Below are 60,948 nucleotides of genomic sequence, written 5' to 3'. Positions count from 1 at the left end.
ACAGTACTCCAGGTGAGGTCTGACCAGAGCAGAATACAGTGGCACTATTACTTCCCTTGATCTAGATGCTATACTCCTATTGATGCAGCCCAGAATTGCATTGGCTTTTTTAGCTGCCGCGTCACACTGTTGGCTCATGTCAAGTTTGTGGTCAACCAAGACTCCTAGATCCTTTTCACATGTACTGCTCTCAAGCCAGGTGTCCCCCATCTTGTATTTGTGCCTCTCACTTTTTTTGGCCAAGTGCAATACTTTACACTTCTCCCTGTCTAGCAGGACTCTTGAGTCTATAGTTTCCTAGCAGCATCAACCTCACTCCATCTCTTCTCATTCTACTACACATTTGAGTGAAGACAGCTTGGCTGAGCCTGAAAGATCAGCAAACTTGTTTGCTGAGTATACCTGCCTGTAAGGTGCAATTTCAAGTGATCTGAAAGAGAGGACTCACCTGATAGATGCCTCCCTTATATTAAAAGTATTTTGGTACAGCACCATTTATGTTACAAGCTCAAACACAAGTACAAAGAGCCTGTGGAGGAGTATGAAATGCATTCCATTGGAACAGGCACATTTGACCTGGGGCATCGAAAAATCTAAGCATTCCTGCTGCCTGCTGGCCATTTGTATGATAATCCTATGGCACTAATCACTACTGGGAAATAGGCAGCTATTGCTTCCTTCATGATGCTGCATTCGCAGGACTGCTCTGTGTGGGCAGTGTTAGAATCAACCTAAAATGTTATGGTCAGAAGACAGAATTGTCAACTCAAAGCTTTGTTTCAAAAGCAGTACTTTAAAAAGCATCAGAAAGTGGTCTGAAAGCTGTGCTGAAGTTAAGCAGCTCTGCATCTAGTCAGTGCCTTGATGGAAACCTCTGTATGCTTCATAGGAGCAGAGGAAGACAACTGGGTCATCTAGCTCAGTAATGTCTGGCAGCAGCTATCTAAGGTTTCAGGCACGGGTTTCCCTGGACGGTTAAGTCCACTCAAAGGTGACTGAGGGGTGCGACGCTCATTTCACTTTCAGGCAGAGGGAGCCGGCATTTGTCCACAGACAGCTTTCCGGGTCATGTGGCCAGCATGACTAAACCGCTTCCGGTGCAATGGAACACCATAATGGAAGCCAGAGCGCACAGAAACGTTGTTTACCTGCACCTGGACCTTCTGCATACAAAACACGTACTCTGCCACTAGGTGACAGGCCTCCCTAAAATTCTACCTTGAATTCTATGGAGGGGAGATAAGATATAAATGTAATGAAATACAAAATGCAAGGAAAGAGTTTTACATTGTACAGTAATTGCTTGGTCCAACACCAATAATTGAACATCAGTGTAGTGGGTCATAGCTCAATGGTAAAGTACATGCAGTTGATCCTTCTTTCTTCCTAATGTGTTTTAAAATATGTCTTATACTGTAAGCTTTCAGGCAGGACCTGATCTGAAATAGAGTGGTACCTCTGGTTATGAACTTAATTAATTCCAGAGGTTCGTTCTTAACCTGAAACCGTTCTTAACCTGAGGTAGTACCACTTTAGCTAATGGGGCTTCCTGATGTCGCCGCGCGATTTCTGTTCTCATCCTGAGGTAAAGTTCTTAACCCGAGGTACTACCCTGTTAGCGGCGTCTGTAACCTGAGGTGTCTGTAACCCAAGGTACCACTGTACTTGTTTCATTTATTATTTAAGTACATTATGTTCGCTGAGCGTTTTATTTTTCTTGTCTTAAGTGTAAGTAAAAGTGGATGCTTTAGCAGGGATGTCCAAAATGTCAATTGCAATCTACTGGTTGATCCCTGCGAGGTTTTGGTAGATCGCAGTAGATGCTTTTCTCCTCCCCCCAGAAAGCTCAACAACTTTGACCTGAACCCCTAAAAAACGGGGGTAGATCACTGCCAGATTTTGATTTTGAAAGTAGATCGCAGTCTCTCAGAAGTTGGCCACCCCTTTAAAGCAAATAAATCTGCATGATCCGAAACAACCAGAAGATAACATTGAACAAATTATGAATAAATCCATATATTGTATGATATAAGATGCTATGATACAAGTGCTCTGCTAGAACAGGTTACCTGGGCTATTCTTTTAGTAAAATGAAATGCTAAATTTGGAACAAATTTTTTATTTCTTATTTAGTTAACAAGCCATGTTTTACAAGGAAATGACACATTCACTTAAATTACATAACGGTTTTGGGAATACAGCAGCCCATTCTTGATCATAATCAGTCCACCTGGAGGGGGGAAAATATGAAATATTGTTCTCCATCAGCAAGAGGCCTTGGAACCAGGAATTACTTTTTCATAGACGACCTGTTGCTCTTTATAGGGAAGACCACAGGAGCAGAATAGAAAGATTACCAGTAAAAAAAAAGCAGATATTTTGTTTCAGAGTCTTCAGTATAGCTACAGCAGTGACAACTACAGACAGGCCCAGATGAAACTTCAGTGATTCCTACTAACAGAAAAACAGCATTGCTAGGGATAAAAGCAGTGTGTGTGTGTGTGTGTGCGCGCGCGCAGACATTTTGAGTGGAATAATGGTGCACAATAAAAGCATTAGGCGCCTCTGCAAATCACTGACACTCTGCTTGACAAAACTTGTTTTTTTGTTGTTGTTTAAAAAATCAAAAACTGTGACGATGAATCACAGAACGGTGATTACTTGTTTCCATCCAGCAACAACACTCTGTATAACTGGCAACACAGCACTATTCAAGTTTCTTTCCCTTTGAAACTCACATCAGCATTTTACACATTAATAATAAACTTCATAATTAAAATTATACAGTAAAATAACACACAAAACACACCCCGCTGCTCAAAAAGTCCAGATAACTGGCCTCTAGAATATGAATGGAATCAAGGCTTTTCTAGATCTTGGATAGCCAGTGAACCTCTTGTGATAGTACCTGAAAAGACAAAAGGAACACACAATGAAAACAAAAAATGGCCAAAATGATATAGACCTGCACAGATTGCTTTAAGAAAGTAGAATCTTGTTTTTCAATATCTTATGCTGCTTGTGGCAAATATTTAAAATGTTTTGATGAGAGGGACTTTGAGTTTCCATTCAACTTTCAGATTTGAGCAATGGTGAACATAAGTATTGCAGTGGCAGAAAATAGACATCAAACCAAACTATGGTTAAGGATGCTGTGATTTAGTGTGATGTCTATACTGAAAAACCATAGTTTTTGACAGGCTAGCAAACCAAAATCAAACCATAGTTTCAACTGAATTAGGTTTGCAAACTATGGTTTGTTACAGCCGTGGGTTGGTGTGAAATACGAATTTACCAAGTATACTTACAGTCAATCCTCCTCCATAAGCTGCTGGAGATGGGAGTGAATTTATGAATCTATCAAGATGAGACCCGAGAAGACAGAAAACAACAGCGGACCAACAACTCTGTGCTAAATGTGTGTTGTACAATTAGAACAAAGAGCAGTTCCATGCTTAAAAATCTCTAAGCCATCTGACATCAACTGCCCTGTGTGAAGGTTATTGATGATGTTATTATTATTTCATTGTATTTCAGAACAGATTAGAAACAAACTTTGAATAAAAACAATTATCATCCCAGCAAATGTTTGCTGGAATTTTTTTTTAAAGACTAGCTGGCAGAAGATAGTGAAAGAGGGTAAACTTGATGGGGCAAGGCATTCCACACTTTGGATGCAGCTACTGAGAGCTCCAACTCTTGTCACAGCCAACCAGGCTTCCACAACAGGTGAGACATGTCTAAGGGTTCCTCCATCAGATCTTAGGCAGCAGGCAGGCTGATACAGGAGGAGATGGCAGGTATCCAGGACCCAAGCTTTTCAGGGTTTCAAAGGAAATTATTTTGAATTGTGCAGTTGTTTGTCTGTATAGGGCTGCATACCCACAGTACAATTAAAGCGCATCTCAAGCACACACACACACACTCCAAAATAATACTGGGAGCTGCAGTTTGTTGAGAGTGCTAGAAACTGCAGCTTTGTTAGGGATGAACTACAGTTCCCAGGGTACTTGAGAGGGGGTACTTTCAGTGTACGGTGTGTAAACTAGTGTTAATCAAGAGAAGAGGCCAGTGTGTTTGTGTGTGTGTGTGTGTGCGTGCTTTGTGTCTCACCCTGGCTTCTTCTCTCGTTTAACACTACAGCCCTATACACTGACCTGAGAATAAGGCCCATTGATCTCAATGGGACTTGCATCTGAGTAGGCCTGTACCAGATTGCACTGTAAATCTCCCTCTCATGAAGCAGCTTTTCATGTATATATCAAGCACATGCATTGAATTATCTGCCTATTATAGGTCAACTGGACAACAAAAATGGATTCTACATGCCCTAACAATGGCCAAAAGACTGGTATTGATGAACTGGAAGAAGAAAAATATGCTCCCCTTTAATCAATTGACTGAAGACATAACAGCACTCGAAACATATGGACGGATTGCTTATAGGTGCAGACTTTATTTGGATAAATATATCAATATTTGGAATGAGTTTATACAGAATTTAACAAATTATTAATAATCATATCTGTATTAACATACATTACATATATATATATAGTCAAAGGTGAATAAGGGTTGTGGCATTCATCTTGCTTTCAGGCTGAGGGAGCCAGCATTTGTCCGCAGACAGCTTTCTAGATCATGTGGCCATCATGACTAAACTGCTTCTGGTGCAACGGGACACCATGATGGAAGCCAGAGTGCACAGAAACGCTTTTTACCTTCCCACCACAGCAGTACCTATTTATCTACTTGCACTGGCATACTTTCAAACTGCTAGGTTGGCAGAAGCTGGGACAGAGCAATGGGAGCTCACCCGGCCACAGGGATTTGAACCGCCAACCTTCTGATTGGCAAGCTCAAGAGGCTCAGTGGTTTAGACCACAGTGCCCCCCGCTATATATATCTTCTTCTTTTTTCACTTTCTTTTGTATAATTAATTTTTTAAAAAAATATTAAATAAAATAAGAATAAGGGACTTCCAGCGAGGCAAGATGGCGAATGCCATGGCCGCGCGGAGCTCTTGAGGACCACCAATATTGGTAACAATACTGACAGCATTGCTTATCAACTTTACAGCCGACACAAGCACTTGTCGCTGTCTCACTGACCCACCCCTACTGCAAGCAAAAGGGGGGATGGCCTGTTCTCAAACAAGGCCATCCATGCCAGCTGAGACACAAGACCAACTGGCTACCCCAAGCTACCCCAAGCAAACACCTATATAACTACATATAGGCTACTCTCTACAACCTACTCCCCAATCTTCAGCCCATCCCTAACTCTAACCCCCCTCTCCCCCAACCCACCACACTGTATGTCAACACAGCACACTAGGCTCAATAATATAAGGTGAGAAACACAGGACAACCTAGACAGGTTGGCAGGGAATCATCCTATAAAATAGACATACAAAACGGCTAGCTTAAAAGCAATTGCACTAAATGTGAAGGGATTGGGAAACCCTATCAAAAGAAAACACATCACCTCGTATATAAACACCATGAAACCACACATTGCCTTCCTACAGAAAATACACAACCCACCCAAAGGAAGCAAACTCCTGAGCAAACCCTGCTTCAGTCAACAATGGGTGGCACCTTGGTCAGGAAAGGCCCGCGGAGTAGACATACTACTCAGTAGAGACCAAAATTTTAAAGCCACAACAGTGGTAAAAGACAAAAAAGGCAGATTCGTTTTTGCTAAAGAGGTACAAGATGGCAAAACTAAACTGACAATTGGCTCCATATAGTGTATGCCCCAAACACACACAAAAATAAACACTAGAGTTCATCTAGAAAGCACTAAACAAATTCATCTCCTTCTCTGAAGGGGAAGCAATCCTAGGAGGTGACATCAACCTAAATATGAGAGGCACCTCCCTAAAAGACATCCATCCTACAACCCCCTGGGCAACCTTCCTCAGAGGGGAAACCCCAAACAATTAGAAATTCTTACAAACTACTAAAAATGCTAAAAAAAGACGGAAGCCTTTATGACATCTGGGGAGAAAAGAACCCGGGAGACACCAGCCACACATTCCAGTCTGGACACCATGGCACAATGTCCATACTGGACAGCTTTCTGCTCACACAAGGCCTGATCCCCCTGGTAGAAACAACAAGCATTGGTAACATTAAAACCACAGACCACGCCCCAGTAGAAGCTACCTCAAAATAGGAGAGGAAGCACAAAGTACGTACCCCATTGTGATCCTTCAGTCCCATCCTAACCACAAACCAAGTTGTTACAGAGGATCTCTTGAAAACTCTCCAAAACTACTTTAAGGACAATGATGTGGGTGACATAACAACCCCTTCCTCTGAGATACAATGAAAGCAGTCACCAGAGGAACCTGCATAAAGGAGAGGGCATCCCTTAAAAAACAAACCCCCTCAAAAAAATGGTAAATTAGAACAATACATTAAGCCCCTCTCATCACACTACAAACAAACAGGAGCAAAAAAATAATAAGAATAAGAATAAGAATATACAAACAGCATGCTTGATACCTGTGATGGTGATAAGCACGAGGCCCAATGACGCAGAGTGTGAAAAAGGCAAAGGCAAAAGCTGGCAGGCACCAGGTTGCTATAGCATAGCCAAACCATTCCAGTATCTCACCAAAGAAATTTGCTCCTGATACATATGCAAACAGTCCTCCTGCATGAAAGGCAACTAGTATGAGCACATTTGAACAGTGGAAAGTGAGCCTCATTTACACATCCTAAGGATGTTGCCACCAGGGCTGGCATTAACCCAACGGAGTTCCTGCTGCCATTACTGCAGCCATGGCTGTGGCCAGATGGTCTCAACACCCCCTAGCCATTATAGCTCCCAGGGCCCATATCCAATTGTAAGCAATTGCAGAACAATGTTGTACAAAGTTATTTTGCTAGTGTGGCAATGGCAAAAAGAAGGCAGAGTTTTGACTTCAGTACTGCTGGTCAAGAGGATTTAAAGAAGGCCAGACTAGGCTTGATGGGCCTGTCATCAATTGTTCCACTAGGCCTGAACTACCAGATGTAGGTTGGGGGTCTTGCACAGTCCAAGAAGCCCCCAAACAACTGGGAACATGTCTCAGCAGTAAACCATTTGTTGCATTGGCAACTGAGGCTTTAGCTCCAGGGGAAGAGTGGCAGCGGGCTCAGCCAATCAGACACAAAACAGGGCCAATGTGGCAGTAAGGAGGGTGCTTAGCTTGTCCCCTTACTGTTCTAGCACTCTCATTGGCTCCAAAGGTAATAAATGATTGGTTGGCCTCACCAGGACCTTTACCTGTGGTCAGAAATATTTTTGACTTTCTGCTCAGATAAATTATCCTAGAAAGCATTCTCAGCTTCCCACCACGATCCTATTACTTCAGGGGTGGTGAATATGTGGCCCTCCAGATGTTGTTGGACTCCGTCATCCCCAGCTGGCATGACCAATAGTCAGGCATGGTGGCAAGTGAAGTCTAGCAACATCTGGAGGGCCACAGGTTTCTCATTCCTGCATCACTCTGCTTACTATTGACCACTTCTGATGAATGACAGGTGACTAATAGTGTGACCTGCTAGTGTCTTCCTTACCTACCCTCATGTTTCTCAAACCATAGGGACAGGCTCCCCACAAGGAAATTGGGAAAAGAATGACATACCTTGTGGGATTTTGTAAGTGAGCTCCCCAGGTTTCCTTAGCTGGCGCAGAATGAGGTCACTGTGAATATTGACTCCCATGCCAAACAAGAACAACAAGAGACCTAAAAGCAGAGAATGAAGTATTTATTTATTGGTTGGGTGACTAAAATATTTGATTTCAGGCCCTGTGCTCAAACAGCCAGTCTGTTTAACAAGCACTGTTCATTGCCCCATACAGGCAAGCAAGGGAAGGGAGAATCCATATTATAATGAAACAGGGCAGTTTGAGACCTGGGAAAGTGGGGTCTGCAGAAGAGGGAGACTGCTGGGTTTCTTTGTTAAGGAAATAGCCTTGCCCTGGTGTGTTTGGTATATTGTTTCGTAATGTGAACTTGGGACAGAGCATTGCCACAGAAACTAGATGGCGGGAGAAACTTCTGGAAGGTGACTGTCGTGACATTCTTTCTTTCTTCCCCTCCATTTTGCCTGGCTAAGGTGATGTCATCAAGAGGTAGGTGTGTGTGTGTGTGTAACTGGCAATCTTGGAAATGGGTCTGGAATAGAGTTGTCACCTTAGTTCTGGAAAAATACACGGCAGGGAGAGCAGTGATTTGGGGGGTTCTTTTTTGCCCCTTTGGAATTTATCACATGCACATGCACATACACATAAATTTGGAAATCTGTCTGTGCTTGGCTACTCAGAGCTTAAATACATGATCTTTCACACACCCTTTCAAACACATGCATTTGGAGAGGATCCCTAACTTGGCAGAAAGAGAGAGAGAGAGACACCTGAAATACAGGACAAAACTGTATTGATACAGGATGTAGCGTTTTACATTGGAATACTGGACAATCCTGTACAGTGGTACCTCTGGTTACGTACTTAATTCGTTCTGGAGGTCCATTCTTAACCTGAAACTGTTCTTAACCTGAAGCACCACTTTAGTTAATGGGGCCTCCTGCTGCTGCTATGCCGCCAGAGCACAATTTCTGTTCTCATCCTGAAGCAAAGTTTTTAACCCGAGGTACTATTTCTGGGTTAGCAGAGTCCGTAACCTGAAGCGTATGTAACCCGAAGCGTATGTAACCCGAGGTACCACTATATTATAAAGGGCAGGTGGCAACCCTAGTCTGGAAGAAGACATAAGAGGCTCTCTGTCTGTGAAGAGCAGCTGTGGTTGGCGCCCATTGAGATGGGTGGAGAGGAATGCAGGGAGCTCAGACAGTAGGTGAAGCCAGAGCCAACGTCAGATCCAGATTTCTCTCCATTCAGCTGCCTGCTGAATTCTACAAGGGCAACACTAAGACTGAGAAAAAGGAAGTTGGCTGGCAGTGTCACTCCCTGGGACAGACCTAAGTAAAAGGACAGCCAGGTGGCAGCATGGAAACTTGGTATTGGCTAACCAGTCCTCTCTCCCTCAAGAGTTTGGAACAGTGTCTGCACTGTGTAAGAATGCACCATGCAGAAGGAGAATTCCTGAATACCAGCACCTCCAGTGTAACCATGTTTACTGCTAGCCAACCTCTTGTAGTTCCTTTGGCCTTTCAGGACCACAGCCTGGCCACATGGAGCAGAACACATGGCCACTGCACACAGGAGTGTTTACCGGGTAATTAGAGGTAAGTATTACCTGTCTCTCTCTCTCCCAACAGGGGCAGGCAGGCAGGGCAAGGGGACTGGAAGAGCATCTGTGCAGCACTGCTTGTGTATCTAGCTCAGGAACAGGGTGCCTGCAGCCCTCCCGAGGTTGCTGGACTACAGCTCCCATCTTCCCTGACCATCGGTCAAGTTGGCTGGGGCTGATGGGAGATGTAGTCCATCAATGTATTGAGAGCCACATCCCTGATCTAGCTGCAGAAAGCACACACTGCAGTGGCTGAACTTTACTCTTCTCCTGGCCATGTCTCTCTTGGCTTTCCATGGTCAGACCTCCAACAGGAGCAGAGACAAGCAAATTCCTCCTCCAAGTGCCAGGCAGACTCCAAGTGAGGCCTGCAGCAGTGATCAAATTGCAAAGTGATTTCCCCTATAGTGATGGTATTTTCACTAATATATGTATTTATCTGCACAGGGTTTATTTACAGATAGGTAGCCGTGTTGGTCTGCCATAGTCAAAATAAAAAAAATTCCTTCCAGTAGCACCTTAAAGACCAACTAAGTTAGTTCTTGGTATGAGCTTTCGTGTGCATGCACACTTCTTTATTTATTTACCCAGGGTTTCGTTTGAGCTACAGTTCAGCCCTAGAACTTAATTTGCATGGGGGAGGGGGTGGAACCAATAAAATGTTTTTTTAAGTGGGTGGTGGGTGGGAGAGAAGACATGTAGAAGGAAAAGAACAGATAAAGCAAATACAGTGGTACCTCGGGTTACATACGCTTCAGGTTACGTACGCTTCAGGTTACAGACTCCGCTAACCAAGAAATAGTACCTCAGGTTAAGAACTTTGCTTCAGGATGAGAACAGAAATTGTGCTCCAGCAGCACAGCAGCAGGAGGAGGCCCCATTAGCTAAAGTGGTGCTTCAGGTTAAGAACAGTTTCAGGTTAAGAACGGGCCTCCGGAACGAATTAAGTACTTAACCCGAGGTACCACTGTAGAGGATGACTAGCAAATGTCAATTGCGTAAGTCTGAAACATGCAAATTGCTCCCTCTAATGGCCTGTCTTTATGGTTACACAGCTTGTTCCCCATGTGTTTTCTCTTCCACAAGGGCAGCTGTGTGGGCCTGTTGCAGCAACAGTAAGTCTTTCGGCACCTTGGGTTTTGCAAAGTGTTGAACTACTGCTGTTATTCATACTATTGTTTTCTTGCCTTGACATTGTGACAACATTGTCTATGATTTGACACTCTATAAATTTGGTGGAGCTCATATTAACTAGATGGCCAGATGCTTGACTTCTTGCAACTATAATTACCTGATGTAAATCTGATGTCATTGTACCAGTCATCTGGGTATTCGGCACAGTAAATCAAGTAGTAACCCTGAAGGAAGCCATTAAGGATGCAGAACAGCACACCAAAAAAAAACTTCTCCAATGGGAAAGGCCTGCCTCTTCGGAGGAAGGAGTAAATGAATGTCCTGAAGTAGTAAAATAAAAAATAAAAAAGGTAGGGAGCGGAAATGGGGGGAAAGAAAAGTGTGGGAGAAGATACAGCATTACACAGTTGGAAATACAAACCAATGTACCATATATAACATGTCTGAGGTCGGCATCAATAGTTTCAGCATGCTAGGAGGTAACCCAAACTTTGCATGTTTTCATTATGACCCACCAAATAATCCCCTTGCAACTGCACTGTTGGTCACCTTGTTTCATGTGCCATTGACATGAGCTCAGTAGGCTCCAGATTCTAACCTACTTCAGTTTCAGTTCTGTCCACATGGCAAGCAGAAGTAGAGTTTGTGAAGCTCTTATCAGCACACATCATGTATCCAGGGGCGTTGTATGGGGGTGGCCCGTGCGTGTTTGTTGAACATTACGCATCCCTAGGTCTTTTGCACTGAACCGCAGATCTCCCTCTTTTAAAAAATTCAACTTCAAGAAACAAAACCCCTTGTTTACAGGGTGGCTTTCTCTCTGAAAACGACCTAAACATGCCCCATTTATGTGCAGTGGAACTCCTGCCCCTGTGTGCACACCCTCCCCAAACCTTCACAGGCTTCTTTTTTGGGGGCGGAGAACCCCTAGAACAGATTTAAGGAGTGCACAGGGGGAGGAGAGGGGAGAAGTTCCATTGCACATGCAGAAACCCTTGCACTGATGCTTGCTACACAGTCCCAAGGAAACCTTTATATCCATTGCTCCACCCACTTTTGCCTCTGGCCCCACCCACCACTGGCACGTGTGGCCCCCAGAAGGTTGCCCTGAAGGGAAGGTGGTCCTCAGGATGAAAAAGATGCCCCAGCCTTGGCTTAGAGAGAGATCCATGCCTAATATTGCAGATAACCTCCGTGCAACCAGAAGAAGCTGTGGAGAATGCATACCCACCCACTGACATTTGGGCTCTTGCCACAGACCCCTTCACTCCACTAGTGTTGTTTGTATTATTGCATATAATTAGAAAAAGGCACAATAAATAGAGATGCTTCACACAGGAGAAACTGCTTGAGCACAGTTCACTGCTATATGGGGAAACTGTTGGTTCTGTCACGTGCAGTACATATAACTCTGCTTTCTATTTTGCTGTGTGTAACTTGCCTGACCTGCTTTCTTGGAGAGCTAGGGCTGCATCTGCAAGACTGCCAGGTCATGGTGATGGCAAGATTCATTTAGCTCTTAATACTTCTGTAAAAGAAGTGAAGTGAGAAGTGCTTTCCGGCCATTAAGTGTAATCCCAAATAAACATTTTGCTTTTTAAGATGGGAAATCCAAAAGTAGGTCAGCAACCCGCTAAGGCACAGTAGAAATGGGATCTCTCAAGTGTGGCTCCATTAACCAATTCAAATATAGCACTCTTTTAGCACCAGACCAGTATTGGAATTTCAAAAGCTGCCGGATTAACAATTTATACTGCAGAGGAGCAAATAACAGATTCAGCAAGCGAAACAACCTGGCAACTTTTCAAAGAGAAAATAAACCAGTTCCCAGACCAAAGGGAGAACAGGGTCCCTGCCAGAATAACAGTGGTTGGGTTGCCTGCCAAGAAGAGAACAAATTGATTAGCAGGAGAAAATGCCTGGATTATTGTTTTAGCAGGGATATTCAGCCTTCCATGATCGCAAGTTCGTACAGACCTCACCAGAATATTACATGAGAGACAGGAGGCATGGCCTTTTAAGGTAAGCAAAGTGGGCGTCCTTAGTTACAGCACCAGAAAGAGGGAGCAGCTTAACAGAATTCCTTCAGAGCCCTAAGTCTATTCAGTTTTGTATAGGAAACTTGGTGAGTCACTCATTCTTTTCCCAAGGAAGTCTGTGAGGCTTAACTCTGCAGCTGTAATCACCAAATAAAGTTTCTATAGGCACTTTTCCACACACCCCCAGGTATCGCCAGTGCTTGGAGCTCTGTAGTTCCTCCACTTACAGTCCTCTATTTTAGCTGTTCCCACTTTTATGTCTGTCTTTTCTCTGCTTTCCTTGCTGCCTCTCAGGTTATGGCAAGGTTCCCTCACAAACTTCTGTTGGTTGCTGCTGCTGCTGTGTTTGTTGTTTTCGTTGCTTGCCTCTCTGCTTCACAGCCATCTCATCACCTTATACACAAGCAGAGGCAGAGTCCACATCCTCAGACTCCTCACTTCCATTCTGGCCATGTTTACTTCTGACTGCCTCAGATCTAGCATGGCACAGAGGCGAGGACTGTCCTCGGCTACCTCACAATCTCAGGAATAACTTTCAGCCAAGCTAGACAAATGTCAATGAAATCCCTTGCACAGGCTTCGATGACAGCTTTTGAGGTTTAATTAATGTGGAATTTGCTAGCTTTAGCAGACGCTGTCACATCATATCAAGGCTGGGCGGAGGGTGGCAGTCTGAGGTCAGCCAAGACCAATAGGACAAAGCTTGCAGGCAGACTGAAAAATAAATCAGAAACAAACCCAGAACCAGAGACCAACCAAACAGTACACCAGAGCTCCCAAGGACTCTGTTGCTTGAGAAAGGCTTAACGGGCATGGGAAGCCAGCTTATAGTAATAGGATCCCCCCGGGCAGGAAAGACCAGTTTGGGGTGGGAGGTGTAGAGTCAGTCCAGGGCCTGAGGGGGTACTAAATGGCATAGGCAGAAGCTGCAACTAGTAACTCACCTTGCAGAACATTATCAGCTCTCTCAGCCTTCCCTCCACATTTAAGCACAGGCATCTCCTGACACATCACTACTTCAGGGTGGAGTGAGCATATCTGGAGTTGGTTTTAATAACATCCTGATAGCTAATTTGTGCCAGAACATGGTCTACTGAAACTGGAGAAAGGGCTGCTCTGCGCCCACATTCCACAGCCTCATTTGCTCAGTAGCCTCAACAATAGCTCCTCTCCCTATCATCTTTCACAGTTTGTAGGGCACCTTGGCTATACCCTGTGCAGTGTCCCACAAGGAACATTTAATATTGGGGAAATGGAGGCAATCTAGCCACCACCTTCCTTTCCTATTCCAGGAGAGGGATCTTTGTGTTCTCTGGAGTGTTACTGTACTGTAAGCAGAAATGAAAAAAAGAAGGCCTTTCATTTTGATAGTGAGATGAAGATGATGATTATTATTATGAAAGAATGCAGCATATATGGTGCTTTACAGACTTTATAAGCAAAACAAGTCTTTTTTATGATATGGATATGACCAATGAGAACAAACAAAACCACAGCACTTATCAAAACACACTGAGAAATTAAGGCTGCAACGTATAAATATAACTGATTTTAAAAGTAACCTCAATTTATTGGGTAACACACATAAAATATAGCATATAATATAGTAGTAGTAGTAGTAGTAGTAATAATAATAATAATAATAATAATAATAATAATATATTATTTATACCCTGCCCATCTGGCTGAGTTTCCTCAGCCACTCTGGGCGGCTCCCAATCAAGTGTTAAAAACAGTACAGCGTTACATATTAAAAACTTCCCTGAACAGGGCTGCCTTATAGCACCTTTTGAAGACCTTTCTATGCTGCCAATTTATGCTGGCAATTAAGAAATACTCTTCTGTAATAGGGACGCGGGTGGCGCTGTGGGTAAAACCTCAGCACCTAGGACTTGCTGATCACATGGTCGGCGGTTCGAATCCCTGCGGCAGGGTGCACTCCCGTCGTTCGGTCCCAGCGCCTGCCAACCTAGCAGTTCGAAAGCACCCCCGGGTGCAAGTAGATAAATAGGGACCGCTTACCAGCGGGAAGGTAAACGGTGTTCCGTGTGCTGCGCTGGCTCGCCAGATGCAGCTTGTCACGCTGGCCACGTGACCCGGAAGTGTCTGCGGACAGCACTGGCTCCCGGCCTATAGAGTGAGATGAGCGCACAACCCTAGAGTCTGGCAAGACTGGCCCGAACGGGCAGGGGTACCTTTACCTTTACCTTCTGTAATAGTTGATCTCTGATTTTAAAATTTTCATATGGTTTTATTGTATTGTGTTATGTATGATTGTTGTAAACCACTCTGACTTTTTTTAATGAATAGTGATCTAGAAATATATGTATAAATAAAATAAATGAATAAATAAATAAATATCACCATTCTCTCTGCTGGCTGGGGCAGATGGAAGTTGTAGTCCTTCAACATATAGAGGGCATCAGGTTGGCAAAGGCTGATATATATGTTAAAACTAATAAAACACTTGAGATGGCAAGCACCATCTTAAGAGCCATTCTGACTTTCATCTCACATTGGGGGGGATGCCTCTTTTAAGATGGTACCTTCTAGGACCCAGCTGCAAACTATCTAAAGGCATCAAAGTATAATTCTTGCTTTAAGAAATGCTGCAAAATTTAACCATCAGATTAAGTGCCAAAGGATGTAATCATACATCCGTTTACCTGTGAAATCAATTGAACTTATTTCTAAGTAGACATGTGGCGGTACTATTTGAAGTCATGATTAATTTAACAAGGTTGCAATGCAAACCAATATCTACTTACTTGGGAATAAGCCCCAATGACCTCAGGGAGACATACTTCTCAGTAAGCATGCATAAAATTGCACAGTAAGATTTGTCTTTTAAATTAGGTTGCAACTCTCTACAAAAAAAAAACCCCTTGTTGTGAAAGAGGAAGTGGTTGTAATTTAATACTCCAGCTACTGTAGTGGCTAATAATAAACTGCTACTTAAAAATGTGCTGATCTGTACACATGCATATCAAATAATCCTATGACTCTTGGGCAAATGATATATAAAGCCAACTCGTATTTTTTCAGAAGTTCAGTAAACTAATGCTTCCATAATGCAATGTCATTGTAATCTGAACATCTAATCAAGCACAGTCCAATTAAGGAAGCTGGTGCTTATCAGCATCCAATAAATGAGCACTTAAATTTGGAGACTCAACATCAGGTGTAGAGACCCATCAGCCTTTCAGATGTTGCTCAGCCACAACACTCATCACCCCTAGTCATTCGCTATGCTTGGTGGGACTGATGGGAGTTGTGGTTCAGCAACACCTGGATGGCCAAATGTTCTCTACCACTGCGCTGCATAATAGAATGCATTTTAAAATGTCAGGAGTTTAAAATCCTCAACATGCTTCTCTATTTTGTGTTGACAAAGTGCCAGGAGATGAAAAGACCACAGACATCAGAAAACTATCTGAATTCCCCTGACAACCTCCAAAGTAGGTCAGAACTGAATGGGGAGGGGTGGAGAATTCTATATGTTGTTGGAACTTTATTGCCTCTATTTACATTTCAGCACAGGAAAGCTTTAAAGACAAGGTGGCATGTGACTTTATTCCCATGTCTTTGCTGCACAGACATACAGGTAAGCAGCCACTGGTCCATGAACACTTTCAAGCTGTCAGGGTAACTGGAAACTTGAATGCCTAATGACACATGGGTAAAAGAAAGGCAGATTGGCAAGGAAGGTTAAAAAGTATGTACTTGTATTGGCAATTTTGTTCCACCTGTCGTAGTTAAGCACAAAGCACATGTTTAAGGTTAGCACCGGAATCTTTACCATCTCCAAGACGTTCCACGTTGATGAAGAAAACATTTGATCTCGGAGATCCTACTGCTAAAACTGCTATTGAGCAGGTAATTTCAATCTGTTTTAGCATTTTAACTTGTATATGTTTTAAAGTACAGTTGTATTTTATTTTTTTACTTTATTGTTTTATCTTCTTGTAACTGGCTTTGAGGTTCTTCTTACAACCAAGTGGTGTACAGTGGTACCTCAGGTTACAGATGCTTCAGGTTACAGTCACTTCAGGTTACAGACTCCGCTAACCCAGAAATAGTACCTCGGGTTAAGAACTTTGCTTCAGGATGAGAAGAGAAATCGCGCGACAGCGTGAAGCCCCATTAGGCTAAAGTGGTGCTTCAGGTTAAGAACAGTTTCAGGTTAAGAACGGACCTCCAGAACGAATTAAGTTCTTAACCCGAGGTACCACTGTGTGTGTGTGTGTGTGTGTGTGTGTGTGTGTGTGTGTATAATGAAACAAACAAACAAAGTCCATAGAACTGTCATCACACTGAGAGCCAAACTACACACTATGCTGATTGGACTTCCTTTTTATTTTTTGCTTTCAAGGTAATCATGGCGAGTTTCAACTTTGACCTGACTAGTGGTATTTGAGTGGAGGATTTCTAACCCTTTCTTCCACACAGCTTTCTGTGATCTAAATGCTGCCCACCTAGTTGCTGTTAGTGCTGAAGCAACAAAACCAAACTTTCCCAGCAGTGCTCTTCCTTTAAAAGCTAGAGCTCCCCACTCAGTGGGGCTAGTCCACAAGGACAAATGGAGCTCTGCTCCACCACCCTCGGTCTACCCTTGGCCAGCCCCCTCTTGTCTGCCTTCTTACTTGCAACCAGTCCAGGGTGTGGCATTCCCCATCAGCCAAATCCTCTTTAGTCTCACTGCTGCCCCTGTAGGGAGGATGGAGAGATAACTAGCATTCATTAGCTCTACTTGTCAATGGTTCTGGCTCAACCTTACTGTTGGTCTTCCTGCCTTCCGCCCTACCAGTTCCAATGGGCACTAGCCTCCACTGCTGCTTCAAAGTAAGCATTTAAAATGTTGGGAGAGCCCAGCATAGGTCTCCCACCTAATGTGTAGTTTTCCTCTGACACTGGCAGCAGTGTGGAAAGAGCAGAAGAAGAACATGTGTGAATGGGCTTTGTGTGAATGAGTCTGAAGTCTGGTCTTCTCTAGGAGGCTGTGTGTGGCCAGTCTGTAATCTAGCCAAGGCTGTGGCAGAAGGCAGCATCCATTGGTTGCCACCATTGTTCCACCTGGCCAGCTGCCCAGCTCCTTCTCAACCCTGACAAACTAAGCCCTACACAAATGAAGCATGTTGCTTCTTGGAAAGCTTACATTCTTTAACAGATGGACAAATCTGCTATGGCGTGTATCTCTTCACTAAGGTTATGAGCTCTTCAGTTTTTTGTCCTGTTCACATCACCAACACCATATGGATCAGATTCTTACTTTACCAGCAAGGCTAAGGAGCTGTCCACCAGAATAAGAAGCAAGGCTTTCAGAATAGCAAGGGAGCTGTCCAGCTACAGAGCCACACTGAGCTGAATAACAGGAGATGTTGCATCAGCAAGTGCGAGGCACCAGCTGGGCAGCTTTATAGCCAGCTTTGCTGCTCCACTCCTTTTCTGAGCATCAAATTATGCTGGGGACCCGTGATTGGATTTCCTTTTTATTTTTTGCTGCATTTTTTGCAACCATGGAGAGTTGCAACTTTGTCAAAAGAGATGGAAGAATTGTGGTGATCAATCGATGGTAGTGCCATCCGAGAGGTGGAAGTGCATCTTCTTGTTGCATTTGAGAGCTGTATTCTCAGTCAACAGCTCAGGACTTGCTTTTCCTCAGTATATTGGAATTGTAAAGATATGATACTGTACATAACCTCATGTAAAAGTATCCCTGTTACACACTGCGAGAAATATATGTATATATAGAGAGGGGGGGAAGAGATATATGAACACAAACATTTTGTTCATCATTCTAATAGAAAATATTTAATAATGAAAAATCATTTCCCCCCAATTTTTCATAAAGAAATGAAGAAAGAAAGAAAGCCTTCAGAGAAAAGGGGGGGGGAATCTCTCCCTACCCCCAAATTTTTCAGTCCCCCCACCAAGGCCTTCACATCTCTAACTCCAATGTACTCCTCCTTCAGCCATCTGTCAGCACTTCCTTTCTGATGTCCCTCACAATTCAAATTGAAAATAATAAAACAGGAGTCACCAACATGTGTTTCACTCCCTGACTTAACTCGGGCGATATCGCAGGCAAACCCATTCTTACAGACTCACCCACAAGTCATAACAGGCCAAACTCATAGCACCAACCTGTCCTAAAGGAAGCCAATTAGATAAACAATCTCATTAAAACCTGCAAAGAGTTCATGCTGTGATGCCGCAAATGTAGCTTTTATCTTATTGTGCATATTAAGCAGTGAATCAACCAAGTACATGCTGTTTTCCTCCATTTATGAATTGGAGCTGAGAGCCAAGTCTCAGGCAATTATGAGAGAACTCCATGGGCAAAGGAAGCAACAAATGCTTCCAAAGATAACAGCAAAAACACCAACGTACCATTTCCCCCCCTACACCACCGAAGTACACTCTGAAGGCAGCATACATAATACAAAATATGACTGCCAATTCAGTCCTACAGTACACAGAATATTTATGAGATGATAGCGATAAACACAACTTTCACTAGCAAATGAAAAATTATCTAATGACTATACTTAAGTTATTATTAAATGTGTATGTGATAAATTTACATTAGAAAGTCAACTTATGTGACTTATGTCAACTTAAATTTACATTAGAAAGTCAACTTATTAGAAAGTCAAGTATGTGATAAATTTACATTAGAAAGTATTCCCATTAAATGGTCTTCCAGGTGCTGTTAAACTACAACTCCCATCATCCCTGGCCATTGGACATGCTTGTTGGGGTTGATCTGGAGAGCCAAAGGTTCCCCAACACCTGCCATTCAATAAAGAGATTTTATCTAAGAATCAAAAATGGCAGTTCCTCAAGGGCTGCCTCTCCCCATAGGAACCTACTTGAACTCCTAGCTCTGTTGAGGGAGTAGAAAGGCTTATGGTGCCACCTAGTGTTTCTTATTCCTGCTCATTTTCCAGGCCATGAAAGAAAGATAATAAACACATTCATGCATGCATACAAACAAACAAACATAAAGTGGTGATGCTTTTACTGGCCTTTTTTCAGTAAGTGTCACAAGCATGCAGACTCTTCTGTTAATACAGAACGTTACAGTCAGCAGAACACAAAGATTTATAATTTCACTTTTAAGTCAGATAATACAATACTATTTATTAAACCAAATATCTTAAATTTAGATTTTAACTGCCATGGCCCCTCTCATTCTGGCAATTGTTGAACGTAACATGCTGACCCATTTGTCCTTTATTGCACAGTACGCCACTTTGGAACATCCAAGCTGAGTCAAGCGGGGCTGGAAGTTGCCACAGATCAGCTACAGAGAACTGCTAGAAAAGCAGAGCTTGAAGTCAGCACAGCAGCTGATGGGTGGTACCTTCAAGCCCCACTTGACCGGACTTGGGTTTTCCTTTCTGGCACAGTGTGCCCTGCTTCAAAAGGGTGGGTGGATCGGGTCACCTGGTACTGTATCACTGTTCTGTCAAGTGATTGACAGGTTGGTCAATCCAGCTGTTACAATTGTCTGCCGAGGGGGAGGAAACACAGGGGTCAGTTTCACACCCCTGTTCTAGGGCCTCAGAAAATGTTCCAATGCAAACTGGAAAAAGTTCAGATGCAAATTGCTCTATGCAAATTATTCTAATGGGCATAGGAAATTTCCACATAAATGATCCTTTGACCGTCTTTCCAGGTACTTCCCTTTGCCTAACAAACTTCTGCAAGATGTTGTTGGTTTATGATTTAATAGTGCTTCAAATGGATGGTGCATACTAAATGCAATGGATCTATGTTTCAACAAAACATCCCTTGCCATTCTTCTAGAAAATAGCCATTTGGCATTTTATGAAGACAGATCAGTTTGTTCCTCTTGCTATACTGTTTGTCATATATCTGCCCAAATAATGAAAATGTGCCAGAATGACTTAACCAGACCACAAACTTCAAAAAGTTAGGTGCTTTAATGGAGCAGGAAGTTCCAAGATTTATTATGCAAGCTTAACTGTGGGAAGAACAAAAAGGGACTGTTTGCTGTGTTAAAAATGGAATATAAATGTCATTATTATATGCAAGTCAAGTTTAATCCTCCATGTAGCAAAAACGCGTGATTACTTTTTTGTAGCAGGCCTGTGCATACATTAAATGAATAAGGGAAACACAAGGAATTTGGTGAACGTTTGTGGTCACCACCCCTAGCTGCAAAAAAGAAAAAGAAAAAAGAATGTGGGACTGAAATGGATTTTTAAAGAAGCGATGTAAAAAACTTTTTTTGATTAATTTGTCTCTTGGCTTCTGCTCCTATAAGTCAGTATATTACTGCAGTCACATTCCCACCCTCTCCTCTGCAAATAGGAGGGGAAATGACAGATTCTTGATTTCATTTTGTGTCTTGATAAAATCTTAAATCATGAGATGTTAAATAATTATTTTTGGATATAAACTGTTGTTTCCATACTAGTTCCATCAAGTAAAAGTTTCTTTCCAAATCTTATTTAGTATCTGACTGAAATTTTGATCACAGGCAAGCAGTAAACAGTTGTGCTATGTGATATTTTCCCCTTCTTACAGGCATTCAGAATACCAGCGGATGTTTGCTCTCAGTAAAGAAGATCCGATAGCCCTGAAATTACACTTTATACCAGCGTGCCATAGGAGACACTGTAGTGCAAATCTTAAATATATGCACAAGCAGTGTAAGTGAGCTTGCTCATGGTTCTCCGCCACAGTTGCTGCTGCAAAACCACTTTTAATTTTTCCTGTTTTCAGGGCCTACAGTAGGACTCCTATGCACACTCAGTGGGGAGAAGTAAGTGCACAGGAATCTGTCTTCCTGAGTAAACATGGGTAGGATCCGTTTTTGATCCTCAGCATGCCATGCTTAGCCCATGTTTGTGCTGCTCTCACTCTTCTGCTTTGCAGGTTGTTTCAGGGCAATGCACACTGTTGGAGACTTGTACCAACCTAGCATGGAGGCGCCAAACTAGGAGTGTGATGAACTTCCATGGACAGGAAGTTTAATGCTACAGGATGTGTACCTGTCCCAGTAGAGTCATACCAAAGAAGCAGACGAGTGTCAGCTTGCTGACCTTCTAATCTACAGTGCACTTGGTTCATCCTGCTTCTGTTATAATGCTGTCTCATCGTAATTGATGGCTTTCTTACCAAACCCAGACTTATAATTACAACAGCACTGAACCCCCCCCCCCAAAAAAGTAATTGACTCGAAAGCACAGGAAATGGAAATCTCCAAATGCCATATTGTAAGATTTCACTGCACCCAACTGGAACTGCTTAGGAAGGATTGTACCAACCACTTCCACAGCACACATGCCAAAAAAATTGTGATGATGTGGTTTTATCACATGCAGAGATGTTAGAGGAATGGTTTGTGAAGAAATCTGGCAGTGCTTGTATTAGCACGACGATTTAGTAACAGCAGCTCTAAAAGGACAAGAAAACCACCCATGTGCATTTGAACCAATGACCTCATAACCATGTATTCTTCTTTTTGGCCCACACCACAGGGTTCTCTTGCTTGTTGATGCTGCCTGCTTATATGTTTTTCTTCCACTGAGGACTGAAGGGAGGAGGCAAAATGTTTTGCTCAGAGGAGCACTGAAAACCAGCTTTTAATAGACCTGTTTTAATACAGTGCCATGGGGAAACGTCTGTGGGCTTCACACATCTTGCAGAACTCTGGAAAACCATGCAAGGAATGCAAGCACCCTCTAGTGGAAGCAGCAGAGTTGGAGTACTCATTCTTGCCCCTCCTCCCCCCGCATTTGATTTTGACAGCTTCCTGAATGCCTGAAGAGAGTGATGGTTGTTCTGAAATCCCTTCCTTTGGCTTTATTTTTAATACTCAGTTGACCATGAGCAGCAGCTTTGAAGGCTTTGATGTTTGACGTATGTTTTGGAATGCGGCATCACACTTCCTAGACCACGTGACCATGCTCCCATGTGAAAAGGGATTGAAGTGTACACAAGGGGGATCCTAACCTAACACACATTATGATCAAAGCACATAGGCTAGGGGAGGAGCTTGTTATCACAATGCCACTGTTATGTACTGAAGTTCTCACCCTGGGCCAGCAGGGGGATACTGTAGATAGTTATGCAAATGAAGGATCGAAAGTGACGTTCAGTGATTGGATAGTTTGTATGCAAATGAAGGATCGAAAGTGACGTTCAGTGATTGGATAGTTTTAGAAAGTTGCTACAGTTACGTTGTTCTGGAGCTCTATATAAGCAGGCTGACTGAGCTCCTCAGTTCAGTTCTGTTCTGGCCTTTGAATAAACAAGAGCTGTTTGAAGAATCGCTGTGTTGTCTGATATGTTCGCCCACAACTTAACAGCCACCCCTTCATCTTCTGTGACCCAAAGGCCATGTTTGCGCACAATGGAGCTACCCTTTGGCAGTCACTCAAAAGCAGCCACCTGTCAAAGAAGCAGCCTGTTTAAAACCAGATCACGTTGCATCAGGTTTGTTACCAATACTGCCAAAAAACATCTCAGTCCATTTCCCATTAGCATTTCCCATTTAAGGAACCAGGCAGAGGGCACAGTGGTGCCACCCTGTAGAATGCCCTCCCATCAGATGTCAAGGAAATAAACAACTATCAGACTTTTAGAAAACATCTGAAGGCAGCCCTGTTTAGGGAAGTTTTTAATATTTGATGAATCATTGTATTTTAGTATTCTGCTAGAAGCCGCCCAAGGTGGCTGGGGAAACCAGCCAGATGGGCGGGGTACAAATAATAAATATACTACTATTATTATAGCATTCCTTGGTGCTGTGTTAATAATTTTTTGTCTCTTTTTCACACTAGCCAATTTAAGTTTGTCTTCTACACAACTTTATTAATTTCACCCCACTTAAAGGATCTGCCAGACCCATCGTTTTAATCTCAAGAAGCCAAACTCAAATGTCATATTATTACATAGCTTAATGTAATAAAAAGTCTAATTAGGAGTATACTTTCATTTTATCCTTGCCAACATTAAAGTGTTGATAACAAGATTAAAACCACCCTTAAATACTTTTTAATGAAATCACATTTAACATGACATTTAGAGAGTGCCTTTAACACACACATTAAAGGTTCTACTTTTGCTTGTTCTTTCAAAGCCAATCTTAACATGAATTGTAATGTCAGCTTTATTGGTGCATTCTAAGTCTTAAACACAATTGCCTGAAAGCAATCTCTATTAATCACAGCCGAAAGCTGCAATCCAATGCACAATTCCATGGGAGCAAGTCCCCTTGAATCACTGCTAGACTGATTGCATTTGGAGTCCAGTGTGGCTATTTATTTATTTTTTAAAAATACAAATGTCAAGAGATCCAATCATGGCTCTCCCAAGCAACATGTAGTTTGGTCCCAGGTTTAAACCTATTGCCTGCCGACAGGGATGTTGTATAGGGATTGTCCAGCATCTTGAGCCCCAATATCTTTTCTGCCAGGCTCTAGATCTTCTGCCCCTGCCATGATTAAAATGCATCTTGTAGCGATAAACATGGTTTCGGTAAGTTGGCAGCCCTAATAAGCAGAAGCACTAGGGCTAACTTGTGTGTTTGGCAACCTAGGAGACTACTGTTTGTTCGAGACATTTATGCATATGGTATATTCATGTGCAAGCTTTTAAAACTTGTATCAAACTTGTTTATTCTACTCTATCCTTTTAAAAGTTAAGTACAGTTGTGTTTAATCCAGTTGGATTGAAAACATAAATTGTGAGCTTTGTAGAGTGGAATTATGAACTTTGATTAAGAAATAGTTCGAGCTGTAGTGAACGCATAGCTATGGTTGCCATATGTCCTCTTTTTCCAGGACACACCCACTTTTTCAGGTCTGGTTGTAATATGGTCCTCCTTCCCCCCAGAAACACCCTCTTTTTCAGGACTGAAATTTCTGCCCAGGCAGATTTTATTAAATTTGGCAAAATGTCTGGAGGGTTTTGTGGTTTACAGTAATCCAAGAAAAATTGTCTAGTGCATTAGACTCAAATCTAAGGCACCTGGCTAAGCTAGTCTGCAGCATAGAATAACAACAGAGCAGCATCTTATACTAGCTACATACTGTATAAATTCCTTCTATTGGATCAAAGGATGCTGGCTAAGCTACAAGATCTCGGAGAAGTCTGGGAGTTCTGGGAGGGCAAGAACTAACATGCCCCTGCCTTTAAGGCAAGTCCATATGTACCTGTTACGTTAAACAGTTTAATAAATTTTTCTGTGCACACTTATGTTCACAAAGATGTGAACATGAGCCCAAGTACTTTCATGTGGCAAGTGAGGGAGCAATCTGTATTATTATTATTATGTTGAAGGTTAAGAACATTGCTACTAGCAATATATCACAGCTTCTATAACCTCAGGTTGTGATCTGGGTATCCATCCTGGTATTTTTGCATTCCCTTTGGCAAATAAAAATTCCCACATGTATGAGGCCCGATCAACTTGGCACATGCAGAAAAACAGTTTTAAAACAATTTGCAGCTGGCACTACATACTTGTGAAATCAAAGAATCATATAATTGTAGCGTTGGAAGGGACGTCTATGGAAGGAGGGTCCACCAGCTTCCAACGTAGTGAATTTTCTTACCATCAGAAAGTCTGTCCTAATGTTTAGTCAGAATCTCCTTTCTTATAATTTGAATCCATTGGTTCAGGTTTTGCCCTCTGGAGCAGAAGAAGACAAGCTGGCATTATCTTCCATGTGATAGTCCTTCAGCCCTTGAAGACAGCTATCATGCCACCTCTCAGTCTTGTCTTATCTAGGCGAAACATGCCCAGCTCCTCTTCATAAGGCTTGGTTTCCCAACCTTTTACCACATTATTTGCCTTTCTCCTCACATCTTCCAGCTTGTCAAATATCCTTCTTAAATTGTGGCATCAAGCACTGGACACAGTATTCCAGATATGATCTGACCATATTGTTGACTCATTTTAAGCTTGTGATTTACTAAGATCCCTCAAACCCTTTCACATGTACTGCTTTCATGCCAGGTGTCCCCAGCTTATGTTTGTGCGTCTTATTATTCCTACTTAAGTTTAGAACCTTACATTTGTCCGGATCAAAATTCACTTTGTTAGTTTTGGTCCGGTTCTCCAAACTGTTAAAATAATCTTGCATCCTGATTCTATCTTCTGAGGTATTAGCTACCCTTCCCAGTTTGCCATCAGCTGCAAATTTGATGTGCAGCCCCTCAATTCCTTCATCCAAGTCACTTATAAAGATGTTGAACAACACCAGGCACAGGGCATAACCCTGTGGCACCCCACTTGTCACTTTTTCCCAGGATGATAAGGAACCATTGGTGAGCAGTCTTGGGTTCAGTCAGTCAACCAGCTACAAATTCATCTAATAGTAACATCATCTAGCCCACATTTTGCCAGCTTCTCCCAAGAATATAATGGGAGACTTTGTCAAAAGCCTGATTGAAACCAAGATACACTACATCCACAGCATACCCCTGATCCACTAAGCTTGTAATTCTATCAAATAAAGAAATGAGATTAGTCTGGCATGATTTGTTATTGAGAAACCTGTGCTGGCTCTTAGTATTGTTTTCTACGTACTCACAGACAGATGGTTTAATTGTCTGTTATAGGACTGTTTGTCATAATGATGATGTAAAGCCAACCAGTCTAGTTTCCTGGATCTTCCTCTGCCATACTTTCTGAATATGTGAAAACATTTGCTCACCTCCATTCCACAGGGACTTCACCTGTTCTCTAATAATTCTCAAAGATTATAGACAGAGGCTCTGAGATTACACCTGCAAGTTCTTTTAGTATCCTTGGATGCTGTTCATCAGGCCCTGGAGATTTGAATTAATTGAAACAACCTCTTTTCTTATCTTGAGCTGCAGCTTCCTCTCTGATTTATTTATGCCCTAGATTAAGCTCTCATCCAAGTTTTTAAATTGGAGAGGATGTCAACAGTTAGGTTCATAATTCCATGTGGTGGGAATGAAAATGTATACCATTGTTTTAGAAAATTGTCTTTGAAGAATGTTCTTCTATTACAAGACAGGTGATACAGCCTGATCTGAGGTTAGCTTTATTAAATCTGTTTATAGATTACCATAAGAATTTACTGCTTAAGAACCTAATCTTTCTCATGTCTGCAAGTTAGAAATATATTACTACAACACTGTAAAACATCTTATAACTTAACTCCAGAAGTATGGTGGGATGGATTACGGAATACAGCCCTTATGGAGAAACTAATGAAGCACCTTAGAGCACTCAGAAACACAAAGTCCAAAGACAATTTTGAAACTGTTTGGTACATGTTTATTCAGTACACTGAAAAGGACAGTGTTGTTCCCTCACCACCAGTTACCCACAACTCACTCTGGGACAATCTGTTAAGATGGGCAGTAAAGACACCTAACTGATATAATCAGCTCTAAACGATTTAAAAGTCTGTTAAATATTTGACTGTATTATTGACATTGTATATGCACAGAACGTTTATTGTGGGTGGGGATATACAAGGGTTGTTTGTTATATACATTTTCAGAAACTGAAAAATTAAATTACAAAGATGATTTGGGGCGGCGGGAGAGGGGAACAAGGCTGTTGTTTAAAGTTCACTAACCAGTTCCATTCCCGGAATTGCTCATGACACCCCATCTGTTTTATTTTACTTTGCTTACAGGGTGGTTTGGCGTGCTACAAAATGCAGTGGCAAAGAGAAAGCAGGCACTTGCCATCATAAATTTTCCCGGAAGCACTCTTGCACATTGACACAGATTTATGTCACAGAATGTGTCCCAGTCCATTAAATACTTTTCACTGCCCTATCTAGCAAACCTGTCACAGCCCTCCCAATAAACTCTGTCCATTTGTCCATGCTTATAACAAACATCTTTACATTCATTAGTATATATATTTGTGAAGTAGAATAAGACAAGCAGATACATGCAGTTGTGAAGGGTGAAAAATTAAAGGTTGTGGGGAATTATGTGTGTCAATTATCATCAATAAAAGATTGACAACAAAAACCCACACACTCTGGCGTCAGAGTGAAGCTATGAAGCAAGTGGTTTTCATTCCAACTCCTGCCTGATCAGAAAGCCGGGACATCCTGTGCATGTTTGCTCAGACAGAAGTAAGCCAGACAGAGTCTTCCAGCGCAAGCCTATGCCTGCCTACTCAAGTCCCACTGAGTTTCAGGGGACTTGGTCAAAGGTAGTGTGTATCAGGGAGCAAGTTTCACTGAATACGATGGCACTTAGGACTGAATAAAATCACAGAACTGTAGAGTTCTGTGGGGCCACGGGGGTCATCTAATCCAACCCCCTGCCACGCAAGAATCTTTTGCCCAACATGGGGCTTGAACCCACGACTCTGAGATTAAGAGTCTCGTGCTCTACCGGCTGAGCTACCAAGGGGGAATGCCCTGCCCTGCCCTGCCCCCGCAATAAGCGATTTACGACCCACCTTGCTTGCAAGCGGTCGAAATCCTAACGTTTACCTTTGCACCATGGGTGGGATGGGACCACGGCTGCAATCCTGGCCCCACTTACCTGGGAATAAGAAAGTTCCTTTGCTTCTGAGCAGGCACGGCTAGACCTGCGCTGTCATACCTCAGCCGTACTTACCGGGCAAAGCAAGCGCCCAGCGACGGGGACTTGGGACGGCTCGAAGCCGGGCGCCCTCGCGACTGAACTAGACGGAAGCCGAAGGGGCGCGCTCGGCGTCGCGAGAGCCAATCAGAGCCCCGGGAAGCCGAGAGCCGCGTTGGACCAGAGAGGCGCCTGGCGGCAGCGCGGACAACGGGGGGCAAGCGCCGCTGTGCCCTGGGCTCTCCGGCCGCCCCTCACCCCCTGAGTTACCTGTGGAAGTAGTGGCCGCAGAACATGCCGCCCAGGAGCCGGCAGCCCAGGGGCGCGAAGCGGGGCGGGCTGCGCAGCGCCAGCAGGAGCGCGGGCACCAGGAAGGCGGGCAGCTCCTGCAGGAACCAGGCGCAGCGAGCGGACAGGTGGGCGCCTCGGCGCCTCGGCGGAGGCTTCTTCTCGCCCTTGTCCAGGGGGGGCGCCGGCGGCGGCGGCTCCTCTTCCTCCTCCTCGTGCTTGCCGTAGCGGGAGGGCGTGTGGCTGTAGAGCCACAGGTGCAGCAGCCCCAAGGACAGCAGCGCGGAGCTGAGGGACCTCACCAGGCTCGGCGAGCATTGCATGCTGCTCGCGAGGGGGCGCTCGGCGCTGGCGGCCGCGGCAGGGCAGCCCCGCCATTAATAGGGCCGCCCGGGCGCCCGCCTCCCCCTTCGCGAGGAGGGGTGGGGTGGGTGGGGGCTGGCTTGCTGGCAGCTGAGGCGGGAGCCAGAGGAGGGGCGGGCGAGCGCTTCCTCGAGGTGTGCTTTCTCCGTCCTCGAGCATAGACTTCTCGCTCTGCTCAGCCCCCTCGGAGAACCAGGAGCCATCTCTCTAGCAGAGAGAAAAAGATCGAAGGGTCCGAGCCACCAAAGCAGCGCAGGACGAGTTTGCTCCACGCTCCTCTGTCCTCGTGTGGCCCCTCGCGCTTGTCTTCGTGGGGCCACGAGGTTGCTTGTTGTTGCCGTGCTCTCCGTAACAGACAGACGGTGCTGCCTTTCTGGGATCTTGTCAGCCCGGTGCTAAACCTGTGCTGCTGCTGTTGTTGTTGTTTAAAGAGCGGTGGGCAAGGGCTGACCTGCAGCATAAGAGCCAACTCCTAGGGGCAGAGGTCCCTTGCACCCCCCCAATAAAATATTTGAGGGGACACCCCCCCAAAGTTGATGGGCATTGCTATTCAAATAGTGTAGATGTGCCCCATCATGTGATCGATGATGCAGTGCAGGGCTTAGTTGCTCCCCCCCCCAATATTTCATTCAAGTTCGCACCCCTGGCCTGAGGCAAAATGGTTCCCCGTTTCCATTCCATGACCAAACTGGCAGCTGAATCTAACCTCCAAGCAGGGGTGAAACTAGGCTTTCTTTCACCCAGGTCAAAGAACCAGTTTGACACACACACACACACACACACACACACAGGGAGCCTCAATGGCGCACCCCTGGAGGCTTCACCTGGGACAAAAAAACACCTAGCTAGCTGCCCCCCCCCTTTACAGCTCTGCCTCCAGGGGACACTGTCCTATACCTGAATCTGAAGGCAGCTGGCTAGCTTAGGGTACCCAGGGCCCATTTCACACATACACCTTTGTACCTCAACACATCACTGCCGCTTCTCTCCCCCCTTGCATTAGACTCTGCCTACTCTTGGGGACGGCCTTGGGGATGGGAACCAGTGGCCCCCTAGGTGTTGCTTGACTTTGGCTCTCATCAGCCTAGTCTGCATGTCCAGTGGTCAGAGGTGTTGGGGACTGTAGTCTAACAACATCTGGATGCTCATAATTTCCTCAGCCCTGGCTGTTGTTTTCAGCCTTTCTAGGTTATTTCGGAGTGTAACAACATGCTGGACTTTGTGGCCTTATGGTTATTGAGGCACAAACCTTCATCCAGTACACCCTCCTTGCCTTCTGGAACCCTCTTATTGGGCAGGTCCTAGCAGCAGGATCAGATGAGAGGATACTGCAACGCCAAATAATGAAATGAAAGACCCTGAGAGTTCAGCTCCGTCAATCCCACCAGAAAAAAAATCCCACAGAGAAATGTCACTAGCAAAGCTGGCCCAATACACGCATGCTCCTTTGCCTATTCCACATACAGAATCCAATCAGAGTGGCACTTGAATCTTATTTCAGCACTGTCAATCAGACAGCATCCTTCACACCTGAGGGCATCAGGCTAGCTTAAGGGTGTAATGTGCTCTGTTTTCCCACCTGATCTGATAGGGTAGAAGGAGTGGGTAGAGTAGAACACTGCAGCTCCTTTCCCCTTCATCAGTACAGAGCTGACTTGCCTCTTACAAGCAAGTGTCCGGTCTCCTAATTAAACACCCTCTCTCCCCCTGCTGCTTCCCTGTTCAAAACTGCTCCTTCCCATACCTGATCTTCTCAAATAGGGGAAAAAACACTATCAGGGTCTGTTATGTGTATTTGCGTATAATGTGTAGTTCCAACAGCTTATACAGTGGTACCTTGGTTTAAGAACAGCTTAGTTTATGAACAACTTGGATTAAGAACGCTGCAAACCCGGAAGTAGGTGTTTTGGTTTGTGAACTTTGCCTTGGAAGCAAAACACGTTTCGCTTCCTGTTAAGTGTGTTCCATTTGTAAATTGAGTCCCCCGCTGCTATGGGAAAGCACGCCTTGGTTTAAGAACGCTTTGGTTTTAGAATGGACTTCCGGAACGGATTAAGTTTGTAAACCAAGGTACCACTGTACAAATAAATGTCAGCCAGGAATTCTTTGGATCCATCTCCATGCACCATCCATTAGCTTAGGCCTCACAAAACATTTGGGGCCAGTGGGTTATGTGGGTACATCTTGAATTTTGAGAGTGTGCTGTAGGCACTAGTCACAAAATGGCTGCCATGGGAGCTTGATGTAAAGCAAAACTAGAGTACAGTCATGTTGACCTATTTGTAATTCCATAATCAAATAAAGACTCCTGTTCTAAAAGGGAAGGTTAAATGATTGGGGGAGGGATACCAGAAATGCATGTTGTCAGAGCTGCCACCCAGTCCCAGCTCACATAGGACCAAGTCCGCCAGCGTTCACTTTATAAGAGTCTTTATTAAGTTACAGGTTTCATTTCCGAACTGCAGCGTGCAGCTCTACACCTTCTGCCCTAGGTCGGCGAAGACCCGTCTGAGTCCCCGCCTCTTGCACACCAGCTTAATACCCTAGCCTTGCTCCACCTCCTTCGCCTCTCCCTACGTCTCTGGGTCCTTCTGCCCCCCTGGGCCTCCTCCCTTCTACTCTCCTCTGACGCTGACCCCCCTGATCCTTCTGCCTCCTTGCGGCGGGCTTTGGGACCTGGCTCACTCTCCGGGCTGCTTACTGCTCCAGCTTCCGCTGCATTTGAACTTGGCGCGCGCGCCCAACTCTCTACTTTCCTCTTAACCGTTGCCTCGCTCTCTGAGGAGGGCGTGACCACCCCTGACTCGTGCCCTCCCTCCTGCTGACAGCCTCCGGAACCCGATGCCTGGCTACCTTCCTCCCTGCTGCTCTCAGTCTTGAGCGTGGGTCCCGACTTCCAGCTGCTGCCGCCCTCAGTTATGAGCGTGGGTCCCGACTTCCAGCTGCTACTCTCTGAATCTCCTCTGTTCCCTTCCTCCTGGGGTGTCCCCCCGGATCCCCCCCTTGCTCTGCTCACTGGGGCTCCCTTTTGGGAGTCCTCTGACTCACTGCTTAGGCTTGGAGATCTCGGGTCGTCATCATCACTCATTTTCCCTTCGGATTCCTCCCCCTCGCTCTCTGCTTCCTCCCTTCTCTGCGTCTCTGCTCCTGAACCCCTGACACATGTGTAAGCAGTTTTATTGGTGGTGGTTAAGAAATGTTTTAGGGGCAGGCTCCTGTGAAAGGACCTTGAGAAAACTTGTAAGGAACTGCAGAGGATACATACACAGAAGAGCAGAGTCTGCAGATTTGCTGCTCTGCGTGTGACAATGACCTTAAGAGCTGTTAGTTTCCATTTCTCTTTGCACGCTGAGCACCAGCAGTAGAACCACAATATGTGGAGGAAGTTGTGCCATTCATGATCAGTGATGGTGGCTCTAAAATCGGGGGGGGGGGGGTCCACTTTCCAAGCAACAATGTATTACAGCTTGATTTGTGATATTCCTGAACCAAAAGCAGTTCCCTCATGGAAGACATTTGAAAGCTACAACTAATGAACAACTGCAGTGCCTGATCTTGTAAACAGATGGGGTCAAAAGGTACTAGAATTTTGTGGTCTTGGTGGTCATGATACTCTGTTAATCCCAGTTAGTCAACAGATTACATGCATGGAATGTATATTTAACATGACGAAAATGTTTGCTTTTATAATCCATCTTTACAGGTGAAATTAAGGTTTAGAGGCAATCAAGAAAACAAATCCTCTGCAATTTGGATTTTGAAATTTGACATCAACATAGAAACTTCAGCATCAAAAATTAACACACAATTTGACTGGTTTGTTTCCCTTCCACCATCTTTTAAAGAAGAAGGATGCCAAGTGTCAAATCCAAAGATGTGCTTGCAAAACTTGTAAAGGCGTATTCCACCTCCCTGGAAACTGTTGTGGGTCAAATTCATTTCAGCATTACCAATTTCCTTGTGTCCATTTGAGAGCCTGCTATTTCTTATTTCTGCCTAGTGGAGCACAACCCATAGGTCTGCATAGCCCTTCACCAAGAGAAGGAAGTTTTTTCAATAACGATACAGACATATTTTTGTGTATCTTGACAGTGTTACCATAACAGAGGCAGACTCTGCCGCCACAGCTGCGGCCAAATCCCTTACCTAGCCACATAATGTGGTCTTTCAATGGGCAGCAGATGCAGTCCACCACATTCTTTTTCATTAATCCAAAAGTTATATTAATCTCTAACTAGGCTCACTGCACAGATTGTCAAAAGAGAAGCTGTGAATTGTAGCAATAGTGAAGAATGTGATTTGGGAAACATTAACAGAACTACTGAATATTGTAAGAGTCACACAGAAAAGGGTCAAGTGGGGACAGAGTTCATATTTCCTGACTGAAATTGAGCACTATTGAAAAGACAAGTTCGTTTCTTCTGCTACTGGAATCTTACGTCCCATTGAACAATTTTATTTTTTTTAATTAGCCTAATAGTCTTATGTCTGCTGCTGCTCCATTACCAGATTGGCATGTATTTTATAATAGAACACAGCATACTTTCTAGTCTTCCTGCATTCGAAAAAAATTTGATGGAGTAGTTGCCTTTACAAGCTTCCAATTTGTTTGCTCCAGGCAATGTAACAAACTATGCAGGAATTATACATGTATAATGTAATCTTAGAGTACAGAGAGAGTTCTGTCTAGCAGTTGGGGGGAAAAGATATAATCATCCTATGGGCAAAAAGGGGCATGTACTGTACACTAACTTCAACCAAGGACAAGATAACACTATTTAGTACAATTAAGGGTGATTCCTGACTCACTATTTTGCGGGAAAGTTTCAAGCACATGCTGGAACTTTAGATTTCCACAGTTAAAGGGTATTAAAGCATTATGTCACCCTAGTGCAACAAACCCACTTTTTAAAAGAATCGGACTTCTTGCTTTTTGGAAAGTAAATCAGGATGAATGCTCAATGTACAGGTCAACTGGAGGGGCTCTAAGATCAGTTTTCTAAAGAGAAAAGGCCATATATAAAGGAAAATACTGTACATGCATTGATACTTTTAAAATTATTATTATTATATTATGGAAATACGGTGAGCAAAATAATTATGCAAATGTGTATACATCTAAAAAATGATCAATTTGGCATACTTTTACTTCTTTTCCACACCGCAACATCCCAGTCCCTTAGTGTACAATAGGGCAGGGTCTATCTCCCAGTAGAAAAGGCCCAGAGAGGGAAGCTGAGAGTGACAAGGACTGCAGAGATTCTGCCAAGCAATTGTTGGATGCTTCACCCAAAATATTTACTAGTCTCTTCATTTCTAACCAGGCATGGCCTATCTTCAGCTGAAAATATTTTCAAGTATTTTGGCATATAGTACATATGAAATTCAAAGTTGTAGCAGAAGTCTTAAGGCTATTGTATGAGACATATGATGTAACTCCATATTCCACACTACCGCTCATTACTATAAGGCTGGGATGAGGAACCTCAGGTCTGTGGGGCAGATACAACTATCTGGCCCTTGGAACGCGCTCCAAGGGTACCCCCACACTAACCACACCCCCACTCCCAGGCCACGCTCCTCCTCACTGGCCCCACTTCACACTCATTGGCCATTTGTGTAAAACCTACTTTACTGTACAAAGGTAAAAATCACACCCATTGCTCTATTCTCCTATGCCTCTGAACCTGCTTACCACTGGCATGTGCCCTCCTGAAAAGGTTGCCCAGAAGGAAACGCAGCCATTGGGCAGAAAAAGGTTAGTCACTCTGCCACCCCCACTATAAAGGAACATTACTGTCAACATGCCTGCCAACCTAGCAGTTCGAAAGCACATCAAAGTGCAAGTAGATAAATAGGTACCACTCCAGCGGGAAGGTAAACGGCGTTTCGTGTGCTGCTCTGGTTCGCCAGAAGCGGCTTAGTCATGCTGGCCACATGACCCAGAAGCTGTATGCCGGCTCCCTCAGCCTGTAAAGCGAGATGAGCACTGCAACCCCAGAGTCGGCCACGACTGGACCTAATGGTCAGGGGTCAGGGGTCCCTTTACCTTTACTTTACTGTCAATATTGTTTTCCTCATCAAAGATGGGCCAGGATCCAAAGAGCTTATCCTGGCAGGCCCAAGGGCTTGGATATGCCTCATAGGGTTTTTGACTTCCCCGTCTACTTTGAATAACAGACACCCATATGCTTTTAGAAATCCAACCAGGTTCAAAAAAGTTTTCTAGTGACGTAAGCTACTGTTGGGGTTGGGGAAATCAAGCACAAAAACCCTGGTTTGCAGCCAAGGTCCCTTCAGCCCTCCCAATAAAATATTTGAGGGTGCTGGGCCCCTCCGAAGTTGATGGGCATTGCCATTCAAATGGTGTCCATGTACAGCATCATGTGATTGATTATGTGGGGCAGGGCTTATTCAAGTTCCCACTCCTGGTGTGCAGAAATAGTCAAGCTGTCCTCTGGATGCTGGCCAAGGAATAATCCCTATTACATGGCTTTAAAGAATAAACAGCATCAGCATCTATGTTGTGACAGGTGCCTAATTTAAAAGATATGCTGATATTTATTGCAATTAAGTAATGTCTGTTTCGCTCACATGCAACTGGAAGGTGTAGTAGTTTCACTGGAAAAAGCAACTAGTTGCACTGAAAAGCAAAGAGTGTGTTAGATCTGGATACAAACTGGAAGAAAAAACTAACTTTTGTTTCTTTTTCATCAAGTTTTCAATACAGTGAGGCATAGGAGCCAACTCCTAGGGGCTGTGGGAGCTTCAGCCCCCCCCATAAAGAATCTGAGGCAGCTGCCCCCCCCAAAAAAAGTTGGTGGACACTGCCATTCAGGTGGTGTGTGTGCACCATGTCATGTGATTGATTATGTGGGGTGGGGCTTACCTGGGCCCCACAATATTTTATTCAAGCTGGGACCCCTGCAGTGAGAGAGGAGACAGTTCATCTTTGCAGCCCGTAGGCACCAGGTCCTTCAAGAGTCTCAATGTTAGAAAGAAACCATATTTTAATCTACAAAGAGATCTTTGCCTACACTGGGGGGAAGGTCCCACTGCACTCTTGAATAGACATATATAAAATTACACTTAGTTGATCAAGCATGTTCATCTGGCAATTAACGCAGGGTTGGTGCGTGATAGTTCTGAACTGCAACTGGATCACATGCTAAAAAGTGGGTTCAGAGATAGCCCTTGATCTGGAATAATTCTTGCTGTCATCTAAATAAAATGGGGAGGGGATAGGGAACCAGCGCTCTCTGTTATGCTCCCCACTACCTGTGCTTATGCCTACAAGAAAAGCTTTTGCATTCAGAAGCAGTAGAAAAGCAAGCCCTTATTCTCACACCCAAGCTCAGACTTTGAGTATATATACTGTGACTGCCATCTCAGCAGTATTGCAGAGACCAGATATTTACTGATAACCTACATAGACACTTCACTTAACATTTTGGCACAACCACCATGGATTTCAACCTGAATAGCAGGAAGACTTGTCCCCAGATCTGCTTGTCAGTGTGCCAAAAATGTCCTCACGCTTTCCCCATAATAAAGACTTGAACGTCAAAAGAACAAAACAAAATAACCTTTCCTACATGGTCTCAGAGTCTGGCAGCCGTTCGCATCAAGGAACAACCCCCAAATTCCAACTGCAGTTAAGAATACTGACAAAACTCTTCTTCTGTGCACCTCTCAGGTAGGCACCATGGTCATTATAAGTTCTGGCACCTATTTTTCTAGAAAAATTGCACTTTGAGGGGTTTCCCCCCCTTAAAAATATAAAGCGGTATGGAAATTAATAAATTAATAATGTGCTGCTTAAAGGATACATAGGCTCTCATCAACCACAAACTATCTGGTGGGATTCCAAGTGCTTTCTTCCTCACAAATATCCAGGTGACGAAAGCATTGGGTCCATTAATACCTCCTCTTCAGTAGGCATCTTTTGTGAGGCCCATTGCACACTATGCATAACAAACAAGTGCACTGATTGGCAAACATTCTATCAGGAAAAAGCTCTTCCCACGTACAAAGCACAGCTTTGGCAATTCGGTTCTCTTGGGAATTTTCCCAAGTCTTGAAATCTGTAATTGTGGCTGCTTCTGTCCCCGGGATACTAGCCAATCTGTATTAGGACATTAGTTTCATCTGCATACTATCTTCAAAGGGAAAATGTTACACTTTTGGACTGACATCCAACACTAAATGTTTATGAAATTTCTCCTGGAGTACAACTAGTCCTGGTGACTAATTGCAGTGAGCTTGCTGATGCAGTGCATAGGCGTACCTCGAGGCGGGCAAAATCAGCCCTCTTCCATCCCTAGCGTGAAGTGATTTTGTCCAGATTTCAAGCAAAATTTTCATTTCCTTCCTCTGCAACAGCCAGCATTCCATGCCCACTAAGCATGTTCAGTCTTCACCAGGTCAGCTTTGGGGAAGTTTCCACCCCTCCTCCTCATTTTTTATTCTAAATATATTATGCCCTTCTGCAGACTTCTGAGTCCTCCCTCACAAGCATACTGGAACTTCCCTGTTGTGTGTGTGTGGGCCTATTTTGGCAAAATAAAGAAGCCTTTCAGAGAATCGGGAGTACTCTATACATGGCTAAGATTTAATGTTCTTGGGAAGCTTGTAACTCGTTCATCAGTTCAGGTGCACATTAAAATATAAATTATTTGCTTTGACAACATATCACAATGATATGTGTAGGTGTTCAGATGGTGGAACATCACATGAAAGTTAAGGCAATCTGTCCTTTCCATACTATGATGCAACAAGATGGGGAGGAGAAAGCAATGGTGCTTGCTTATATGAACTGGGGCAGAAGGAAATTAACGCAAATGATTTGCCTTGGAATGGGTGCTGAATAGCACAGCAAAACAGGGAGAGAAGCCATTATGGCCATTGCAGGGGCAGTCTGGGTGGATCCTTCTCGCACGCAGCATAGATGTCTTGCTTTGGGCAGGATTGTTTTAAGTCTATTAACATTCCTTGGAGCCTTCATTAGCAATGATGGGCTTTGCATTGCATTCCAGTTACATAACTGCAGCCCATTCCCCTTCTGGTTCATGGCTCATGCCATGAGTAATAGGTGTGTTCTTTGGCCATTCAGTGATGCAGCATTAAATGGAGGCAAAACTTCTGCTATCTGAGATAATGGCCTTTGGAAAACACACACACACACACACACACACACACACGCTCAGGCTGTACACTACCATCTGGATCTCTGCAAGCTACAAATAAGTTGGGGAAAGATTTGAAATGTTTTGTTTTACAAATGGCCTGGCCCAGCTTCTCATCTGAACAGCTGAATTCTAGGATAGTTAGCAAGTTAGCATTTTCTTTAGGCAGATATTCAGACCTAGATTATCGTGACCAAAGAAACTTTGTTGGCCGGAACATCCTGGCTCTTTTCTGTTTTCTGGGTAAAAGCTCAAAATAATCAGTTCCGTTCATCTCATCACATTGAGATAGTTGAAGTGTTTTGAGTTTGGCTTTCTGATTATCTTCCCAGACATTTTTCAATCTCCAAGTACAGACACAGATTTTATACCAAGCCATAAACATTGTATGTCTGTATTTTATCATCTGTCCTTTTTTTGCTGAAAAACCTCATCACTCACACTGGCCCTCATTTGTAAATTCACAATCCGTACCTGAAATCATCGTTTGCCTACTTAAAGGATTTTTCTTTACCATTCCCCAGGAATGCCAAACTGATTTGTTTTGCAAACCCTATAAAAACCTTGTGCGATAAAATTTGTTGCAATAAGTCATGTATACAGAAGATGAAATTGGATGCTAGGACTGGTGGGGGGGACTTTATAAGACATTCTTTTCAGTATAGCAAAGCTGAGGAAACCTTTCTTAGCCCAAAGACCACATCCCCTTCTGGGCAACCAACCAGAGTCCTGCAGATGTCTCTTCCTGTCTCTTGCAACTCTTCCCAGACCACACTGCCCACTGGTCTTTCTTCACATCCTCCTTGACTGATTTTGCCTGGCTAAAATATGTCCCTGGTCTTTGATAGTGACTTTTGCTTGCCTGGAGAGAGTGTGGGTAGAAATTTTCCTGTACTGTACAACATACCCTCCAACATTTCTCAATCTGTTGGCTGCCCTACATCCTCCAACTGCCTCCTGACACCCACACAAGATGTTTGCTGCCTTCCCCCAAAGTTGTTTGCAACCTTTCTCTTTGGACCCAAGGCCCTCAGCACAAAAACAAAGACTTGTTTAGATGATTTCCACAAATTAACCTCCTTTCGTTTAAGTGTTTTGCTGACTGGAGAATCTCCGCAGGCCTGTGCAACTGTGGTCAACAGCCACTTGACTCAGCCATCTCCCAAGTCCTTTTCCAAAAGCTATTGAAGGCTTGTTTATTTGCCAGATGCTCTCAGGGAATCAGCTGTGGGTTTTCCATTTCATACATTATCTCTTTCCTTTCTTCATTGTAACATTTGTTTTAATGTTTGTATGTGAGGTTGCTTTTTACTGCCTTATGTAAGCACATTTTTATTATAGTATGCAGGCCATAAATTGCATTTTATGGCATTATGTAAAGTTCCAACTGTTGGAGTGGCCAATATGGAAATTAAATTATTTTCTGCATAAATTAGTCTAGCTCTAAAATGACAAATCCCCTGCCTCCCAGCACCACATTTTAAAAATGCACAGCTGCTCATTACAGGCAGTGACCCAGGCAAGGCTCTTAGGAGCTCAGGCAAACAACCAAATAAACAACTTCACATAACCTAGAAGTTCTCTTACTACTAATTAACTTTTCACGTGATCTGCTTCAGCCTGTCCCTGGTGTTTGGCTAGACCAGAGCCCTCTCAAATGTAAGAGAAATTTGTCAGTATGGAGCCTCACAACAAGCCCCAATTGGTCAGACTTTATTCAGTGATGGATTACAGGACAGAGTCCAAAGAGTCTGTAAGATCTTTCCATAAGAACATACTCTATATAGGACAAAGATGTCATCTTAGTGGTTTCATCCTCTGACCAACCACCTTCTGCCACCCATATCTCTTAATCCAACCACAGTCCTTGAAATGCAACTTCACCCAAAACATTCTCTGTGCAGAACCCTCCTTGTATCTTATCTGGAGTGGTTTTTCACTCTGCCAGTGTTAGGTTCTTACCAGTTTCTTTTATCAGGCCTTACGGATAATGGGTTTTACAGAATTTCTACCTCACCAGACTGGTGTATTCTGCAACATGCCATGGAAGCAAAAATAGGGCATTAGGTGGTGGGTTTAGTGAAGCTTCCCCAATGCTACTACATTATTGCTGTCTGGAGGGGTTGTGGTACAACAAAAGCAGGATTAAAAAATAAACCAGAACATTTGTGACATTAATAGTTACAAGATTTCATGAGGAAGTTACGGGATATGTACTGATTGGAAATGAAGCCGTGTGGCTGCCCCCCAGCCTCTTCAGGCACAGACAGTATGGAAAGCAGGAATGTGTGTGATTGTCCCAATACCATTATGAGCCCAAATAGTCAGAAATGCAGAATAAAAAAGACTTCCAGAGGAGTCCTTTGTTGCAATGACCTGCCATATTCCGGTTTCTTTCTCTAGAGAGCTCAGGAACATCAACATGCCACATGCAAAGATATATAATCAAACATCAGCATTTTTGTTTAAATTCTATATAGACTTGACTTTGATTAGAAATGTGACCTTTCTTCCTCTGTGCTTCAGCCCCGTCTCTATGTAGCATTCCAAGAATCCCCCACATATATTTTAATTTTTCACTCACTTTTACTCTAAATTCCCCACATTTCCACATCCGTTTGCATTTTTTTAAAAAATCCTTATGAAAATTCATTAGCATTTAATCGTGAATTTCTCCTCCTAAGCACACCTTTTTGCAAAGCAATTTCCCCCAGTGGTGTCCCCCCCCCCACTAATCTGTGTGTTTTTATGCACACTTTACTCTAGTATATCCATTTTTGTACACATTATTTGGATGGAGAACTGTACTGCAAAATTCAGAGTACATATTTTGAAGGATGGCATACTCATTCCACCTTTAAAGCAGATTTGAAGCACATTCTTCCCCTCAAAGAATTCTGGACACTGTTGTTCACCCCCTCACAGAGTCACAATCCCCAGCGAGTCTTAACAAACTATAGTGCTCATAACTCTTTGAGGGAAATAATGTGCTTTAAAGATATAGTATGTATGCAGCCTAGAACCCTCAAGCTCCACAACCTGGAGCCAGATGCAAAATGGCTCAAAGGGGGGGGGGTGCACTCATAATTAAAAAATAAAGTGCCTCTAAGTGCAAGCTTAGCCCAAGCATTTGTGATTAGTACCAGAACCAAGCTCATAGGTCCTTTCACATTGAAAATTTCACTCCTAGTTTGTCCTCCACTCCGGATTCTTTTTCAGCAACCTAATTTGGTAATTGTGGTGGTGTGGTGGACTCCCTAACTCCTGCCATTCTTAGAAAACTGGAAATCAGAAACCCCTTCTAAACTACTGCAAGTCTTCCAAGAATCTACAACAAGCTCCTTACCTGCCAGTTACTCACTCCTAATGTTTAATGAAATCAATATAACATACCATTTTCTTGGAATAATATCCCTCTGCCTAATGTTCATGTGGCTGTTTTTAAATGTTCCTTCCAGAAAGTCAAACTGCTTCTGTCTATCCAGAACTCCCAAAGAACAGGGCACACAATTTATTAGTTACCGAAATCAGGGCCAGATTAAGACCCCTAGAGTCCCTAAACACTGAAAAGATTATGGTGCCCCCTCCCATGTAAATCAACATAAAGATTACTTTTAAAAAGCAAATTAGGCAACACCCACTATTTTATATATACATATACCTATATATGAATCAAGTATGTATAACTCAGAAGAATACATCTATAACAAAACATAGGTTTATTGGAACACCAGACAGGATCTGATTTCCTTGCATTATTTTGACCTCTGTTAGTAGGACACCTCAGCCCAGCCCCATTTTGGTGGGGAAATGTAATAAAAAGAGAACAGAAAACATGGGGGAGTGTGTGTAGTGGAGCATAAGGAAAACTAACCAAGTTATGCTTTTTCCAGATATGTATGATGCTTTGTTTCGGAAATGTCAAATGTCAAATTCTTTCTTTTTTGGCCCTCTCCAGTGTGGGAGAAATGCACTCACTGGAACAATAAATTAGTCCAATGGCTAAAACCACTAATCCTTTTCATTATGGCATAATAAAGTAATAGCACGTTGTGGACTTGTCACACAGAGAAAACCTTCCCAATAATTAGTATGGGAGTCTGTTGAATTTTATGAATTTACAAAGAATTTTTCATGGTCCCACCCAGTCAGCCAGACATGGTGTCTGCAAAGCAGGAGACATTGCGTACACACTTGGATGCAGAATCCAATGCCACCAACTAGAAATACATGGCCATAGGGAACCTATGGAGTCTGGTCAAACCAGTGATTCAACACAAAGGTGGATCTTAGCACACCTGAGCATGGATGCAAAACCCCACAAAAGCTCACCTCATGAAGTGCCTCAGAAGCTGTGATCACTCAGAGTTACTTGCATAACATAGCTGTGGAGATAGATAGATAGATAGATAGATAGATAGATTATTACGGCCATAGGCCCATATTCAATACATCATACAGCAACACAGGTATAACAAGATAAAATCAATAAATTAAATTACGTTTAAATCAAGTACATCTCAGACTGTAAATTTCTAAATTCCATTAAAATAAGAACAGTAGTGTGAGGGGATGATTAGCTGCTTGTGCTTAAAATTGTGCCCCCTCAGAGTTTGTGCGGCTCCACAAACCTCTGTGTGTGACAGAGCTCCTCAGACATGTCTGCTCTAGTCACTAGTAGCGTCTGACAGTGGCTGCCTGCGGAAGCGTTTCCAGCAAAGAAGCTCCTTAACGGAAACGCGTCTCCTGGACTCACGACGTGGCAGCTTCCGGCGAAGTATGGATCTCCCTACGGTTGCTTCTGACACCTCCCCGCTGTTTTCGCTGGACGTGTCTCTCACCCCTTTCTCTCCCCTGCTAGTTCCTGCCTTGGCTGCTGCGTCTCTCGCAGCATTACTGAGATCCTCCTCCAGAGACCCCTCGCTCCCCCTGCTGGTCCCTGCTTTAGCTGCTGACTCTCTCCCAGCCTCTGGGAGCCCTACCACCTCCCTTTCCTCTGATGTCAGTTCCCTGACATCCACCTCCCCTCCAGGGCCCCCTTCCCCCCCGCCCCTACTCTCTCCTCTGGGCGGTGAGGAGCTAAAACCCCGAAAAGAATCCTCTTCATCTTCAGACGTCTCGAACATTTCCCTCCATCGGTCTTCGTTCCGGCTCGCTGAATCCTCCTCCGCCTCGGAATCAGAGAACCCCTCCAACACTTCTTCTTCGTCGGTGGTGGCGAAGTATTCCCTCCGGAACCTCGCCACTGGCTGAGGTTTACGAGGGAATCTCTGATGAAAAGTTTCTATCAAAACCTCGTCATCTACATCCTCTGCCCTGACCCAGGTGTTTTCCGACTCCGGCTCCCCTTCCCACACTACCAAATACTCTACTTGATCTCCCTTCCACCTGGAATCGAGAATCTCCGCTACATAGTAGCTGTGTTCTTTTTCCTCCATAGCTGGTCCCCTATTGACCCTCCCTTCTCTGTCCCCTTTATACGGTGACAGCAACGACCTGTGGAACACTGGGTGCAGCTTCATGTGGTTCGGTAACCGGAGTCTGAAAGCCACTGGGTTGACCTGCTGCGTGACTTCAAATGGGCCCAGCCTTTTGGGTCTTAACTTCTTACAACCCCCTTTGAATGGTAACCCTTGAGTGGACAGCCACACCTGGTCCCCCACCCTAATGCTTTCCCCTTCCCTTCTGGTTTTGTCTGCCTGCCTCTTATATTCCTCCTTAGCCCTGTTTAAGTTAAGTTGGAGCTGGCGATGGATCGCTTCCATTTCTTCAACGAACTGTTCTGCAGCTGGAACGCTCCAGTTCTCCCCTTCCCCCCCTGGGAAGGCTCGGGGATGACACCCGTGATTAGCCAAAAAGGGGCTCATCCCCGTGGACACGTTCTCTGCATTGTTGTAGGCAAATTCTGCCAACGCCAGCTTCTCCACCCAATCATTCTCTCTGTCATTCACATAACACCTCAAATATTGCTGGAGGACACCATTAGCTCTTTCCGCCTGCCCGTTGGTTTCTGGATGACGGGCAGTTGAGAAATTCACCTCTACATGCAATAAGCTCATGAGCTTCCTCCAGAACCTGGAAGTAAATTGTTTCCCTCGGTCAGAAACCACCCTCAAGGGGGCGCCATGCAGCCTAAACACATTTTCCACAAACAATTTAGCGGTTTCTTCCACTGTGACCGCATGTGAGCAGGCTATAAAGTGGGCCATCTTGGTTAACAGGTCTACCACAACCATGATGGCTGTTTTCCCTCTGGACCTTGGCAGATCAGTCATAAAATCTATTGCCACTGCCTCCCATGGTCTTTCCGGCGTGGGTAGTGGTTCTAATAAACCTGCCGGTGCCCGCCTCTCCCCCTTGGCTCGTTGGCATTGGTCACACCCTCTCACATACTCCCGCACATCTTCCCTGACCTTGGGCCACCAGAATTCCCTGGTAACCAGCCACATGGTTTTGTGTTGCCCAAAATGCCCTGCTGTGGGGCTATCGTGCAGTTGCTTGAGTACCTTTTCCCTCAATTCCCCTTCAGGTATATATAACGCTCCCTTGTAGTACAACGCCCCGTTTCTCTCCTCAAAACCCCCGGGTTTGTCTCCCTCCCTCCTGAGACCCCTGAGTTTGTCCTGGGCGTATTCATCCTGCACCGTTCCCTCTACCAGTTCCCTTTGCCCCACCAATGCCGCCCCACACACCCAGCGGTCCTCTGGAATGACATGGGTCTCTTCGGGTGCTCCCTCCCCCTCCAAATATTCAGGTTTGCGTGAGAGAGCGTCCGCCCTAACGTTCTCTGGGCCTGGCACGTAACAAATCTCAAAGTTAAATTTGGAGAACTCCTGGGCCCATCTCAACTGCCGTTGGTTGAGCACTCGCGCAGTTCTCCAATACTCTAGATTCTTATGGTCCGTGCACACTTGCACCTTATGTTGTGCACCAATTAGCAGGTGCCTCCATCTCCGGAAAGCCTCATGAATCGCAAGAAGTTCCCGGTCGTACACCGTGTAGTTCCTCTCGGATTTGTTCAGCTTTCGCGAAAAGAATGCACACGGTCGCCACTCTGACTCCTCCTTCCCCGGCTGCAGAAGAAGCACCGCCCCTATGGCTCTGTCAGATGCGTCTGTTTCGACCCTCAGCTTTTTTTGTAAATCCACATGCAGAAGTTGTTCATCAGAGGCGAAGGCCCTTTTCAGTTCCTCAAACGCTCGCTCCGCCTCCGCCGTCCAAACAAACTTCTTTTTACTGCTGAGACAGTCCGTGATGGGCGCCGTCAGGTGGGCGAAGTTTCGGATGAACTTACGATAAAAGTTTCCAAACCCTAGGAACCTCTGCACATCCTTCTTGGTTTTGGGTGTTTTCCATTCCAGCACTGCTTGAACCTTGCCAGGGTCCATGGCCAACCCCTTGTCTGACAAGCGGTATCCCAGGAATTCCACCTCCTTGGTATGAAACTGACACTTCTCCAGTTTCACCCACAGCCTGTTGGCTTGCAGCCTGCTCAACACTTCTCTGACGTCTCTCACATGTTGCTCCTCATTCTCCGAATACACCAACACATCATCTAGGAAGGCCACGCAATTCTTGTAGAGCAAAAGCCCCAGTACGTGGTTCATGAATGATTGAAAACACGTGGAGCCTGTTTGTAATCCAAAAGGCATCACGAGGTATTCAAATGCCCCCAAAGGGGTGAACATGGTGGTTTTCCATTCATCCCCTTTCCTTATACGTATCAGGTTGTACGCCCCCCTTAGGTCCAGCTTTGTAAAAATCTTTCCCTTCCGCACCCTGGTCAAAATATCATCAATCCTGGGCATAGGAAAAGCCGCCGGCTCTGTCACTGAATTTAACCGCCTGAAATCACATACAAGTCTCGGCTTGTCCGTGTGCTTTTTATCCACAAAAAACACTGGGCTACCCCCCGCTGCCTTGGACTCTCTGATGAAGCCTCTCTTCAGGTTCTTGTCAATGAACTCTCGCAACTCCTGCATTTCCCTGTCTGACATGGCATACAACTTGCCTACAGGAAGCTGTGCTCCAGGGAGTAAATTGATCTGGCAATCAAAGGGCCTATGCGGGGGTAGTTGGTCGGCTTCCTTCTCGCTGAACACGTCGCTGAGATCAGCATACTGTGGTGGCACCTTCCCCTTCTCCATTACTTCAGTCCCTGCCAGGGTGGCTTGGGCCCCTGCTGAACCCTTTTCCCCCCTGCAGTGTTCTAAGCAATGTGCTGAACCGAAGGAAACCACTCTTTGATGCCAGCCCACCAGCGGATCATGTAGGGCTAGCCAGCTCATTCCCAAAATAATGGGAGCGCCTCCCAAGGTGGCCACATTAAACGCTATCAGTTCTGTGTGCCTTGCCACCCTCATTATCATTGGGACGGTCTGCAAGCTGACTCCTCCTCCCAACAACTCCCTGCCATCGATCGTAGTCACCTGCAGGGGGTTGCTTAAAGGGATCGTCTGTATCTGGTGTTCAGCAGCAAACTCCTTGCTCATAAAATTGCAGGAGCTGCCTGAGTCCAACAGCGCCTTTATTTTTAGGGGGTGTCCATTTTGCAGCTCTAGCGACACTTCAATCACTAGAGCAGGTCGAGGAGCTTCTGGCACGGGCACTTTCACTGCTCTTTGGCCTGGCTGCAGTGCCCTGACGGTGGCAACCAGGCGTTGGCTTTTACCTGCTCCGTTTCTCCCTGCTCTCCCCCCTCAACAGCTCCCACCATCCCTTGCCATTCCTTCCTCTGGGGGCAGACTCTGGCAAAGTGGCCTGGCTGTTGGCAGAGATAGCATTTCCGGGCTCCTTTTCCCTCCTTCTTAGCCCCCTCACTGGGCTTTGAAACTGCGCGCGCGCGCGCTGTTCCGACTTCCATCGGCTCTGCCGGCGGGAAAGCTGGCTCAGGAATGTCTGGAATGCGGAACTCCTTCCAACGTTCCCCTCTCCCTTCCCGCCTCTCCAAGGCTCTTGCCTCCTGGCGCGCTCCAATGGTCAGCGCAGATTTGGTCAGCTGATCCATAGACACCGCCCTGGGGCTCCGGGACAGCTCGTCTTTCACAGCCGAAGAAAGACCTTCTTCAAATAGCATCTGAATGGGTGCCGCCGATAAATCCCACCCCAATCTGTGAATCAGCATGGTAAATTCAGTCCAGTACTCACGGACAGATCGGCTTCCCTGCTTGCAAGCCATTAGCTGTCTGCGCACCACCCCTTCCTCAATATCGCTGGAAAACATGATATCCATTGCACGAAAGAACTTCATAGTGTCCTTTAGGATATCATTGTGCGTTGCCATCAGGGGTCGAACCCAGTCTCGCGCCCCCTTCTCAAGATGCCCAATTACGAAAGCAACTCGCGATTCCTCATCAGGGAACTCATCAAACTGCACATTAAGGGCATATTGCATCTCTGTCCTAAAGGCATGGTAATCCTTGGGGTCCCCCCCAAACTTCTGCACCAATCCTGGTACCTTTCTGGGGAACTGAGTGGTTCTCCCCTTTTTGTCTGCATCCTGAGCCCTTCTCTCCTCGAGCCTCGCCGTCTGCAGCGCAAGTTGGACCTCCAAAGCTTGATACCTTTCTTCCAAGCTTGGACCAGCTCCAACCCCTGCCTCTCCGGTTCCGGCTGGGTTGCTCATGATGCTTTCTCCTGCACAGGCAGCGTACAAAGACTGTCAGACTGCTGTGAGGGGATGATTAGCTGCTTGTGCTTAAAATTGTGCCCCCTCAGAGTTTGTGCGGCTCCACAAACCTCTGTGTGTGACAGAGCTCCTCAGACATGTCTGCTCTAGTCACTAGTAGCGTCTGACAGTGGCTGCCTGCGGAAGCGTTTCCAGCAAAGAAGCTCCTTAACGGAAACGCGTCTCCTGGACTCACGACGTGGCAGCTTCCGGCGAAGTATGGGTCTCCCTACGGTTGCTTCTGACACCTCCCCGCTGTTTTCGCTGGACGTGTCTCTCACCCCTTTCTCTCCCCTGCTAGTTCCTGCCTTGGCTGCTGCGTCTCTCGCAGCATTACTGAGATCCTCCTCCAGAGACCCCTCGCTCCCCCTGCTGGTCCCTGCTTTAGCTGCTGACTCTCTCCCAGCCTCTGGGAGCCCTACCACCTCCCTTTCCTCTGATGTCAGTTCCCTGACAAGTAGTGAACAACAGAATAGTATATGTTGTAAAGATTCTATAGATTTATTATCGCATACACACACCGCTGAGATCCGACCATTGGAAAATCTATTATTCAAGACATTAGAGGGAAAGGCATTAAATCTTGCCTTAATAAAGGCATATCTGTGGGCCGCTACAGACAAAGAGGTCAAATAAGTTGGTATCTGCTGTGAGGGCACTATGCCAAGATTTAATGGTGAGCAAGTGCCACTACCCGAAATGGTGTTTTGTTGTAGGTCAATCTCCTCAAGTTTTTGAGTGAGGTTTTTTTTTGCTGTGGCTAGGTCCAATTCCAATAATTCTGATGGAGACAATCCATAAGTCACTACTTTAGAATGGATCTCTTTTGCCCCTAGGACGGGAAAATTATCTCTCCAAAGGCATTGGATCAAATACAGATTCGGGAGCCTATGCCTTAAGGACAACCAGTAACAAAGGCTGCATCTCCAAAGAGTATTTTCTAAAGATGTAGTTTTTAATTCTAAGCGAATAGCTGCGTTACTAACGCACTGAGGAAGTTTTAGCAGTCATCTTAGAAATTGATTTTGAATTGCCTCCAAGGGCATCAAGTTTACTGCGGTCCCCCATAAAGGAACAGCATATGCCAATGTTGCAATTACTTTAGCTTTGAATACTTTCAGGGCAGATGGAACATGAAGAGCCCCGTCTGAAAAGAAAAAGCGCAAAAGCGCAAAGGATAGGGCCTTGGCCTTGTTTGAAATATGTGCAATATGGGCCTTCCAACCCAGATTATATTGGAGAAAGACTCCCAGGTATTGAAATTTATAGACCTGTTCAATAGGTTTTCCATCTAATTGCCACTTATAGGATTTCCGACTTTTTGAGAAGATCAGTACTTTTGATTTAGATTGATTTATAGTGAGGGAATTTGTTTTACAATATGAAACAAAGAATTTTAATGCTCTCCTGAGGCCAATTCTTGAGAAGGATAAAATCACAGCATCATCAGCATAGAGTAATAGTGGGCAACGATAGTTTGCGAGGCGGGGGGCATGGGTGATTTCCTGAGATTCAGCCAATGGTATCCTCATGTCACTAATGAATAAATTGAAAAGAAAAGGAGCTAGGATACATCCTTGCTGGACTCCTCTGTTAATGGGCACAGAGTTTGTGAGATCGCCGGCTGGGGTTATTCTCACCCTAGCAGCCGACCCCTCATGCAGCTGGATTATTAACCATAAAAGTCTTCTATCAATTCCCCATCAGGTCAACTTTTCCCAGAGCAACCTTCTGGGGACGCTGTCAAATGCAGCCTTAAGGTCGATAAAAGCCGCACAAAGTTGGCCCCGGTTTGAAGAGGAGTATTTCCGGGCTAGATGGTGCAAGACTAAAACATGGTCCATAGTTGACTGGTTCGGTCTGAATCCTGCTTGCCCGGGGCCTATCAGTTCCTTTTCTTCAGCCCATTGGGTAAGTCTATTCAGCAGAAAATGTGCGTATATCTTTCCAACTATTGACAGTAAACTAATATTCCTATAATTCTCCGGATCGTCTGGGGAGTCTTTTTTATATATTGGAATTATAATAGCGTCCTTCCATATTTTTGGCACCCTTCCAGTTGTATTAATAGCATCGAAAGTAACAGCCAGGATTTTTGCCCACCAGTCGGAATGTAGTTTTATGGCTTCTGCCGAAACCAAATCTGGCCCAGGGGCTTTACCGATTTTAAGTTTAGAGATTAAATTCAAGATTTCATTGGGGTCAGTAGGAGGCCAGATGGGGAGATGGTCAAATACATCATCAAGAACGTTGGTATTGGAATCTGGTGACGCAAAATATTTCCTTAAAAAGGATTCCCAGACCGGGGCAGGAATTATTGTTAAGGGATATCTCCTTGATCTTCTATTAACCAGTTGCCAAAATTTCCGTGAGCTACATGAACTAGAGGCGACTATTAGCGCCTGCCAGCGATTATGTTGCCACTCTTGCTTAGCCATTCTCTGGGCTTGCTTATATGCTGTTTTTGCTGGCTGGTAATTCCTAGGTAATACTAAGGCACCAGAAGATTTATATTCATTGTAAATGGCACAGAGATGTCGTCTAGCTTGTTTGCATTTTAAATTAAACCAGGGGGCACCGGTCTTAAAATGGGCCCGATTTACTTGGATGGCTGGTACTGCAAAAAAGGACATAAGATCTTCTATAAGCAGAGAGAATGAATTAATAATTCGTTCATGCCCATACAGATCTAAATCTAAAACAATATGAGTTTGAATTTTCTCTTGTTGGAAGAATTCCATATATTTTTGGGCTTGAGTTACTGACCATTTTATTCCTCTCACTTGTTCTGCAGTATTTATTCCCATATTTATGGGGTGTCTAGGCTTAATAGACTGCCAGTCTAGGGAAAGCTTGGCACTCAAGGGGAGATGGTCACTCATTTGGACGTTTTATATTTTAAAATAAGAAAAATTTGGGAATAAATCTCTGGAAACAATAAAATAATCGAGAACACTATTTGTAAGTGTGCTCAAATGAGTAAACTCACCCGGAATATCCGGGGGACAATTTCCGTTTAAAATTATCAAATTCAAACGTAAAATCAGCTGATAAAGAAGGGTTCCCGCTTCGTTAGCCCTATTATCTTTCGATTTTCTCTGTATATGGGGGGAGAAATCCAAGTTCTGGTGATCAGGTATGACCCACCATTTGGCCTTGCCTAGCGCTTCCCAGTTTGCAGCTGTACGAGCATTAAAATCACCTCCCATGACTGCAGAGATATTTGGGAACTTAGTATAACAGAAAACTAGGTGTTCTTCAAGTGTTTCTCATTTGGAATGGAGGTCCACTACCTGCCCCCCCCGGGGGGGGGGAATAAACATTTGTTACCAGTAATTCAAATTTCCCTCCTGAAATCAGTCCTGTAATCGCGTAAGGAGAGGAAGATTTAACAAGTGTAAGTTTTGCTTGCAATTTGAGGGAAATGGCTATTACCAAACCTCCCCTAGGGCGTCCACCTTTAAGAGAGGGGCTAGCTGGAAGCAAAATGGTATCGTATCCATTTATGTCAATCGCCTCCTCTTCCCAAGTTTCTTGTAGGAGAATTACTTGAAATAAATTAACAAATTTTAAGAAGTCTGGATCAGATTTCTTCCCCCTCCATCCCGCAATATTCCAGCATAAAAATGACATCAAGGAATGGTTGGGTTGGTCGTTAGGTAGTCAAATCATGTGGGAATGGGATTCTAACTTTGGGGGAATTTCAGCTTCAAAAAAATCAGTAATTTTCCTTTGAGAAGGTGGCAATCGTGCTATACATCCCAACTGTTTGAATTTATTGGGGTGGTTTGGCTGTAAAGTCGTGCTACTCGTCTCGCTAAAGGCAGATGTTTGGCCTAAGATAGTCGACTTTCCAGAGCCAGATGGTAGAATTAGGGGGGTATTACTTAGAGACAGCGAAATTAAGTCAACAGGTATCGTGCCACTAGTTGAGTGATCATTAGTTGTTTGAATAATTTTGTTAATACGACCTGTCGGGTCTTCAATCAGATCATTCTTTGGGGGTAAAAATAAAATGGAGTCGTCTCTCATTTGTTGGTCTGGTTCAGTTGGTTCTGTTACCGGTTCAATGGTATCTATGGATTTATTCAACTTGCACACATTAGAAGAGAGTGGGTTAATAAAATTACAAGTAAGTGGACCCATATGGGACACTTTACATGGAGAACCTAATTCAGATTCGTTAAGTTCCTTCATTTTGTCCCAGGCAGATGTTGTAATCATATTTGCCTTAGAGATGGGGTGCATAATAGATGGGTCTGGTGATGGGGTTTCCACCACCAGAGTATGGAGGAGTGGATTCATCTCCGCAACAACCAGTTGGCTGGTAGGGGTGGGTGCCTTCCCAACCCACAGGTCCAGTTCTTGGTGGTATAAGCGTGGGACAGAATCTGAACCACAGTCTCTATCAAGCATATTTTGTTTAGGTAATCTCAGCTGTTCCTCCGTCACTTTTGTCAGGCAGAAATAAAAGGAATCAATTTTATGGAGTATTTCTTTCTGAACTTCTTGCGGGAGAACGCTATAAGAGTGGAGTAAGTTATTATCAAGGCTATTGAGGTCGATTCCCTGATTCTCCGCATACCTGGGCCCAAGGAAGTCACTCGGGTGCCTGGGGCGATGCGCCCGGGGCGGGGCGAGCCACCCATAGGAGCGAGGTGAGCCACCCATAGGGGCAGAACGTACCATGGGGCATCCGGAGTCTGCCTGCCTCCTCCCACTCGGCCACTCTACAGCTGGGGGAGAGGCAGGGGGTGGACTGTTTGGGCAGCGCGGAGCCTGCGCGCCCCCTAGCCACCGCATCTCTCCCAGGAGAGACACATGGCTTGGGCATGCTGCAGGCCCCGTGGTGAGTGCTGCCTGGCATTTTGTCACCCCCCTCAGTGGTGACACCCAGGGCTGCCCCGCACTCCCCTTCCTCCGCCCCTGGCATAACATAGCAAATATATTTCAAGGACTCACCAAGCCCCACAGGTATGCAACTCTCAAGGCATAAGTCCGAAGGAGGCACTCTTTTACCTGGTAGGTGAGCAGAAGCTGGCTGGGTCTTCAAGAAGTATTATGTTACAAGTATGTGGACCTGGTCTCATGCAGCCAGCACTCGTGTATGTTCATATTCATACTGTTGAGAAGTTTAATATAAAGTGTGTGTGCAGTGCACATGTGGAGTTCTGGGGAGTGCTGGGTAAGTGCTGTCTTGTTGGAGCTAGAAGATCTAACTAACCTTTTAATCTAATGGTTTTTGATACCTTTTTGCCAAGGCATACTAGTGGAGAAGGGAGGGTGCTGTGAACTGAGTGATTACTACAATTTCCATAGTTCCTTCTGGAATTTCCTGCCTAATCCTCACCTCACCCATCTTAGTGAAAAATGGCTAAAGCTGGCCATCCTGTTTGCTGAATAAAAGGGTGAGCATTATCTGAACCTGTCTGCTGCTGTTGTTGTTTAGTTGTGTCCAACTCTTTGTGACCCCATGGACTTGAGCACGCCAGGCACTCCTGTCTTCGGCTGCCTTCCGCAGTTTGGTCAAACTCATGTTGGTAGCTTCAAGAACACTGTCCATTTATCTTGTCCCCTTCTCCTTGTGCCCTCAATCTTTCCCAACATCAGGGCCTTTTCCAGGGAGTCTTCTCTTCTCATGAGGTGGCCAAAGTATTGCAGCCCCAGCTTCAGGATCTGTCCTTCCAGTGAGCACTCAGGGCTGATTTCCTTAAGAATGGATAGGTTTGATCTTCTTGCAGTCCATGGGACTCTCAAGAGTCTCCTCCAGCACCATAATTCAAAAGCATCAATTCCTGTCTGGTATCTGCCTTCAGATCACCTTACCATTGTGTGATGGATCCCAACAGAGGAGCTGAGTATTCTGAACTTATTAATTAAATGTGCATGTGTTAATCTTTAGGTTGGATAGGGCTGCCATGTGTCTGGATTTTTCTGGATATTACCGAGATTTCAAAGGAGGACTTGACGTCCGGGGAAATTTCTGAAAGGCAGCATGCAACGCTAGAATACATGAGATATAATAGAAAATAAACTGAGATAAGGAATATGGAAACAGTGATAACAAAAAGGGGAAAAAGAACGAACCCTCAATGAGGAGGTTGGAAGCCATATGGAGGAATTAATAATTTGTCAATTAAGAAAAAGATTTAAACAATATACAGTGGAACTTCATGTTACTTACTGTCCTCCTTGCGAACGCTTCAGGTTACAAGCTCCGCTAACCCGGAAGTAGATGCTCCTGGTTGCAAACTTTGCCCCAGGATGTGAGTGGAAGTGAGTGAGCGGTGGTGCGCAAGCAGCGGGAAGCGCCATTAGTGAAAGCACGCCTCATATTCAGAACGGTTTTGGCTTAAGAACGGACCTCCGGAACAAATTAAGTTTGTAACCAGAGGTACCACTGTAAGTTTCCTTTAGGAATTTAAGGATTTGTATATATTGGTTTATTTGGAAATTTGTTTTTGTGTGTGTTTTACTTGGAATGTATAATTTTTGTTGTGTTGGAAAATAAAAAAGCAATTAAAAAAGGAAATTATGGATAATTTAGAAAGATAAACATTTGAATAAACATTGATATGCAGTTATAAATATTATCATTAGGACCCATGGGAGGGATGGGGGAAGTCAGGAGATTCAGAGTAATCTCAACATTTGGATTTTGAATTGTTATTCGTTGTATGTTTGTACTTGTTAAAATCAAATTTTTAAAAACTACATTTTTTAAATTAAAAAATGCAGGTTTCTCTCCCCAAGGTGCACATATTTCTAAAATCGCTTTCAAGAGTTGTTCTCAGCAGCCAAATGGCTTGTGTGCTCCAACAGCAAATGCTGAACTATTTGTCTAAAGATGGCATTTCAGAAACGCTTAAGAAAAATGCCAGAAATGTGGTATTCATGAGCTGGCAACATCAGAACCGTAACATGTTTTTATATGTGACTAACCTTAGGTTTCATGCTGGCTGGCTGCTGCTCACTATAGCATTACACTTCTGTAAAAATTAAATGGAGAATTAGTTTCTGCTCTTTACAAAAGAGATTGCTATTTTGGCTTTTGACCAAAGTCTTGCTCACCACAAATAGCTAGTGGCATAGGATGTGTTTCTAAGAAGTAACAAATGAATAAATGCGAAACAAGTGTTCAAAAGTGCTTGAAAAGTGTTAGGAAACAGGGCAGTCTAAAGCATATAGACTCATATGCACATAGACTCATTCACATATAATCATACATAATGAGATCCAGGGTGGTATTAAACTGGTTAGCAAGTTTCCCCAATTTCCAGTTTCTGGAAACATGTGAGAAAATGCACACATGTAAGGCCAACACATTTTAAAAATAAATGAAAAAATCCAGATGTCGTACCTGGATTATTTTGCTTCCAAATAGGGACAGAGCAGAAATTCAATTCAGTACAGATTTAAAACTGAATCTATCAAATTCACACTTTCTGAAACAATATGTGAAACAAAACACAGCCTTTGAAATTTGCACCTCTCTGAATTTTGTGATTCAGTTCTCCAAACAAGCAATGACTACAAAAATGTATATAGTAGGGGAAAGTGTGCATAAAAATGGACATATTTGTGAAAACAGCACACAAAAATGCATTGCAGATAGTTTCTTGCAAAAAACGCAGACATCAGTCAAAACGGCATATAAAATATCTCTTTATTAGGAGAAATTCACACTCAAATGCTGCTGAGCTTTCATGAGAAACCAAGAAAACAAAACTGACAGATATTTCCATTGCTTCTCCCAATGAAAATTGCTTTGAGTTTGCTGCGATTATGCAGAGAGCATCTTGAAGCACAGGGCACCTGCAGGCTGTTGCCAAATCAGAAGGAGAGGATCCCACTCCATGGGTTACAGGGAATTCCAGTTGATAAAGCATCAAGGCAAGTTAAGAAGATGAACGTTGTTTGGCAGAAGGGTGAGGATGCCAGGGTACACCCCTGCCTCTCCTTTCCTTGACCTAAAGAAAGCCCAAACTCTAAGGCTGGATCTAGACACATCCAAGAAGCTTCTCAGTTTAAAGGATTGTCAATTTAAACAGGGAAAGCAGGTAGAGAAAAGCGGAACTCCACGTTGCCATCTGGTGGCACAATGTCGCCTATACAGTGCATATAAATCACTTTTTTTTTACCAGTCTAGTTGAGTCCTAAGTAATGTAGCTTTACTGACATCATTCAAACCATCTCTTTACCTAGGCTTAGGGGGTGGTCTGGGTGGAGAGGCCCTCAACTGGGGTGGAGGGTTATATATAATAGTTATGATATATAGTGGTGTAGGAATCTGGTAAGTATGTTCATGTGTGGTTTTGTCAGGCATATCGAGTCCTCCTCTCCCTTCGGTAACTTCACAGATCAGAATTAACGAGCAGTTGATATATTTATTGTATTTTTATTACAGCATCGTGTTGCAAGCACAAACATACAGCTCTCCGCAAGGAGGGCAGCTGACTACCCTAAATCCTCCTTCTGCCTTCCACAGCATTTTAGGCGCCAATGGGAAGTTCCTCCCTCCTTCTGACTCCTTTGCTCTCTGATATGTTCAGACCTCCAAGTCGATGGGGGGGGGGGCCACCCACACTCTTAAGCAATGTCTCAACTAGCTGCTCCCTCCCTTTTGGTTCCCTTTTCATTATCTCAAAACTGGGTAACTCCTCCCTAACCTGTTCATCTGCTATCTGTCTCTCTGCTTCTGAACACTGTGGACAAGGGGTGGGTGTGTGACTCTTCCCCCTTCAGTTTTCCCATTGGAGAGAAGCTGGTCTGCCATAGAATGAATTCCCCAGTCCTCGTCTTCAGACCATTCCCTGACAGGTTTCCACAAACGACCCATGTTTTCCTTCCCAAACTCAAACAACAGAGTGTTTGCCAGGAGCACCATACTGGCACAGTGGAGCCAATTTCCCCACCCCTCCTAGTACACAACAGGAACCCAGGGGCGAAGTTAGCTGCTTCGGCACCCAGAGTGGAGGGGGCTGGGCGGTCTGCCCAGTGGGATAGGGTGATCCACACAGGGGAGCGGCGCATATGCAAGCCCCACACTGCAGTTTCAGGCAGCGCGGGGGCCCGAGCCACCAAGTCACTCCCAGAAGAGACGTGTGGCTTGGGTGCACTGCAGGCCAGGCCCTGCAGTAAGTGTGCCCCCCCCCGGAGTATGCCATTTTGTCACCTCCTCAGGGATGACACCCGCACCCCCTGCACCCCACTTCCTATGCCCCTGCAGTGACCCACTTGCAGGAAGCTAGCAGAGAGGCTCTGTCTTACCTAGCAAGCTGCTTCTGGAGCCAAGAGATAATTCTTGCTTTGGCGAGTGCAGCGGGCCTTGTAACTACAAGACAAAAATGGCACCTTACAAATCCTGCAGATAATAATCAACCTTATACTGCAGGGAGCCTGTTCACAAGAGGAGTCATCCCCTTCCCCCTGCGACTGGTCCTATATCAGTTACAGTGGGACATTCAGCTAAGTGAAGGCCCACGCATAAAGAATTGCATCAGGGTGGGGGAAATCCAGTCTTGTCTGTGTGTCATTATTACCTCCGGGAACATCCAACATAATGGAGAAAGAAACTGTCTACAGCGCAAGACAGGACTTGAATCTATAGCCTGCCAAGCTCAATTCCCAAACCATACATGGCATGCCCTCTGTATATTGTGAATGATCCTGGTCAGGCCACAAATATGCAGAACACATGGTTATCTAGAACTTGGCAGGCATCGTTGGTGCGCTATATACTGCATGAAAAAAGCATACAGGAGAGAGTTTAGTGGACCTATTCAGAAGATACCTGAAGGCAGCCTTGTATAGGGAAGGCTTTTAATGTGAACTGTTTTGTTATGTTTTTATATATGTTGGAAGGCTCCCAGAGTGGAGCCTTATTACTATTATTATTATTATCCCAGAGCCTTATTATTATTATTATTACCCTTAGACTTCTACCTCTCTCTCACTAACTGTATATGTTTGTGTTTTGTTTCTCAAGGGACTTTGTGTTGACAGACTATGATCGTTAAAGAAAAACAGACGCTCTGGATATGCCTATTTAGATTGATGAAATGATAACAAGCCCCCATCCAAAAAGCTCTTCGTGCCCTGCCAAATACAAGCACCGTGAACTGTGTCACCCACCCGCTAAGCAACAATGTCTCCCCAACCCACAGTTGACCTATACTTCCTTCTGCCTAGAAACACCTGTAACAAAAGGACATCTGAGCCTTTCTAGATTTCTCTGTAAGGTCCCTTTAGCACATATCTAGAGGTGGTTTTTTTTATTAAGGAACATTGCTTATGAAATATGCTTACCCTTTTATGGAGATGAGCAGAATCATCAGGAGAGAGGCATTTGTGTGGCTGGGACAATGCCAGCCAGCACATTAAGGCTGCAATCCTATGTGCGATGTGACTTACTTTGGAGTAAAACGTACACAGGACTTAGTTATCAGGTAAGTGGATTGAACATATTCAGGAGCAGAGCTCACTGAATCATTCCTTAGGAATTTGCCTTAGACATGAACAAAAAATTCCACTCTAAGCCTACATATGCATGACAAAATCCAGGAAAATGACTTCCCAAAAGCTCAACAATCAAAAGGCTGATTTGTGATTGTAAAGCCATGAGATAATCAGCAGCTGATCGGGATGGGAATGTGTCAGATATGGCTGAGTTCAGTCTCATTTTCATCAGCCCGTTTTATCTATACATCAACAGAAATTGTATTTGATGACTGCACTTTGTTATTAAAATGTCAGCCTTCGCACTAAACTCTCTTTCGTTGGAGACAATTGTCTTCTCAATGAGCAAAAGAGCCAAGTAGTTTCCTAGGTATTGTTCACCTTTTGAATTAATGAATAAAATCCTAACAGAAAACCATATATAATCCCAAGGGCTGAACTTCCCTCCGTCTCAACTCTAGGAGACTCCGTCTCAACTCTAGGAGACTTTCTTCAGAAGGTATTGTCTACCCCAGGGCTGGCTAACCTGTGGCCCCCCAGATGTTGTTAGACTCTTGCTCTCATCAACACCAGCCAGCATGGCAAATAGACAGGGATGTGGTCCAGTCACATCTGGAGGATCACAAAAAAATGCTAACACAGCTACAACGTGGCTTTAAGTGAAAGCTGTGGCGTGAAAAACCAAATAGCCAAATATGTTTTGGCCACACCTTCTTCTGATAAGAATTCAAGTTCAGGGTGTGGTGATCTAACCTTCTCCAGAGTTCATTCTAACTTCAGGCTAACAGTCAGTGAGCTGTTTTGTGGAAAAGACTGACCCTTCGGGGATTTCTAGCTTATTGGACTCTATGTGTTCTCCTTGATATACAGAGTGACATCACCTCCAGTGCACCCTTTCCTGTCCTTCCAATCGAGTTTATATCCAGATGAAACCATCTGGGGGAAAGGATGGTAAGAAATGTTTTAAAGCAACGGAAAACAAGCATAACAAAATTTCTTCAGCATCAGATACAACAATATGAGCATGGTCCAACCAAAACACTTTTTAAGATTCTATTGGTTTCAATGGAAGAAAATAAACCATGCCATTAATTAACTAATGTGTTTTTTAAATTCTCATTGGTGGTGCTGGGGATGACGCCCAAAATATATTGTGAAAAGGATTTCTGCAGGGAATAAAAACAAAACAAAAGTATGAATGGCAGCAAATGAAGTGCACATTAGATGAAATGAGGAACTGATTCACAAAACAAATGATTTAAATAACCCAGTTTAAGAACCACAGGGTAATTTTAACACAAAATCTAGATTTCTCTGTAAGGTCGCTTTAGCACATATCCAGAGGTGTTTTGTTTTTTTAAGGAACATTGCTTATGAAATATGCCTACCCTTTTATGAAGATGAGCAGAATCATCAGGCATTTGTGTGGCTGGGACAATGCCAGCCAGCACACATTTGTGTAAGTTAAACAAAAATGCATTTACTACAAGTCCTTTCTTACAGGGAAGTCTGAGGAGATGTTTCCTATTTCTCTTCACAAACCACTGCCCTGAAGGTGAAAGGTCAGACAGGTGTGACCCTGTTTGTCCACTACCCCTTAGCCCATGGGTAGGCAAACTAAGGCCTAGGGCCGGATCCAGCCCAATCGCCTTCTAAATCCGGCCTGCAGACAGTCCAGGAATCCACGTGTTTTTACATAAATAGAATGTGTCCTTTTATTTAAAATGCATCTCTGGGTTATTTGTGGGGCCTGCCTGGTGTTTTTACATGAGTAGAATGTGTGCTTTTATTTAAAATGCATCTTTGGGTTATTTGTGGGGCATAGGAATTCATTCATTTCCCGCCCCCGCCCCCCTCAAATACAGTCTGGCCCCCCACAAGGTCTGAGGGACAGTGGACCGGCACCCTGCTGAAAAAGTTTGCTGATTCCTGCCTTAGCCACATGAACATTCATAACTTGGTACTTAAAGGAACCAGGGCACAGACTCATGACGCAAATCTACATGCAATTGCATATGCTAATTTATAGGTATGAGTGCTTCTAAGACATTAAGTTGGGAAGCGATTGGAGTCTCACCAGATCTATGTATTGCAGTGCACTCCACTGCCATAAGTAAAGTTGTTGTTTTTTTTTAAAAAAAGTTTGTTAAGCTTAAAAAGTACAGTAGAAAAGGAAGGCGGCAGGAGATCATGAGCCTGCGGTTGCAAAAAAGTAAGACTCAATTCCATTCTGCTACTTTCTAACAATGACCCTAATTTAGTGACTCCTTAGGCTTTGCCAGTCGTCTACCTGCTAACAGGTTACTTGGAAGCAAGGAGGGAGAATAATTTTTGAAAGTGATGCCCCCATATAGATACTCTAGTCTATAGAGTAGAACTGATGGTGTCGACAATTTTTTAAAAAATACCTATTTCCTACATTTCCAAGTTTAGTACTACAGCTTTAAGCCTACATGAAGAGCTGGCATGCAGCTTTTAACAGGTTTAAAGCCATCCAGACTTCACATAACTCTCTTCTGGAGTTATGGAAGAGCCAAACTGAATCCAAGCTAATACGTAAGTTTTGACCAGCAACAGAAACAGCATCTTGCCATAAATAGACCTGCATTATCAACTAGGAAATCTACATTTGCCCCCTTCCTTGTGGGAAGGGTGAATTACAAATGTGATGTGATAAATACTCTCTTCTGGTATACAGGTCTATATCATTAGTGAACAAACGGATGGGTTAAACAACAAGGGAGAACACGAACTGCTGTGATCACCGAAGAGCAAAGGCCCATGAACATGCAATTTAGAACAGGTGCATCTCTAATAAACAAAGGCCTGACCAGCAATGCCATCCCTTCAAAGTTTCATGCTAATCATATAAAGATGTAATGACCACCTTTTTGGTGGGGTTGACATTTTGAAGCACCAAGAACTCCCCCTCTTTGCACAATACATTGCTTAAACAGGTTTGGCTTTGTGTGTGTGTGTCTATCTATCAGTCTACAGTCT

At 44.3% G+C, this 60,948-nt stretch overlaps 1 protein-coding gene and 1 long non-coding RNA gene across 3 annotated transcripts; one reads left to right on the top strand and one right to left on the bottom strand.

Annotated features, from left to right (window-relative positions):
- Positions 1 to 2,103: 2,103 nt before the first annotated feature.
- Positions 2,104 to 28,630, bottom strand: SRD5A2 (steroid 5 alpha-reductase 2). The gene is made up of 5 exons (XM_082215116.1): positions 28,258 to 28,630; positions 10,539 to 10,702; positions 7,640 to 7,741; positions 6,513 to 6,663; positions 2,104 to 2,908 (listed from the first exon to the last, which is right to left on the bottom strand). The coding sequence occupies exons 1-5, from the start codon at positions 28,596 to 28,598 to the stop codon at positions 2,842 to 2,844; spliced, it is 825 nt and encodes a 274-aa protein (XP_082071242.1). The 5' UTR covers positions 28,599 to 28,630; the 3' UTR covers positions 2,104 to 2,841.
- Positions 28,300 to 33,538, top strand: LOC309528025. 2 transcript variants are annotated; one of them, XR_014217481.1, is made up of 2 exons: positions 28,300 to 28,403; positions 32,342 to 33,538. It is a non-coding gene; the product is annotated as an uncharacterized lncRNA (long non-coding RNA). The 2 variants fall into 2 exon arrangements; XR_014217482.1 differs by lacking the exon at positions 28,300 to 28,403 and adding an exon at positions 32,118 to 32,216.
- The last annotated feature ends 27,410 nt before the right edge of the window (positions 33,539 to 60,948 follow it).

The sequence above is a fragment of the Podarcis vaucheri genome (assembly GCF_965113315.1).
Source record: "Podarcis vaucheri genome assembly, chromosome: 3".
Taxonomy (NCBI): Eukaryota; Metazoa; Chordata; class Lepidosauria; order Squamata; family Lacertidae; genus Podarcis; species Podarcis vaucheri.
The sequence above is the reverse complement of the archived record's forward strand: the minus strand, read 5'-3'. Positions and strand labels throughout refer to the sequence as shown.

Excerpts from the sequence above, each read along its gene's own strand:
- SRD5A2 (XM_082215116.1), bottom strand. The coding sequence starts at position 28,598 with ATGCAATGCTCGCCGAGCCTGGTGAGGTCCCTCAGCTCCGCGCTGCTG. Across the intron at positions 10,703-28,257 it reads TGCGGCCACTACTTCCACAG|GACATTCATTTACTCCTTCC; the intron begins GTAACTCAGGGG and ends TTACTACTTCAG. Across the intron at positions 7,742-10,538 it reads TGACATCAGATTTACATCAG|GTCTCTTGTTGTTCTTGTTT; the intron begins GTAATTATAGTT and ends CTCTGCTTTTAG.